This window comes from Pieris napi, chromosome 18 (genome assembly GCF_905475465.1).
Source record: "Pieris napi chromosome 18, ilPieNapi1.2, whole genome shotgun sequence".
NCBI classification, from domain to species: Eukaryota; Metazoa; Arthropoda; class Insecta; order Lepidoptera; family Pieridae; genus Pieris; species Pieris napi.
The window spans coordinates 3856543-3928631 of record NC_062251.1 but is presented as its reverse complement, the minus strand read 5'-3'; the positions used below and the strand labels follow the sequence as shown (position 1 = coordinate 3928631).

The window sequence follows — 72089 nt, the reverse complement described above, 5'->3', positions numbered from 1 at the left end:
AAAGGTTATTTGAAACTGTTTTGTTTTATTAAATACCCTTAACTTGAAAACCTAAAGCAAAACAAGGGCCCCTAGGCAGAAGACGACAAAGAGCTCAATTAGCTCCACGGGCCCGGCATCGTGGAGCGCCTGCGGTTAAGATACCTCAGCCCAGCTCTGCCTGAAGCCCTCGCCAGGGACACTCCGTGCTACGCAGGACTGCAGTTTCTTGTTTCCTGTCATACAGACTTTTGAACGCTTTATTAGCTTAAATCCTAGAGTGCCGAAGCCGTAAAATAGTTTATTATTTTGTCTATGGTTGGGCTGTTTGTTTGACGTATGTCACATGATTTGATTCAAGTCAATGTCAAAATATTAGATCGGTCGCAGTTGGGCGTTCAATTATGTTCGTGTAGTATGTAGAATGTTCAATCTGTTACAAGATTACAATATGTGCATACTTTTGTTTTAGATACGTAGACAATGACCCGCTGGGCTTAAGAATTCAATGTACGTGTAATCATGGAACATGGAGCAATTTTAAATGTTAACAAATATCGCAACGGGATGTCGTTCGAAACCGAAAAAAATTTTATACAACGTCGGAAATGTTGACCAAGACGTGTATTTGTTTAGTCTTATTAGTGCATTTGAACCCCAGCATAGAGGCAAAGGTACACCACGTCCTTCTGGTAAAACGAAACTTCGAAACTTAAATACTTCATTCTTCCTATACCTATGGGAAAAAGAAAGTAATGCAAAGTGTGTGGAGTTCGGGAGTGGAATATAGAACGTAAATCATGCAATTTCAGACAACGGGTCCTATATTAAGTGTGCGATAGAGAAATGTTCGGGTTGGCAACATTTCAATTGCTATACGCATTGTATTAATTTAGTAGTTACTAGGGGCTTTAGAAAATAATAGAACGATTTCTAATATTATACAAAATGCAAAGAACGTTGTCTCACATTTTAAAAAAAGTACCTTTGCGTGGGTAAAGTTAAAACCCTACTATAACAAGGTGGTAAACCAGTTAAAAGTCCTCTTCAAGATGTTCCTACCAGGTGGAACTCTACATACTTTACGTTAGTTAGAGCGCTTATTATTGAAAGAGGAACTTAATAGCACAATTTATAATTTAAACGCAAACATTCCAGTATTGTCGGCGAACGATTGGTCTATCATAGAAAAACTGGTCCTAGTTTTAAAGCCCTGTGAGGAAGATACAAAAGAGATTAGCGGCGATAGATATGTGACTGGCAGTTCGGTTATCCCCATAACTATAGCTTTGAAATCGGCGTTAGGTGCTATACTAGATTCTTCCGAGCCTTTACCAGATGACGTAGAAATGGTGAGGCAGGATATTCTTAATGTACTCCAAATACGTTTTTCTTCGCTAGAATATAGCCGCACTTTTACGACATGCATGTTTCTGGACCCTCGTTACAGACTTTATTTCGAAAACGAAAGTACAGCAGAATCCACAAAAAAAATATTATTGGATTAGTAACATCATTAATTTTAGAGGAAGCAACAGAACCAGAACAGAATATTTCAGCATCCTCTTCTGTATCCGGATCGGAAAACTCCATTTGGGCCTACTATTACAAAAAATGCAAAATATTAGGCTCATTTTCTAGAGCCGTGGTTGAAGTGCAACGTTATCTAGATGATACAGTCATATCTAGTCAGATCTAGTCTATACTAGTCTCATTCGCCTTTAGAATGGTGGAGGGCAAATAAGAATTCATACCTACATTTGGCAATACTTGCACGCAACAAATTAAATTCTCTGGCAACAAGTGTGCCCTGTGAAAGATTCTTTTCCGCCGCAGGAAATATTTTAAGTGATCCTAGGACTCGCCTTGGAGTAAGGAAAACTAACCGCACTCACGAACGTGGATACTACAGTATCCAAAAAAATAATGGCGGCATCCGTATCCAAAACGACAAGTTTAAGAAAATGACATTTAGTTGAAACTGAGGTTAGATATAAACGTTTTTATCGACGTAGAACGATAGCTTAGGAAACAGTTGACCCAATAAACTACAAATGGCAATGAAATATAATTAGTTCTCTGTAAAAAAAAATCCAAACTCAGTTGACTCGTTCTTGTGAATTTTTTGAACAAGTTTTTCAGCAATTATGTCGTAAGTACCTACTGTAGTTTTACTTACGACATAATTGCGCCCAATTAAATTTGGTCAATTCTTGGTAAAAAATAAAATACCCAACTTTGTTCGAGATGGTTTTAAGAGAGTGGGACGTAATAGAATATCTGTTGAGTTTAAGTCGGGCTTAGGTGCTAATAATTTTGTGTCTAATCCCAAGCAATTATTCTGTTACGATTCCTAACTATAATGTTTCCCGTATGGGCCTTGTGGTGTCCCAGCTGATTGGTCGATGCAGGAATTTGTCGAAACTTTGGCTTTGGTATAGTCCTCAAGGCCAGACGCCTTAACCGCAAGACGAACTCCGATGGTCAAATGAATTGGATTCCAACACAAACTGTTGTTCTAACCTTTCAAGGTCAAACCCTTCCGGAGAGAATATTCTCTTGTCATAGTTCCCTCCGCGTTGAAACGTAACAACTTCCAACAATCCAGTGCCGAAACTGTTGTAGATTTGGTCACGTAAAATCACAATGCCGATCTAAGCCTAGGTGTTTTCGTTGTACACTAGCCCATTCTGGTGATGATTGTAATATCCCTGAATCAGAGTCATTATGTTTATTTTGTACTGCCTCGCACTATGCGACCAACAAAGCTTGTCCTGAACATAATCGACAAAAAAACATAAATAATTGTATGTCTCAGGAAAGCATTTCTTATCTCGAAGCATCGGCTCGGTTTAGACCTATCAGTGGCAAAACTTTTGCAGATTCTGTAAAAACAACCCCCTTCATTCGGTTTATCCCAGCCCATTACTATACCTTCCCAAGTTTCCCGTCAGACTACATCATACAGGAAAACTGTATTTCTCCCTCCTCGCTCTAGGCCAACATCAGGAAAAAATAGTTCTATTATCCGAAAATACCGGTTTTCCGAACACCCACGTCCCCCAATTAGTTCGGATAATCGACGCTCTACTGTAGTAATACTACCGTTTCTGATGAAGCTACATTTTCTGTAAGTCATGATGTGGTTGAAGAGACACAAATTCCTTCTAATTTGGCTATATAATTTTTTAGCCAAAGAGAAGTTAAAAGCACGCAGCAAGCCAGTCCTCTTGATCTAGAGTCGTCAGTTCTAACCAAAAAGTAGTCGATGGCATATTATTACTCGATTTAAATGTCATAATTTCGCTGTTAAACCTCAAAAACTATATAACGCGTGTTGATTGCCAACTAGTGAGCCAAATTGAGACTGAGCAAAAGCATTAAAGGCAACTCTTTAAACGAATCATTTCAGTTATCGAGTTTTTAGCGAAAGAGGTTTTTTTTAGAAAGAGGTTTTTGGTAACGAAATTGTTGGTCACCCTCAAAATGGAAATTATATAGGCTTGTTAGAATTAATAATAGCTGAACATATCAACATAATATCATTATAAACAATCATGCAAATTAGGCTTCTACGATGTGGTCGATGGGGTCGTCTTAGACACGAGATGGTCAGCCCTAGTCGATTCTACGAAGACATTTTTATGCGGTTATATTATACATTTTCAATAAAGTTGATCAAATAGCGGAGTGCCGTAAAGCTTTGGTCTGGTGATCATGACGCACAACGCTACGGTATGCGGTATGCGTTGCCGGACACTCAATCATATGAAAAACGTCGAGAATGTTCTCTTGTTCCGTCGCAGTATGCGTCAGCGGCGAGGGGCAAGCGCGGTGAAGTGCCGCACAGCGCGGCGTCATTCTCGGTTCAACGCTGCGGTGTGCGTCACTGAGTCAATATGGAATTTTTCGAAGAAAATTTAATAGAATTGTCTACCTTGGTAGCTGCGGCAAAATCAACTGACCACCTCTCCGCAGGGACGCTAAATGCTGCGTCGTGACGCTGCGTTGCGGCGCATACCGCAGCGTTGTGCGTCATGATCACCAGACCAAAGCTTAATAAAGGTTACGGAGTAGTTTCAACGATGAACAAGTTACAAACAGGAATAATGACAATTACGTGGAACGGAACCCTAGAACGCTTGCAGGCGACTAGTGCTTCGCTGCAATCGTCTGATCAAGACCTTAATACACGATACGCCCAAGCAATGCGATCCACATTTTCAGATATTGAAGCAAGATCCAAGGATCCGACCAACTGTGAAGATTACCAGCAACAGACATCAAGATGAATCAAGCGAAATACAAAGTACGACCATTTTAACGGCTCTACAACACTCCACCACTTTGTTTAAAATAAAAACCTGGACAACGTTTCGAAGTTTAGATGTTTAATGTTATTATTCATATCGCCCTGTCTGATATAACTAAACGTATAAAGTATATCATAAGATTTAGTGTTTTTGAAGTAATTCGATTGCTAAAATCTCTTACAACAGAAGAGATTTTGGAAAATTCAAAACTCAAGTATGATCGCGCTGATCATACTTGAGTTACGAAGATGATTTGGACAACAGCCTAGGTGGCGAATTAGTGCAGTTTGTAGAGATGCTGAAAACAGATACTGTTATTGACAGCAAGAAACAGAAACCTCTGGAGCAGAAATTCTATAAGCTTTTATCAAATGATTCTTTAGAATCGTGTTTCCCAAACTTAGATATTGCCTTGCGCATTTACTTGTCTCTCATGATCACTAATTGTAGTGGCAGACGTTTTTTTTTCAATATTAAATGGTATTAAAAATTAATTAAACGGAACACTATGGGCCAAGAACGTCACTTTGTTCACTATAGAGCATGATTTTGCCTTAAAGAAGCCGATATTGATAGTGTTATCTCTAAATTTGCCCATTACCCAGAAAAGTTTATTTGAAACTGTTTTGTTTTATTAAATACCCTTAACTTGAAAACCTAAAGCAAAACAAGGGCCCCGAGGCAGAATTTACTACAGGCCTCGCGCTGGCTTAATCCGGTACTGACCTTGATACAATTCTGTCAAGAAAAAGACATGATAAATGCCAATACATACCACGCCGTCTGTATACTTGGACTTCTCCAATGCACACATCTCAACATATTGTGCGAAATCAAATTGATTATGTAATAGTAAACATAAGATATGCTATAAAGATATATACGCTCTTGATATAAAGAAATAGTATCAAGAGCGCGAAATCCTATCCGGGGGCAGATATTGGGTCTGACCACAATCCAGTGGTTATTCGCATTCATTGTAAACCCAAAAAAGTTAAAGAAAGAAAGGATCCGGACACCAAACTCGAAGTACTCGGTGAAGTTAAAACCCTACTATAACGAGGTGGTAAACCAGTTAAAAGTGCTCTTCAAGATGTTCCTACCAGGTGGAACTCTACATACTTTACGTTAGTTAGAGCGCTTATTATTATTGAAAGAGGAACTTAATAGCACAATTTCTAATTTAAACGCAAACATTACAGTATTGTCGGCGAACGATTGGTCTATTATAGAAAAACTGGTCCTAGTTTTAAAGCCCTGTGAGGAAGTTACAAAAGAGATTAGCGGCGATAGATATGTGACTGGCAGTTCGGTTACCCCCTTAACTATAGCTTTGAAATCGGCGTTAGGTGCTATAGTAGATTCTTCCGAGCCTTTACCAGATGACGTAGAAATGGTGAGGCCGGATATTCTAAATGGACTACAAATACGTTTTTCTTTGCTAGAATATAGCCGCACTTTTAACACATGCATGTTTTTGGACCCTCAGTACAAATTTTATTTCGAAAACGAAAATACTGCAGAATCCACAAAACGCGTTATTGGATTAGTAACATCACAAATTTTAGAGGAAGCCAAAAGGAGAACAGAATATTTCAGAATCCTCTTCGGGATCCGGATCGGAAAACTCCATTTGGGCCTACTATTACAAAAAAATGCAAAGTATTAGGCCCAGTGGTACCGCATTTTCTAGAGCTGTGGTTGAAGTGCAACGTTATCTAGATGATACAGTAATATCAAAGTCTCATTCGCCTTTAGAATGGTGGAAGGCAAATAAGAATTCATACCCACATTTGGCAAAACTTGCACGCAACAAATTAAATTCTCTGGCAACAGGTGTGCCCTGTGAAAGATTGTTTTCCGCCGCAGGAAATATTTTTCTGATCATTTATATGAATATTTGTGGCGGCGAAACAATATGAAATAAACAGGAAATAGTACCACAGAATGCTGTTTTAATTCACTTTTAGTACAAATTTTGTCTCAAAAACAACGTACATGCATTATTTTTACAAAAAGGGCCACCAGGCCCAGAAAAGATTGTGCAGATTGATGAATCAAAATTTAGGAAACAAAAATACAACCGAGGTAAGTCTTTTATATCCCAATAAATGATATTTACTACATGTTAACTGTTACATTGGTTAAGTTAGGTCCACACTTATGACAACATTGATTCAGTCAACATCAACTGATGTGTTACAAGTCTGTTTTACCCCTAGAGTGTTATTTTAATTCTTTAATTGTTGTAGGATGACATATTGAGAGCCGTTGAGTCCTTGGTATGATAGAAGACTAATCAGAAGATCTGAGATAGATTGCAAGTGTGCTCAGACAATGTTCGGTCAGTGGATGTATTACTTCCTCTAATACAAAAACATGTAGAAGGCACTATCATCCACACCGACTTCTGGCGATCGAGCATATGATTGTTTGTCTGAGCATGGGTACATTCATCAAAAGGACAATCACTCGGATCCTGACAACCCCTTTTTGGCTGAAGATGGGACCTCATACACAAATAATTGAGTCTCAATGGAGGGCAGTTAAGAGATTTTTTAAAAAAGATAATTACAATTGTTGAAATGAGTATTGATAAAGTAACAGGTACTACAAAGGAAGATAACTGTTGCAAGTCTTTTGTTGAACCTGTACCTGAAGAGCTTGTTCCAACTCCCAACCATCCTAGTACGAGTGATCGAGCCTCATTATGTATCAGTGAAAAGGATACACGAAATGAAAATACAATAACTAATTCGCAACTTGTTACTGTTACAGCGAGAGATTTAGTGAAAAGTTTTGTATTGTACCCAGGAAAAGTAGTACCTAAAAATACTAAAAAAGCAATATATGTTCCTTCAGTTCTCACGTCAAACAAATGGCGTGATATAATGAAGGCAGCTGAAAAAGAAAAGACAGAAAAAAAGGAAATAAAACTAAGAAAGTTAGGAAAATAAAAAAACCAGAGAAAAAAGTATTCAAACAAATTTGGTCCTCCGAGGAAGATGGATTGAGTGACTCGAATGAAAATAATATAATGATTGAAAGAAGTAAAACGCTACAGAAATGTGTAAAACAAGGAGAAAGTCTTTCACGTGAGAGTGATGACACCTCTGATGATGCTTTACCTTTCACTCAGCTAGCGATAAAGTGTGTAAACTTAAAACCAGGAATCTATGTTATTATTAAATATGAAGGTGAATACTTTCCTGGAAGAATTGAAAACAAGGATGGCAGCCTTTTCGAAATTAGCACAATGGTGTTATCTACAAACAATACTTCAGATGGCCGGAAAGACCAGATAGAATCTGGTATAGACTTAACGATATCGTTGAAATCGAAAATTACTACACCTATCAAACATAATAACAGAGGCTTCTTTAAAGTCACTGAAATGGAAAAGTTTTTGCCTAATATTTGTACATAAAATCTCTAGAACCTTGCGATAATAATAATAGGACCGTGAATTTGAACGACTGACAGTAGAATTCATAAACATACTATTAGCCTCAATTGGTCGAAAGAACTAACTTTTTCTTTTTTTTGATTAGTGATTGTTTTGTTTTTTTTTGTAATGTTTAATAATAGGTTATGATCTCTTTATGTATGTCATGTTTGCCTTTAAGTGCTTGTCACATTTAAAATTGTATTTTGTGTTTGTTTCTACCAATGTGTCAGTGTGCCGAGCGTTGGCAAGCTTTTTCTCGATAAAAAAAAAGAAAAAAAAAAGAACTAAGTGCTAATTTGGGAATGTGGCTCGAAGTTAAATTACGCATTTTTTTATCAGCTTTACGGAATAGTATAGGTAGAGAGATAATTTTTTTTAACTTAATGAAGATAAAAATGAGGGAAATAAAAACCGTTACGAAAACCGACTGTAAGGAGAACCAAAGGAAGAGGAAGAGGCGAAAGCATTTCAACGTGAAACATCTCTATATATATAAAATTGCAGCATTGGAACGGTGTACTCTTTTCTGATGAGTCTAAAATTGCGTTACATGGCAATGATGGAAGGAAGGTCTACCGACGTAAGGGAGAGCGTTTTGCACAATGATGCTTTGAAGAGAGGGTTGCTTATGGCGGTGGCTCATTGAATATCTGGGGCGGTATATCCGCGAGCGGCAAACCTCAACTTGAGGTTATTACGGGACCACGGCTGCCAACATTAAATGCTGAAAGGTACATTCTTGAGTGCTTAGAACCTCACGTGATGCCATACGCGGACTATGTGGGCCCAAATTTCCTTTTTATGCATGATAATGCAAGAGCCCATACGGCCGGCATCGTCAGAGAATATCTTCGGGATGTGAACATCGCAGTTATGGACTGGTCAGCCAGAAGCCCAGATATGAACCCCATTGCGCACATGTGGGACAAGCTAAAAAGACGTGTTAGGGCTCGTCAGCCAGTTGCCCAGACGATGTAGGAATTGAAAACTGCCATAGAAGAGGAATGGGAGATGATCCCTCAAAATTTCATAGAGCGGTTGATAAACACTATGCCAAATGGTATGAGAGCTGTCGTAGATGCCCATGGAGGCAACACGCGTTAATAAATTAAACCTTTATTTGATAAAACACGTTTTTTATTCAAAAATCAACTGACTTCATCAAGGCGCATACCCGACTTGTTAGGCGTATCTCCATGTGGTGTGGTATTCTAAATTCAAATTTAAGACAATACGGTCGAAAAAGATGGTAAATTGTATCAGGTTCAAAACTGCATAAAAACTTTTTACTTGACCAAATATAAATTTTTAGGTAGGACCAAAAGAAACTGAAAATGCAAGGTGGGCCAATAGATGTGTCCAGAAGCGTATAAAAGAAAGAAGGAGAAAGCTTATACTCGAGATATGCTTCTTGAAGCTGCAAAACTAGTGAAGCAAAAAAAGTTAAACAGTTATGCTGCTGCGGAACGATTTAATATTCCTCGGTCAATAATTATATCTCATGTATATGCTACGCGTGGACAAAAACAGATAAACCCTGGAAAAGATACTGTATTTTCAAGATCATTTGAGCAAGAAATATCTTCCTATTTGAAAATAATGTAAAAAAACGGATTTGCTTTAACGACAAAAGAAGTGAAGGCATTGGAGTCAGAATACGTTAAAAGATATAATCAGGCCATTTAAAGAAGATATACCAGGTGATGAATGGCTTCGAGGTTTTCGCAAAAGAATTGGTTCATCAATAAAAAACCCGCAGTCAGTTGAAATGGCCCGTAAACGGGCCTTGATCTTGATCTTACTATAAAACCTGAAAGGATATATAACCTTGACGAGACCAGTTTCTGCAATGATCCATCCAAAACCCGAGTCATTGGTGAAAAAGGGGTTTGATGCACCAGAACTACTAGTTCCCCGGGAAGAGATATAATACAACAGTATTATTGGCAACAAATGCAGTCGGAGATAAAGTCCCACCGCTTATTATATTTCAGGGCAAGCATTTGTGGAATGAGAGGTGTTACAAAGATCAAACAGTCAAAACTGCTTATACCTTTAGTCAGAAGGGCTGGATGGAGACATCCATTTTTGAAAAATATTTCAGAAGCGTATTTTTACCTGCCATTGGAAATGACAGGCCCGTTTTAGTAATCTATGACGGACACTCCACTCATGTGGACTTAAATGTCATCAAGCTGGCTCAATCCGAAAACATTACCATAATAAAATTACCACCACACTCATCTGACACTCTTCAACCATTAGATTTCATTCATTGGTTTCATACCACTGCAGGTATGAAAGATAGATGGGATGAGGCCCTCGTTAAATGGCAAAGGCTGTACATTTGTGCCAAACTACCAAAACTTGTTAGTCGCAATGTTCCATTACTAAATGATGAACAAAAAATTATTTACGACCGCATTATTCTGGCAGTTTCGGCAGGACAAGGATTCTTTTTTTGGATGCACCAGGTGGAACTGGCAAAACGTTCCTTATATCGCTACTTCTTGCCGAGATACGATCAAAAAATGGCATCGCATTGGCCGTTGCATCTTCTGGCATTGCAGCAACTTTATTAGATGGAGGCAGAACTGCCATTGAACATCCAAAATAATCCAGATGCAGTGTGCAACATAAAAAAACAATCGTCTATGGCCACAGTGCTGAAACAATGTAAAATTATTATCTGGGATGAATGCACTATGGCACACAAACATTCGCTTGAGGCATTGGATAGGACATTAAAGGATTTAAAAAACAACGATAAATTATTTGGCGGCACTTTGTTACTCCTTTCAGGTGATTTCAGGCAAACACTTCCTGTTATTCCACGTTCAACGTACGCTGCTGAAATCAACGCTTGCTTAAAATCATCGCGACTATGGCGTAATGTTAAAAAGTACAACTGACGGTGAACATGCGCGTTCAAATTCTTCAGGATCCATCCGCCGAAACATTCTCTTAACAACTGTTAGATATTGGAGACTGACTTCTGCACAATCATCGACTCGCAAAATACTCTCATCGATCGCATATTTCCCGACGTACACACAATGCTGTACACACAACGACGTACAACATGTGGCTGGCAGAAAGAGCGATTTTGGTAAATAAAAATGTGAACGTCAATGGATTAAATTTAAAGGTACAACAGTTGTTACCTGGGGACTTGATGTCATATAAATCTATCGATGCAGTTTGTGATATCAACGAGACTGTGAATTATCCAATTGAGTTTTTAAATTCGTTGGATTTGCCAGGCATGCCACCACACAATTTACAATTGAAAGTTGGATCACCGATTATTCTCCTCCGTAACTTAAACCCACCACGGCTATGTAATGGCACACGATTAGTCATTAAAACATTAATGAAAAACGTTATAGAAGCCATCATCTTGAATGGCAAGTTTCAAGGCGAAAATGTGTTGCTGCCACGAATCCCTATGATTCAGACAGATGTGCCAATTGAATTCAAACGCACTCACATGCTTTTCCCATACACATGAAACACCATGCTTTTCCCATGGACAACTATATGTGGCATGTTCTCGCGTGGGAAAACCATCCAGTTTGTTGATACCAATAGGTATAGTAAAAAGTTTTTTATCACATAGGGTAGATATTATTATCTACCTGCTTTCTTAAAAAGACAGATAGCTGTTTCGCTATCATATTTTATAGAGATGACAGCCAAGAGTTTGGCCAGACCCCTTGCTTCTACTGAGCAAGCATTAGATTATAAGACTTTGGGAGAAATTCCAAATAATATTTATTTAAATTAGATAATAGGACAACAGAGCACCGCTGTTGCAATAATAAGGTATATGTGATGAAAGTCTTACCAAAAAAAATATTGTGGTACATCAAAATATACAGGGGATGAAAAATAAAGAATTAGAAATTGAACTATTCTTGAATAGTCAAAAAATAGACATTTTGTGCATAACAGAGCACTGGCTAAAAAAATATGAAGTTTTGTTTAATTTTTGTAACCACAGGGTGGTAGTGTGTTTTGCAGAGAAAATGCAATTCATGGTGGCTCATTAATCCTAATTAGTAAAAAACTTAAATGCAAAGAAAGAAAGGATATTATCAGCCTCTCTGTGGAATAAGTGATACATGTATCTTATGTTCCATAATAAACATATTTTATTTTGAACTAACTATTGAAATCTCCTGTGTGGAACTGGAGCAATTCATTGTTGTTACATGTCTATATTGTCCTCCATCAGCTGTCTATAATAATGTTGAAAAGGTATTAGAGGAGATATTGTGTAAATTAGTAAAGTGTAATAAATGGCTAATTGTGTGCGGGGACTTTAATGTGAATTTACTTTGTCATTCTAATTCAAGTGTACGCATACTTAGTCTTTTTCGTTCATACAACTTAATACATCAAATTCATTCACCCACTAGAATAACAGCTAGCACCGCAACTTGTATAGATAATTTAATGAATAAATTAACATGTGTTTTTACTTTAAACTATGGAAATATGTCTACTAAATCCGCATGAAGTTCTTAAGAATATTCCTGAGATGCAAGAGGAAATATTGTCATTTGGAATCGACCATGTACTAGAGAATTATTTAAGAGAAACCAGAGCGCAAAAGCCTATGCAAGTACAGAGGTATAAACATTTCATTGTGAGCCAGGAAAATCAATGAGCATTAACAATTTAAATATTGATACTCGCAATAAGAAAGCAAAAAAGAAATCTACTAACGTGACTAGTAGGAAACAAAAAAGAAACGATGAATCTTTATATTTAGATGATCAAACTGGCCTTTATATTGATAGAAACAGGCACTTGACACTAAATATTACAAGAAAGAGGTTTCATTATTAATTTGACTATGTATTGGCATGTTGCTTGAAGCATCCTGGCAAGATTTATTAGTTCCAATTTTAAATTTGAAAGTAACAAAAGAAAACTAATTATTACTGTAAAATAGCTTTACTAATTTTGCTAATAGGTGAATTGATTTTTTACAGATTTCACAACTTTTTGGATATAATCTGTAAAAATAATAATTTAATTCTTCTTTGTTAAAAGTAAATTTTTGCCCATTGCCAAACAAATCGTTAACAGGTAGATTAACACCCACAATATTTCAAAATGGGTTTCATAAGTGGGGAGTCCTAATGAAATGTGCTGTATTGAATAGCTGTCATATCAACTGAATTAACACAGATACAACTTGTGCAAACCAGGAAACAAAGACAAAACGATATCAACAGGCATACCATAAAACCAAAAACTTCCCCCAACACAGATGGCCATTGTCAGAGAACATGGTTACGTTAAATATCATCACATAAGAAAATACCAATCGAAGAATTAGTCAAAGCAAAGATTTTATTCAACTTGGGACTTGCACCAGTCAAAACCATAGTTTATTTGTACATTTAACACAAAGACACTGAGAACAGAAGAAAGCTTACAAGAACTGGATTGAGCTTTACAAAATCTGAAGTGGGACATATTAGGCATCAGCGAAATAAGACAGGGAGGAGTGAAAATAGAAGAGAGAAGACTGTCATTTACAATAAAGTAGGAACCACACGAGGCAAGAGTTGCAAGAGACAACATTCAATGGTGATAGTTGGAGGAGGCCTTTGCCAAACGGCACACAGAAATAAGAGATTTAATTTAATACTACTTCAAATTGCATTTCTAGTGTTATATTTTCTATTTCTGTAAATAAATGTGATTTCATTTTTTTAATATACATATTTATTTACCCATTGTTTTACATAACTTTCTTGTTTATTTCAGTTAATAGATTTTTGAATGGTTATATGTGGCATATGTGGCATATATGGCAAAAGAAATATATAGCATAATGGCATATATGGCAAAAGATATATATAGCATAATGGCATATATGGCAATGGCTTGAGGAGTTGCCCAAAGACAACCAGGATATTACTGGTTCTGTTTTGGAAGAAGAATAAGGAAACAATAATAATTATGGAGTGAAATTTGAAGTGCTTGAAGATGGTAATAATAACAATTTTCTATCCTAGGCCAAAAGATCCCACTGGCCATAATTTTTCTCCTTATCTACGATGAATTAGTAGCAGCACTTGTAAAATTTAGCCAAAAGCACTCTAAAGCTGTCCTTACATTTACAAAAGAAGGCTGTCGGTGAGAAGATGCATCAGTCCATCACTTAAGAGTAGCAACTATCTGTATTGCCATCTAGTAAGAATGACAGTCCCAAACAAGACGTATTATCAACAACACTTATGGGGCTTCTGCGTTGAATGCAGACCGGAAGAATGTTGTCTGGTTTTTATAACAATGATCTCAGGTAAATAAAAATAGTTTTAAGGGTAGATGGATGTTATTTTTCGTTGAAAATTGTGTTCTAAATATGTAGTTATGTTTTTGGATTGTATAATTCTATTATTTCTTACCCGCCTTTCAATTTTTTAATATAAAGCTCCTAATAATTATACCTAAAAACGGGATAAAAGATGGAAGACAACATGACGACAGCGGACGCCGGACAGAGTACAGACGAGCTAAGTAACCTCTAATCTCTATTAGTTTTTTTTTTTTTCCTTTCTTGGCCTGCACGGTTTGTACGTCAGCCATCCTCTATTACTTATTAATATTATCAAATTTGTTTTGTATTTGACACTGCAGTCTGCACCGATAGCCCAGGGCTGCCAGATGAAAAAAAACATGATCGTACATCAACTACAAAAAATCGTATTCCTAGGAAATTTTGAAATGAAAAGATTGTACAACGTAAAAGTGGAAACTTTTTATTGAACATTACTGGCTGCCTTTGCCTTAAAGAGTGTAACTTTAAAACTCCATATTCTGAAACCATTTCGACGTCACAAACAGTGTATCTGGCTTTGGTTTGACATTGGTTTTTACCGGGCCCTAACCAGTCCTTAAATAAATCTAATTTTTCCCAATCGGGACGATACTTCTGTGCTCTGTGTTTGTTCCTCTCTGTTGCAGAAAGCTCTCCTCTTTTGGCTAATTTCTTTTTTCGGGGTACCTGGCGCAGGTCGCCAATTTTTCATTTTCACTACCCATTCTTGCTTAAGCGTATTGAAGTAACACAAAAAATACTAAAGACAATAATATCAAAAGAGGATATAATCACTTAGAGCTCGAGACGGATGAGAAAAACAGGTTTTCGACTATTCCAATACAAGTCTTTACAAGAGAAATAAAAGAAAAAGGGTGCGTGCAGCGTGTACTTATGTACGCGCGTAAGAAGTTATACTTCTTTGGCATTATTAAAAATAGTTTTTGATTGCATGCAAATAATTAATTACAATTAAATAATCAAAGACTGGATAAAGAGTCATTATAGTCAAAAAAGTTCCGTTTACATTTGAAAAATTAAATAAATAAATATTTATTAATTTTATATTTATTATATTATATTTTCTAATATTAATTAGTATTGATTTAAATATTCAACTTAAATCACTTCTGATTATAATTCAGACGCACATTTAAAATTCGCAATTGTATAATGAAAACAAAATGAAAACACGTGTTTTAAATGTAGAAACTAAAAGCATGTGGATAAATATTATAAAATAATATAAATACACAGTGAACAGAGGCGGCGTGCGTGCCAGCTGCCAACATGCGCCACTAACTTCATTCTGTTAATTTTGTGTCGTAAAATTTCACTCACATAAATTTTTCATAACGCGCCTAAAGAAACCTTAGCTTTGCAAAATCGAGTCAAAAAGTGTCGCGTAATTCTAAAATCTGAACACCCTGCCTATTTTTAAAATGCATACTTATAAAGAATGATGTCCATGCTCTGTGGTTGTACCTGTGGCTCTACGGGATCTGTGTTGTATTTACCAATTACCTATTCTTGGTCTTGGTCTGCGGTTGTAGACGCTAGCCACTAACAGAACTTTATTTATATGTCAAATGTCAATTTAAGTTTTAAGTACCTACTAGTTCTTAGAATGTTAAGAAATATTTTTAACAAAAACAAATCATAATAATACCGCTATGTAACACAAATGTAAAATAAAATATTAAAATGGTATCTAAAGAAGTTAGTACCTGGATGATTGCGAAAGACTTGTGTAGATGCTGTCATGCTGAAGGAGATTTTTTCAATTTGGCGACGCCTAATACATTTAAAGATCGAGAAGAAATATACTCCGATATGTTAAGAACCTGTTTTGATATAGAGGTAATTTCCCGCTTATATGATTTAATACCACTACAAGCATTAAATTTTAAAAATCTGGTACTACAAATAAACAAATATTGTTTTGATTAACTTTATTGATTTCTTATATTTTACCTTTATTGAAAATTACGTTCATTTATTTTATATATATATATATTCACAAACGATCTTATATTACACATCCTATATAGCTCAAATAGTTCTTGTCTAACATAGTCTATATTTTTTCCCTAAAGGATCAACTTTTCATTAGTTTACATGAATTTGGATTAATATTTTTTATTCATGTTATTCAATGTTGCTATTATTATTTTTTAATTTCATTTATTTATTTATTCCACATCATTATTCTATCTTTACAGTTATTACTAATTCCATAGAACCCTACATAATAAACATTAAAAAGAATATTTATATACCTAAATCTTATTACTAATAATTGAAGCAACTCTTGTGAACTCAGCCAGTATACAAACAAATAGTTCTACCTCAACAGAAATTCTATTTATTATATGTATAGCTCGCTCGCGCTTCGCTAACCAAGTTGGAATGTGTGTGCGGTACATCAAAAAGTTGAGATTTCTGCCTCAGGTTTTTACCAAACTTTTAACTTAAAATGTCAAGCCATAGACTTCAAGGAACAAAATGAAGAACAACAATAAGTGTTAAGTCCTTATATTGTATGTTTTTGTCAGAATAGGTCTCTACATACACTGTATATTAATTTTAAGTATAAATTTTGAATCCTAAATTTAATAAGAAATAATATAAGTAAATATGTATAAATAATGTATATATTTTGAATGTAAGCAATAGGTTAGGTTACATTTGAGTATATGCAATACTAAGTTGCTAATAAAACATATCTAGCATATGCATTAACATTGACAATTTAAAGACACTATTATTGCTTTTGTCCCACTACAAACTATATTTATTAGATAAACGGCTCCTCCAAAGTTGCACAATTAGTCTTTATTTGTTTCTACCGTTTTTTGCTAAATTTTGGATAATACTCTTTATGATATTCTAGATTGATCCTGTGCCAGGAGGTCTCTGTATTCCAACATACTCAATATGTTCAAAATGTGTTGTGAAGTTACGGGAAGCAATTATTTTCAAAGAGCAAGTGTTAAAATGTGAAGAGAAATTCTATGAATTATTAACATCTTCATCAATTGCTGGTAAATATTAACTGGAGTTTTTAGAAATATTTCCACTGTGAATGAGTGACTTGGCCTATAACTGGCTTGGGTTTTTTTGGCAACACAATTTCAGATGTGTACATTGAATTGGTTGTGTAATTTTTTTTTATATTATATCTTAATATATATATTTCTTGTGTGCGTGTGTATGTGACTGAACTCCTCCTAAACGACTGGACCAATTTTGATGAAATTTTTTGTGTGTCTTCAAGGGGATCTGGGAATGGTTTAGATTCACAAATCAGCCCGTCAGATGTTAAGGGTAGTCCACCCCTAAATTTTTATTTTTTAGACAAAATTTTTAATTTCTATTTTTTTATGATACAGCATTAAAAAATACATACAACCCCTAACTTTCACCCCTCTACGATCAACCCCTATTTTTTTATTATAAATGATATACATGGCGAAACGACGTTTGCCGGATCAGCTAGTTGAATTATATATACTGTATTAAGTGATTATAAACAAAATAAACTAAGGGATAATTTTAGAACCATATTATGTCTTTAGTCTTAAAATCTCACACCTAGGCATACAGTCAAGGAGGAAATAAAAGTATACGCTCAAAAGTACAAGACTAGGCTGAAAAATCATCCTAACCACCTAGCTGTTCTACTCACCCTACCAGAGTATATAAACCGACTCAAAAGACGAAGAACCCTGGAGCTCAGCAGCATTGACTGAGCTAATATTATTATGGTCGATATTCCTAATGAGGAATATCTCCACCCGCAAATGATCCTACAACTCATCTGCTCATAGTCAGAAGACTGATTGCACGATGCGCTCTATTAAAAAAAAGTCTTAAAATCTTATTATTAAATTTCAGTGTCGACCCAAATTAAAAAGGAACCTGAAATGGATAGCGAAGGTATTTATTCCTTATGTCTATATAATCTTATCCTTATATTAATTATGGCAATAGTATAAATGATCCTTGATGCCGGGCAAATAATTTGCCATGGTACAGAATGTAAATCTACTTGTTGATGAAAACTATAACAAAATTAGAAATATTACTAGTTATATATGCTAACACATTTACTAGAGACATAAGCATGAACTTTATGTTTAATGCTAAAGATTATCATATGCTCATCTTAAAATACTAATAGCGGTTTTTGTCTTGTGACATATTTATTTCTCTATATATCTTATGTTTATATATTTAAAAAATTTAGTAGTTTAAAAGTTTGTATGTATGTATACTAGGTTAATAAATTTTGTAAAATTCAAACCGATTTGCACCAGTCTATCGAAGTGATTTAAAAAATCAAACCAACTTTAAATACTTATCAATGTTATTTACCTATTATACATATCTCGAGAAATGTGTGGTGGTGGTCCCTCCCTAAGTTTATAGGAGAAGTGTGTTCTTATAGATGATGAGAAATTTGTCGGAAAACACACAATGCACACGTCTGGAAGCTTAATAGTAATCTTGAACACACAAATATACTGCCAAAACATGGAACAAATCAACTATTTACTATTATTGTGGAAAATTAATTTTATATTACTTTTTGGACTTAATTATTCTGTAGGCTAGATTGTTATTCATATAAAGTCCTCTTTTGTGAACTTTATAGTTACTTTGTTATTACCTCTAATGCTCTATTACAATTATAATTTTAGATTACAATGATGATATGGATGATGATTTAGATGATGAAATGGATGATTATATAGATGATATGGACAATGACACGGACACAATTGACACAGATTTAAAACTCGAACCAGGGGAACATCAGATTGAAGGTATTTCATGTAGCTTCTTCTTCTTTCTTTTTTTTTTTTTTTTTGACAATTCCCACCAATTGACCTAGTCCCATGCTAAGCTGGTGAAGCTTGTGTTATGGGTACTAGGCAACGGATATACATACATATTATAGATAGATAGACATATAAATACGAATTTAAACACCCAAGACCTAAGCACAACACCAAATGCTCATCACATCGATGTTCTTCTCAACCGGGGATCGAACCCGGGACCCATGGATTCGCAGTCAGGGGTACTAACCACTAGAACAATGAGTCGTCAAATAATTAAATTAAATATTATAATTATAATTAAAATCAATTATTATAATTATATTTAAAAATGGGGCGTTAGTGCTTGTTTTGTTGAGGGTCTCAAGATCCCCCATCGAGTCCCCCGTTTATACACCGCGCAAGTTTTAAACAACCATAGACTAGTAGATCTTTTGTCTATAGTATTAAAAAAAACAATGGCGCTACAACCTTTTTAGGGGATCAGATTTCTGTATCTGTTTCATGATCATTTGTCAATCTAATAGGTATAGTCCTTTTCACGAAAGAAGTCCCCCAGACGCGGCGCTGCAATCGCATGACGTAATGTTGCCATTTATGAGTAAAAAATTTACCTATTTTATTTACATTTAGCAGATGTAATTTATCAAGTAATATTATTTTCTGCATACTTCGATGAAACAATATTTCTGTTATGTAAAAAGTATATATTTATTTACTTATATTAGCGGTGTTCTACCTACTTACAGGGAAAAGTTGAGAAAATAGGGTAAAGAAAAGCAATACAATTTTTTATTCAGAGTTTTATTGCATAATTGTTGGGTTACAATTTTTTTCGAAGTACACACCGCTGTTATACCTTCGTTTATAATTCTTGTTACAGTTATTTCTGACACACCTGCAATTAAATTATGAACAATTAAAAATAATAATAACTTTAAGTTTATAATGCTTATGTAATATATGTTTTAATTTCAGTTACCTAGTTTCATCACGTTATGTATTTGTTGAATTTTGTCGCAAAAACGAATTTATATCATAAAAGTCCCATCAATACAGCAAAAAAATATTAAATGGCAACTCTAAAAAGTACCTGTTATGGCGGCAATTCTCTTCCGAACATTGTTTAGTTGTATTAAAACACCTTGATTCTTATGTTCCGCTTCACAGAACTCTTTCACCTTTAATATCATTTCTCGAGCCGAACTTTTTACAACTTTTGGCATTGTAATCAATATTTAAAATGCACGAAGCTAGTTAAAAATTCACAAAAATCAACCACAACAAACGAACTTGATAACATCGACGAATGACAACATTGCCGACCTGTCAAATTTAGTTCCAAAAATATCCGCGGGACTTCTTTCATGAAAAGCACTATAAGTAGGTGATCAGCCTCCTGTGACTGACACACGCCGTCGACTTTTTGGGTCCATGGCAAGCCGGTTTTCTCACGATGTTTTCCTTCACTGTTCAAGCGAATGTTAATTGCGCACATAGAATGAAACTACATTGGTGCACAGCCGGGGATAGAACCTACGACCTCAGGGATGAGAGTCGCACGCTGAAGCCACTAGGCCAACACTGCTCAGTCGTCTATAGTATAGGTTCGAGTCCCGGCTGTGAACTATGGACTTTCTGTCTATGTGCGTTTTAAACACTCGCTCGTACGGTGAAGGAAGTGCTCACAAAGTCGACAGCGTGTGTCAGGAATGATCAGCTAATTGCCTATTACAATGATTACGACACAGATGTCTGAGGTCTAGAACTAAAAGTTTTTTTTTAAATAATCACGTATCATACGTCGATTTTTGGATCTGACATAGGGAGCGTTCAAGTATTACGTAACGCAATTTTAGGCGATTATTGAACCCCCCCCCATGTATCTCGCCGTAACGTTCTTCAGTACCCTAGTACAGTACTGTACTCAAGTATAGTAAAACGTTTCGTGACCACCTAGTGTCTCTTTAGTTACTATTATGTGGTGTAAGTCGAAAATTATATGAACAATAACGCGTAATTCAATCCCCGCCCCGCATAGTAACGTTTTACAAAAGGACCCCCCCCCCCTCCCAAAACGCGTTACGTAATACTTGAACGCTCCCATACCGATTTGACATGTTTAACTGTATTTGTTAATAAAAAGATAACGCAACTCTTTTTTTCTTTTAAGTACACCTAAAAAGACCACTTAGATCAAGAATTCAAAAGACAACGGAAGTGACGAAGATTAAAGCAGCGCAGGAGCCAAAACCAAAGCCGAAGCCGAAACCGAAAAAGCCGCCGAAAGAAAAGACAGTGAAAAATGAAGAGAAGAAAGTGAAGAAGGAAAAAAAGAAAGAAGATAACACAGAGAGAAAAGGTTAGTTTAGTTATTTTGTTTTAATTCAGAATGGCGCTTGCGTGACTTGAGTTAATATAGCCAATAAATGGTAAATAAAGTATTAATTTCAAATGTTGTGAATTTGCCCCAAAAATACAAAAAAAATGGTGCGTGTACTTATGTACGCGCGTAAGAAGTTATACTTCTTTGGCATTATTAAAAATAGTTTTTGATTGCACGCAAATAATTAATTACAATTAAATAATCAAAGACTGGAAAAGGAGTCATTATATATAGTTAATAAAGTTCAGTTTACATTTGAAAAATTAAATAAATAAATATTTATTATTATTCTCTTACATTAAGTGTAACATAAATTCTATTAATATTCGAATGTTGTTTTTAAATTATGTCCAATCTTCCGTGGGCAACTTCATTATGTTAATTTTTTGTCACGGTGCGCGCGCATCGTAAAATTTCACTCTCATCAATTTTTCATAACGCGCCTAAAGAAGTATAACTTCAAAAAATATTCTAATCAAACATATATCCAACTTCTATACTATACTATATAAAGATATGCATATCTTAGAATTTTAAATCTTACGTTCGAAAGGGTTCTAGAAAAGTACCTATTTTTAAAAGGCCGGCAACGCGGTTATCCCCTGATCTATAAATATATATATATATATATCTATAAATTTCATTCAATGTCTGAAGTAAGCGCCATTTTGGATTCTTTTGCTATAATTACATTTAATATAGACACGCGTCAGATAGCAAACGTTACTATTAATTGGGGGTTGGTGGTAGGAGGGTAATTATGTGTGTTCAATGCCAAATCAAATATTTTTTTTATACACAATAAATTCATAAAAATCGGTCGGAAGTCGAAGGAGTTTCTGTCAAGCTTTTACTGACACGAGAATTTTATTTTATGTCGAATTTATTAATGGTGGCCTGTGGTTTCTTACGCGTTCATTCGAAAAGTAATATTATTCGAACCATTTGTTGCTGAGATAAGTTCTTTCAAATAAACTTTTTATCTAAATATAGCTAGGTAACTATGTATTATTATGTAATTTACAAGCTATATGCATATTTCAACTATCAAATTAACTAGGTGAGAAATATTTCTTTGTCATGTAACTTCAAACAGTCATATGTCATAATTGACAGATGACAACTGACACCGACAAGAAATTTAAATCAATGAAATCTTTATCTATTTATAAAAACGAACGGTGTAAAGAGTATAACAACATCAATTTTATATACAATTTCGATATAAATATGAGATATTTATTGAAAAATAACCTAAAATAGCGCGTGGGCTCACTGGGTTGAGTATTTGGCCAAAAAATACAAAAAAAATATTCAAGTTAAACATACCTATATCCAACTTATATACTATACTATATAACAATACGTATATCTTAGAATTTTAAATGTAGCGTTCGAAAGGGTTCTAGAAAAGTACATATTTAAAAAAAATAAAGTTTATCATTTCATTCAATGTCTAGTAAAAAAAAACAACTGGTTAAAATTTATAGTATTATGATGGCCATTTATGGCCGGTACAGGGGCGCCGATACGAGAATGACAGTGCATGCTCCTATTTCACCATGGCTCCTGCTGATAGGGGACAAGTCTTTGTTTTTAATTTATGTTATTATTATTAATTACTTAAGATTACGTGGAACATGGTGTAATGGTTGCAGCTCCTTACAAACGTTGTGTAAAAAAAAAACATGGCGATTAAAAAGAGTGGCGGAGAGTTTATTGCCAGTTCTTCTCTTCCATTATACGCCCTTGATTTGTGAACTGGCAGTAAATGTAAAATTAAAAGCATTAATATGTATTTCTTTAATGACGAATCACAAGTGTACATTGTGTTACCTACGTAAATAAATGATTTTTTTTTTTTATTTTTGATAAAGTGATTGCCTAGGGCTCTGTGGACCTTTAATCCGCCACTGCATGTGGCCTACAATCTCCTTGGTCCAAGTGTTTTCAAAGAACTCGGATTCCTTGTACCTAGTGGATATGTGCAGCATTTAGTTCTTAATCGTCGATATGTTACTTTCTTTATTTATTTAAAAATTCTTAGTTCGCCCGCCCCTTGTAACTACACGCCCCTAGGCACGTGCCTAGTTTGCCTTAGGGAGCGTTCAAGTATTACGTAACGCAATTTCTGGAGATTATTGACCCCCCCTCCCCCATGTAACTCGCCGTAACGATTTCCAGTACACACAGTATAGTAAAAAGTTTCGTGACCACCTAGTGACTCTTCAGTTACTATTATGTGGTGTAAGTCGAAAATAATATTAAAAATAACGCGTAATTCAATCCCCGCTCCGCATCGTAACGTTGTACAAAATGCCCCCCCCCCCCCCTCCAAAATTCGTTACGTAATACTTGAACGCTCCCTTACGGACATTCCGCCTCTGGCCACATGGGAGACATGATCTTGTACATATACATATACAAAAAGTTTCAATCTATGGTATATTCTGTGTCAATATTATTGTATAGTGAAAAGGAAATGACTTTCTGGACGAATACTAACTGTAACCACTAATCATATGTTTTATTATTCATTTGACGTATTTGGGAGCGTTCAAGTATTACGTAACGAATTTTGGGGGGGGGGGGGGGTCCTTTTGTGTTCGTAACGATGCGGGGCGGGGATTGAATTACGCGTTATTGTTAATATTATTTCCGACTATCCAGTACTTTACACCTAACCTTTAAGCATAAAGAGTCCCTGGGTGGTCACGAAACGTTTTACTATTGGGTACAGAGAAACGTTACGGCGCGTTACATTGGTGGGGGGGGTCAAGATTCTTGAACGTAAAACAAAAATAAAAATGGCCTTTATTCAAGTACTACAATGTAACACGACCTCCGACGGACCTCAACCTCAATATAATTGTATAGGCAAAAGGAAATAAGTATTATTAATTATTATATATTTTATTATTTGTTTTTCTTTTTAAAAGACAATTCACAAAAATTAACCTAGTCCCATTGTAAGCTGGTGAAGCTTGTGTTATGGGTACTAGGCAACGGATATACATACATATTATAGGTAGATAGACATATAAATACATATTTAAACACCCAAGACCTAAGCACAACACCAAATGCTCATCACATCGATGTTCGTCTCGGCCTGGGATCGAACCCGGGACCCATGGTTTCGCAGTCAGGGGTACTAACCACTAGACCAATGAGTCGCCAATTATTATTATTAGCGTATTAGTGTTAATTAAATAAACGTTTAATTACGTTAAAATACTTAACATAATGTCCTTTGTGGTATGAAAGATATATTTGGAAATTGCACTTTATCCATTGTGTGCCTATGACAAGTTTCATCGAAAGCGATATTAAAGTAAATTATAAATCACTTGATAAATAACGCACGAAAATTTTAAAGTTCGTACGTGTTTACAAGTATGTTACGTCATAGGAAGACTGTGCGACGCCATCTTGCATAGATTCGTTTTGACGGGTTCTTAAAATTGTGCTTACTTTGAAACGCCTAATATTGATGAAAATTGTTTTTAGTTTTTATAAAGCTTTATACGGTCCAAAGTGAGCAGTGTTGGCCTAGTGGTATCAGCGTAGGACTCTCATCCCTGAGGTCGTAGGTTCGATCCCCGGCTGTGCACCAATGGACTTTCTATGTGCGCATTTAATATTCGCACGAACGGTGAAGGAAAACATCGTGAGGAAACCGACATGTTTTAGACCCAAAAAGTCGACGGCGTGTGTCACTGGAGGCTGATCACCTACTTGCCTATTAGATTGAAAAATTATCGTGAAACAGATTCAGAAATCTGAGGCCCAGACCTAAAGAGGTTGTAGCGCTACTGATTTATTTATTTATTTATACGGTCCAAGACTTGGATAAGATTTGGCATTCGGAAATCAAACAGCTCAGTCTGGACTCTGTCACTTACCCTATAAGGGAGCGTTCAAGTATTACGTTACGTATTTTGGGAGGGGGGGGTCCTTTTGTAAAACGTTACGATGCGGGGCGGGGATGAAATTACGCGTTATTGTTAATATTTTTTTCGACTTACACCACATAATAGTAACTAAAGAGTCACTAGGTGGTCATGAAACGTTTTACTATACTTGGGTACAGTACTGTACTTGGGTATAACTAGCGGCACAAAACTCTAGCGCTGACCGTTATTGCGCAGAAGTAAAAAATAAGGTACCTGAGGGGGGCTAGCGGAATGAAGAGCGTCGATTGGCTCTCCAGTCGCATTTTGTCCCCCGCGCGACAGTAGGTACACATGCGCAGCAATCCCCTCCACGTATCGGCCAGCGCTAGACTTACGTGCCGCTGGTTATACGGAATAACGTTACGGCGAGTTACATGGGGGGGGGGGTCCAAAAATTGCGTTACGTAATATACTTGATCGCTCCCTAAGTGAAATACATTAAAACCAAATTAGTACGCCCCTCTTTTATTACTGTTACTAGCCACCCGCCCCGGCTTCGCACGGGTGCAATGCTGATACTGAATTCAAAGTGGAGGACTCCCTATAGGAGAACCGCGGCCTCCGACGCCGGTACCGCCGCAAACACTACGTCCCGCAATTAAATGTGTAATATCTTCGAAAATACTCATTTAAATCATATGCTGTAAAAACCATATAGATCTATATTAAATCAACAATGTAGTTAAGGTATTTAATTGGTTAAGGATTAATGCTGTATTGGTTAAAATCGCTTCGAAAATTAGCCATTATTTGTCGTAAAAAGTAAATGACAAAAAAATGTTATTGTGAGATATCCATAAGGGATAGACATATACCATCGCGGACTTTTCTGTAGACCTCAATTTGTACGATATTTAGTACATTATTTTTATAAAACTCGTAGGGTACAGCCTGCGTTTGCAATGTAAGCGGAAGAAATGTAATTATTTACGACATCACATTAGAAACCTCAAAAATAACAGTATTTCTCCACTATTTCATGGATGTTATTATACATATCAACCTTCCTCTTCAATCAACTCTATCTATTAAAAAACCCCATCAAAATCCGTTGCGTAGTTTTAAAGATTTGAGCATACATAGGGATATAGGGACAGAGAAAGCGACTTTTTTTATACTATGTATTGATTAACCAGAATTAGGCTAAAATGTATTAGCGCTCCAATATAAGCCTTTCTATCGTCTGGAAAATATTTAAAAGAAATTCTGTTCAAATGATTAGAAGATCGGAGCCTTAGAAGAAGATTAACAGAATTTTCTCTTTTAGGCACGAAGCCAAAGTTCTCCCTCCGGCCGGGCGATTTTACATACACTAATGGGACCTATACCTGCACCCTGTGCGACACCCCATACAGCGCAATCCAATCCTTGAGGTATCACATCCGCTCGAAACACTACAAGCTACCGAAATATAAATGCCAATATTGCGACCAGGAGTTTATGACGCTACCACCATTTGTGGTGCACAAACTGAACGATCATAATGTTGATGAGCGGTACGAGTGTACCGCATGCCAGACTAAGTTCAACGCGCCGAGTCAGTTACGGAAGCATATAAATGGGTTTCACATGTTGGGGGAGAAATATAAGTGCGATTCGTGTGATTATGAGACGTTCAGTTTCGAAACGTTGTATAAACACAAGTTTAAACATAAGACGGTGAAGGACTACCATTGTAGGTTTTGTAAGAAGGCGTTCTTGAGGAAGGCAACGTTGGAGCTACATGAGAGGATACACACGGGGGACAGAAGGAAAGTCTGTAAAATATGTGGGCAAGCGTTTGTTCAGAAGGCCAGTTTAAATTATCACATGACGAAGTATCATCCGAATGTGAACTTTTAGAATAATTTAACTAGCAAATTATTTGTACATCGTAGGCGGTTGTCGTGAGATTTGAATACACAATTTTATTAAACGTATCAAAGAAATAACAATATGAACAAGACATCACGGAGTTGACAAAATGTTTTGACAGTAGTCACATCACAATATTATACATCATTTAGTTATTTATTTCTTTAATTAAATACATCACAATGTCAACTAACTATTATTCCATAAGTAGATAAAAGAAACCAATCGCAATATCATATAGAATTAATTAAAATTAAAAACTTGATGGTTCTATAAAAAATGAAGTTATAATGTCATAAGTAACTTTATATATTTTGAGGGTACTCACAATTTTCAATTGTTTCTATTATTGGAACAAACCTAATTATGTTTATTATGAAATTTATATCGTATTATAAAAATGAATATAAGCAGAATGTTTTTTATTATAAGACTGGCCCCTTTAAAAGTGTGTGGGTACAAAGTACACATGTCAGAAATTAAACTTCTTTGGCAAACTAATTTTTAAGTATTGTTCATATTTATACCAATCTAAATTTTTTGATTTCCGAGACTCAGAAAGATGGAAAGGGGAAGATATTTTAAGAATTTAATTGTCATTAAAATATTTCAAATGTCGAAAATAAATTCAAATTATAAAATACCCTTATGCGCCTTAAGAAGTTTCACTTTAGTCCATTGAAATGTTACATTTTTTAGGCCTTACCTTGCGTTTTTAGAGGACGCAATTTTATTTTTTTGATGTGTAGGGGGGGTCAGTGTAAAGATAAAAACAAGTTTGTGGGGTCGCCACCCTTGTCCCACGGCAGCCATCTTGGAAATAGGGGTTGAAATGGTTTTTACGATATATCTGTTAAACTATTTATTTGATAAAAAAAAATTGTTAAAATTTTTTGTTGCAAATTAAATTCTCTACAACTTTGGTCCAGTAACTTTTTGTCGTAGAACTATAAATAAATAAGTTATAAGCCATAATCTTCAGAAATTCGAGAATTTTTTTTTTATTTTTCGATGTAACTTTTTTTTTATCATTTTAAAATACCATACATACATAACTGATGCCATATTATTTACCTATAATATGTTATCAGTTATTGTTTTTTTACTTTATTATTATAATTTTTTTTAATTAACTTGGCATTTTTAAATTAAATTAAAGTGGCAATAACTTATCTTCTAAACTCCTGAAATAGGAGCAGTTTTGATTGAAAATGTATAATGAATAGAAAATTATTAACAAAAAAATTATATAATACAGATAATTTGTATCAAAACATAATGAAAAACTGGAATTTAAATTCCATTTAATTTAAATAAAGACTTTTCTTTATTAAGTGATTTTATAGAGAGATTTTATATTTCTTTAGCTTCATTCACTGAAACACGTTGTGTTATATCTTCATGATTTCAATTGCCCTTAACAATCTATTTTTGTTTTAAACAAGTCACACCAATTGACCTAGTCCCATGCTAAGCTGGTGAAGCTTGTGTTATGGGTACTAGGCAACGGATATACATACATAAGATAGATATACATATAACTACATATTTAAACACCCAAGACCTAAGCACAACACCAAATGCTCATCACATCGATGTTCGTCTCAGCCGGGGATCGAACCCGGGACCCTAATTCGCAGTCAGGGGTACTAACCACTAGACCAATGAGTCGTCAATGAATTATTGTGGAGCCCCTCGTCGGGTAACACTTATTTAGTCTGTACTAGATGTGACAACCAATAAACTTATTAAAACTGGCAATATTTCAATTCCTTATAATAAATATATATAATAAACTATAATTAAATTTACAATAATAATTCGTTACAATACATTGGAATTAAGCTAAAGAATGTGTTACAGCGACGGATGATGAAACGAAACTAAATTCAATATTTATTGAGTGTTATATTTTATTACGAATTGATGATCTGGCGTAAACGTGAAATGTTAGCAGTATTCTGTAGAGAGCTATATTATAAGAGTACCATTAATAAGGTCGACAACACACCCGCTACGCTCCTTGACGTTGGCGTCTATGGGCGGTGGTTATCACTTTTTAAGGAACCTGCTCGTTTACCTCCTGTCCCATAAAAAACATCGTATGGAAACTGACACTTGTTGAACCCGATAATCGACGATGTATTAGATACAGGCTGATTACCAACTTACCCATTACGAATTACCAATAAAACATACCCAAGTGTCTTATATTAAGTGTAAGATTCAGACGCGAGTAGTCACTATGTCTGACTTCCGAACGCCAAAAATGTATTAAATTTTTCATAACTCATAAGCCCGTTTCTGAATATCCACGTCTTATGGCGCCCAATGTAAATATTTTATAATATAAACTAGCTGATCCGACAAACGTCGTTTTGCCATGTTTATCATTTATAATAATAAAAAAATTAGGGGTGGACTACCCTTAACATTTAGGGGGATGAAAAATAGATGTTGTCCGATTCTCAGACATACCCAATATGCACACGAAATTTCATGAGAATCGGTCAAGCCGTTTCGGAGTTTAACCACAAACACCGCGACACGAGAATTTTATATATTAGACTAGCTGACCGGGCAAACGTCGTTTTGCCATTTATAATAAAAAAATAGAGGTTGATCGTAGAGGGGTGAAAGTTAGTGGTTGTATGTATTTTTAATGGTGTATCATAAAAAAATAAAAACAGAAAAAAATATCTAAAAATAAAAATAAAAGTTTAGGGGTGGACTACCCTTAACATTTAGGGGGATGAAAAATAGATGTTGTCCGATTCTCAGTTATACCCAATACGCTCACAAAATTTCATGAGAATCGGTCAAGCCGTTTAGCAGGAGTTTAACCACAAACACCGCGACGCGAGAATTTTATATATTAGATTAAACAGTGTAAGATCCACAAGAATTAGTGTCGTTTTAATTCATAAAAATCGTTTTAAAATTTTGAAAACGGTCTTACAACACTGACTAGATAAAGAAGAATATTTATAAACAATAAAGGCACAAGAGGACAAACAGAAGTGATACAATCTTTTGTTCTAGGCGATGACGAGTATTCAATAATCGAAGAATCCGGCGACTACAAATGCAGAACATGCGGAAAAATATTTAAACAGAGGCGATTATTTATCCAACATTATAGATCTGTGCACCTCAAACTGACGTCTAAAATGACAGGCTGTCATTTCTGCGAGCTTAAAGTGAGAGCGCATTTGCGCGCGAAACACATGGAAGAAAAACATGGCGTCCCCGCGCCTACGTGTAACGCGTGCGGTCGAAAGTTTTCATATCCACATCAAGTGATACTCCATCAAAAAACCTTTCATATGGGTGAAAAGAATATTGCGTGTCCGGTTTGTGATATGAAGTTCGGTTCTAAAGTGAATTTGTACCAGCATAAAGTCAAGCATTCTACCGAGAAAATACATAAGTGCGATTATTGTGATGAACGGTTTAAGTGGCGAAAGCAATGGTCCAGGCATATGTTGAAGCATAGACAGAATTAATTTATAAATTACTAGCTGGCCTGGCGAACATCGTACCGCCTAACAGTCGATTCTTTATTTTTTTTAAATACTTATTCTGCTATTCGGGACAACGGTCTAGCTAGTAAGAAAAAAAAAGAAAGTTGATAATACAACGAATACATTATGTCAAAAAATAAAAATTTACCTTCCCGGAACCCCACCACTAACATTTGAACTTTATGTTATGGTATTAAAGTTCAAATTGACTTGTATTGTTATGAATATTTTGTATGGGAATATAGAAAAGTGTTGTTTTTAGACATTTTCACTCATTTTTTTAAATTTTTCTCTCAGTAAGAACCATCCTCGTACTTCAAGGAATATTATTTAAAAAAAATCAGACAAATCGGTCAAGCCGTTTTCATGTTATGTCGTGACAACGGAAAACGGGTTTTATTTTTATATATATAGACTAAATATACTAGGGATAAGATTCAGAAACGAATTAAAATTACTCCTATATGTCAAATTCTATTTTGACGTACTTGAGTTAGACTTAGGGCTGTCTCGTTTCTGAATCTTAAATTAGACTGAGATTGAGGTTTATTATGACCCTACGATTATCTTGCATTTTGTTATCATGAAAGAGTGTGCGACAGGGGTGTTTATTAAAATATTATTCTATATTATTAAAATAAATACGTCATACAAATTTGTATGCGAATAACATTGTCTCAAAGTATTTTAATCTGAGGACCGGTCCTTTGTTATTTCTGTCAGTTCCATAGATAAAACACAGATAAAGATAAAACACAACAACAATAGTTCATATATGAATTAACATTTTTATATAAAACTAGTTTTACATGACCAATAAATTAATGCAAAAAATGTGTTTTCTTTGTCGTCGTTACTCAAATAGGCTAAACAAAACCATCGTGGTTTTTTTTATGGCTCTGGCACGGTTTGTGCATTAGCCAGTGTCAAGTATAAGATTTTTTATAATTCGTGCTTGCCTTTAGAAATTCGACCGTGTCCTCCATGGAAGGTTTAAGCACTCGCTCGGTACCGCACAACCCTCCCAAAGGCCGAGAACAAAATTAAATTAAAACTTGCCCTCGAAACGGGAATCGAACCCGGTACCCCACACCAAGCTGCCACTTAATAAAACCGCTAGGCTATGAGGCCCCCACCATCGTGGTTAAATTTATTTATTGGAAATTCCATCCAATCTTCATCTTTCTTAGGCAATTCATTTACGATCTCCGCCATTAAGTTGTGGAATACGCTGCCTGACTCCGTACGATTGGCTACCTCTCTGTCATCTTTTAAAACTCTTCTGTACAATCATTTCTTAACCTTATCCTATCCTCATCAATCGTGACTTGTATAATTCTTATGTTTCCTTTTACATCACTATTCGCTGTTCATGTATTTGTAAGATTAGCTTTTAAGTTTTTAGTCTGTTATTAATATTTTTTTTTTGTATTACTTTAGATTAAGGTACTATATATATTTTTTTTTTATATAACATTTGGTTCTGCACTTCTCGCACGCATCATGTTTCTTTTTTTTTTAGTTTTTCTCTTAACTAGGGTTGCCTGGAAGAGATCGCTTATTAGCGATAAGGCCGCCCGTTGCATCCCTTATAATTTTTATGTATTGTCTTTTATTTGCAACGAAGTGTAAATAAATAAATATGTGCAACTTGACTTTGACAAGTACCCTAATGTCAACGATAGCACACTTTATTAAACTCATAAAGTTGGTTTTTGCAAAACAATTAAATTAATTTACTTTGCAGTAAATCAATAAATATTAATCGAGTGGACCTTACAGACCCTCGCTAGTATGAGGGGTAGATATTAATACAAAATTACTATTTATAAGCTATTAAACTGGCATAGTGCAGTGTTGGGCTAGTAACTTCAGCCTGCGACTCTCATCCCTGAGGTCGGAGGTTCGATGCCGGGCTGTGCACAAATTGACTTTCTATGTAAAATAAATAAAAAAATATGTTAATTATGGAACACAAGATACATGTATCACTTATTCCACGTCATTAAATTTGAATTTGTAGGCATCCCTACTCATCGGCAAAGAAGACAGAGGGTGTAGGTCGAGATAAAAAGCCGGCGTAAAAAACTCTCGGTACTCTTTTAAAATAGTAAATCATCAAACAATGTACGCATTTAACATTCGCTTGAACGGTGAAGGAAAACCGGAAATGTCAACGGCGCAGGAGGCTGATCACTTGTCTATTAGATTAATCATCATGAAACGTGGCAAAAGCAAATTTCCCACAGTGCCATTATGATATCCTGATGACCACGTCTATCTGAGAAGTATATGTTTAAAACTAAAATGTCTTAACCAGTCCAATCGTCCTAGAGTAATCGGGGTACATACATAATTCCAACTAATTGAGAGCTCTGTACGCTTCATAAAAGTAGCGTTGGTCTTGTGGTTCAGATCTGAGATCTTGCGTTCGAATCACTGCTGTGCACCAATAGACTTTCTTCCTGTGGACGCAAATAACACTCGTAGGCGAAAGATAACATCGAAACAGTTACGAAATATATACAGAATTTTGAGGCAAGACTAAGAGTTAGTACCGCTTTTTACACTCCATAATATCTTCAAGGATCTCTTTTGTTTTAGAATTGGAAGAACAGTATTGCTCAACACGGATCGAAGAGGATGGCTCACATACGTACACATGCAAAATATGTTCCAACACATACAAACGAAAGGACTCCATCAAACAGCACTACAGGCACGTTCACTTGAAGCAAAGACCTCGCCTCCATGGATGCTATTATTGCCCCGAGAAGGTCAGAGCCTACCTTCGAGCCCAGCATATGGAGGAAGTTCACGGGATTCCGGCACCCACGTGTGGTGCGTGTGGGAAGAAATTTGCCTTCCCATTTCAAGTTGTGAAACACCAGAAGACATTCCACATGGGCGAGAGGAATTTTGTGTGTCCGGTGTGCAATATGAGCTTTGGTACGAAACCGAATTTACGACAACATGTCATTAAACATACGACGGAACGGCCTTTTAAGTGCGACTTCTGTGATGAGGCCTTCAAATGGAAGAAGCATTTGAGACGGCATGTGGCTGGGCATTTGCATAAGAAACGTTAATCAAGCTTATAAAAAATCAGTGCTACAACCACTTTAGGTCTTGGCCTCAGATTTCTTAATCTGTTTCATGATCATTTTTACACGCTTTATATTAGCTTCACCTGTATGTATGTAACCGACTCCTTCGGACTGACCCACTTTTAACGGACAGATTTAATTCAAACTTTGCGCACCTGTCAAAGATCGATGACAATGCAATAATCCGAGAAAAAAATTTAACTAAAAATAAAAAATAAGTAATAGTTAAAAAAAAACTAAAAAACACGCTTTTAAAGCACATCAAACTAAAAAGTGAAAAATAATTCCTAATTTAGGCTGAAAATGGTAATGAACAAAAAATACTGGTATTATTGTGAAAAGCGTGGGGCGCTCTGTGCCATATTTTTCGTCTATAGATTATACGTGCTTTAAAAGCGTGTTTTTTTAGTTTTTTTAAACTATTATTTATTAAATCTAATAGGCAAGTAGGTGATCAGCCGTCGACACACGCCGTCGACTGTTTGGGTGTAAGACATGTCGGTTTCCTCAAGATGCTTTCCTTCACCGTTCGAGCAAATGTTAAATGTTAAATGAGCACATAGAAATAAATTCCATTGGTGCACAGCCGGGGTTCGATCCTACGACCTCAGGTATGAGTCGCACGCTGAAGCCACTAGGCTAACACTGCTCATCAAGCTTATTAAAGCATTACATAAACTCAGACAGTATAAATGTATTGTCTATTACTCATTTATTTATGTATTTTGAACGATAATCTTTGGCGTCTGGTAGACAGTATCGGTGAGCACAGAGTGCTTGAATCTCTCAACGAATAGGTATCGCAATACAGCAAGGAAATGTTATTATTTATTTTTACACGCTTTATATTAGCTTCACCTGTATGTATGTATGTATGTATGTAACCGACTCCTTCGGACTCGATTTTGACCCACTTTAAACGGACAGAATTTATTCAAATTTTGCGCACCTCTCAAAGATCAATGGCAATGCAATAATCCGAAAAAAAAAGTTTAACTAAAAAATAAAAAATAGTTTAAAAAAACTCTTTGCCATATTTTTCGTCTATAGCAACCCACGCTTTTTCACAATAATACCAGTATTTTTTGTTCATTATCATTTTCAGCCTAAATTAGGAATTATTTTTCACTTTTTAGTTTGATGTGCTTAAAAGCGTGTTTTTTAGTTTTTTTAAACTATTATATATTAATTATTATACTGTGTCTAGGATAACATTTTACTATATTTTATTTAGTAATTATTAAATGTACATTTTATATGAAATTATTAATTAAACGAGATATTAATTACTTAAACTTAGTTTTATTTGAAATTATACAGTTTAACATGACGTAGACATGCCAGACAAAGGATTCTGAAGTTGACAGCTATGACATGCAGTGGTGTAATAAGTGGTGGCAGGGCTGGCAAAATGCCACGGGCCCCCGACCCAAGAGATATAATATCTAATCTAATATAATAGAATATATAATATATATAGTAAGAAATTAACAAATAAAATTACTAAAAAAAAACAAATTAGATTACACGAAATTTACCACACAATTTCTATTAATTAATAAAGAACACATAACCACAAATTCAACAACAATAACTATAAATAATGTCTATATTATCTAGTGCAACGGCGAAGAAGTGAGTGCGACCACACCGCGCGCCGTGCTTTTATAGCCTAATAAAATAAAACTAAAAGTACAACGTGACGATTTTAACTGATAGGGCCTCATCAAAAGAATTTGCCACGGGCCCCATATGGTATAGTTAAGTCACTGATGACATGGCTTATGTTTTGACAGATATCTATAGTCAATAATATGTGCGAGTGCGCTGTTAGACAGCATAAAAAATAAAGTGTCATTGAGTGTAATACAGATTACATGAATTATATACAGGGAGGGTTCAAGTATTACGTAACGAATTTGGGGGGTCCTTTTGTAAAACGTTACGATGCGGGGCGGGAATTGAATTTTTTTTTTTGTGGGAAGGTGAAACTGACATAAAAGTGACGAGAATGATGTGAAATGTATTCAATACAAAACTTGTAATAATATACGTACATGTGCGTTCTTAAGTCATTCATGTTCTATATAACGCGGAAATAATTATAACAAGCATTCTTCAAATCGTAGTTATTATAAAAATATAATAATACAATAAGGTACCTACCGTAAATAGTTTTAACATGACATTTCAAAATGAAACGTCAAATTAACAACTCCATAGATTATACAATATCATACATTGTTACTAAACTGTTTTAAAAATGCAAATGTATATTTTATTACCATACATTTGGTTTTTTTTTTATATATGTAACGAACATAAAATAACAATATCACATTACCTTTGTGTACTTTAAATAAATTGGCACATTTACCTAATGTTTTAAATCAAGCTAATTTGCCTTCAAGATAAACGACTCCAATTCTTCTAGCGTAAGATTCTGCAGCCATTGTTCTGTCACCAATAACAATTGAAAAGCTAATTAAGTGAAGGCCAGCGGTGAATCCCAAAAAAAAACAAAATATATTTAAATTACTTTAATTTTTTTTTTTATATGTAATAGGAGGCAAACGGGCAGGAGGCTCACCTGATGTTAAGTGATACCGCCGCCCATTGACACTCACAATGCCAGAAGGCTCGCAAGTGCGTTGCCGGCCTTTCAAGAATTGGTACGCTCTTTTCTTGAAGGACCCTAAGTCGAATTGGTTCGGAAATACTTTTGTGGGCAGCTGGTTCCACATAGTGGTGGTGCGCGGCAAAAACTGCCTTAGAAAACGCTCTGTTGTGGAACGACGGACGTCGAGGTGATACGGATGGTATTTTGTATTTTGCCTTGACGTCCGATGATGAAACTCAGCTGCAGGTATTAGACCGAACAACTCCTCTGAACACTCTCCATGGTAAATGCGGTAGAAGATGCAGAGAGATCCCACATCTCTACGCAACTAATCACTAATACAATAATTAGGACTTAACTAAATATAACTATTTAATCGGCCCGATATTAGGTGCACGACAAATAATCTATATTATGAACTTAACTAGTTGAGAATTGACCGGTCCGATATGAGGTATCCGATCAAAAGCTTCTGATCTCTATTGTCCATTTGTTTCCTTTTATAACGGTGTTGCGTAAGAGGGGTACTGGTATTGGGTATGCGGGGCAAAGGGAGTGCAATAGATATGTAACAAGCTGAAAAATATTAAATTTTAATATATACCCACCGTTTATTAGTCATTACGTAATAATAAAAATAATGAAAAAGAAAATTAAAACAAATTAAATAGTTTGATCCCTGTGGCAATTTTTAAATTACATTTGATTTAGTATTTATATTTATTAATCTACTATATTGTAATTTATTTTTATTATATTATTAATCTCTTTTATAATTTTAAGATTCCCTTTAAATGTTGTGTTCACTTGTCATTGATGTATGTTTTTGTATGTCGTGTGTTCTTTGTAAGTGTCTATATGTGTTTCGTTAGTGTGCGTTTTATAAATAAACTAGCTGACCTGGCAAACTTCGTTTGCTATGTATATTATTTATAATAATAAATAGGGGTTGATCGTAGAGGGGTGAAAAGTAGGGGTTGTATGTATTTTTTAATGCTGTATCATAAAAAAAATAAAAAAAAATTTTTTAGGAGTGGACGACCCTTAACATTTAGGGGGATGAAAAATAGATGTTGTCCGATTCTCAGACATACCCAATATGCACACAAAATTTCATGAGAATCGGTCAAGCCGTTTCGGAGGAATTTAACTACAAACACCGCGACACGAGAATTTTATATATTAGATAGATATCTAATTTTCTTATTTGCTACCTTTCATTATTAAAATTGAATGTTTTTGAATTGATTGATTAGTTTTCAAGTCAAAAACAAATTCTTATACAATAATTTATTTCCAGATGAACGAGATATAAAGTTTATAAAGAGGGTAGACAACGGTACCATCGTATGGCAGTGCGCGGATTGCAACAGGAACTTCAAAAGACGCGACCTTTTAAGCCAACACTACAAACACGTGCACCTCAAGCAGCGCCCCAAATTACGGAGCTGCCACCTCTGTCCAGAAAAAGTGCCAACACAATGTCGCCCCTTTCACATGGAAAAGGCACACGGCTTGCCCCTCCCCACCTGCGGGGCGTGTGGCAAGAAGTTCGCCTTCCCAAACCAAGTGTTGCGCCACCAGAAAGTATACCATATGGGCGAAAAGCACTTCACGTGCGCGATTTGCGAGATGAAATTTGTGTCGAACGGGTTATTATTAAAACATTCTATTATACACACGGGCTTACGTCCGTATAAATGCAGTTATTGTGATAAAAGCTTTAGGTGGAAGAAGAATTTGAAGACGCATATATACATGCATTTGGATGTGAGGAAACATGTTTGCAGTATTTGCAACGAGTCCTTCGTGCAACAGAGTAGTTTGAAATATCATATTACGAAGCGGCATACTGAAATGTTATAAATATCGATAAGATATGAAGGGGTCAGGGGAAAAACAACTTATGTCACATTTTTTATTTTTTTCAACTGACAAGGCAGTCTGAATGGTAATAGTCTGTCGCTAAGTTCTGTCAAAAACAACAGGGCAATAACATCTATAGTCTCTGCGCTTTCAAACTTTTAAAATATCGGTAACGGGAAAAAACACCCAATGTCAGAACCGTGCAGGAAAAAAGCAACCGTACCGTTATCCATAAGACTTTTAGGCAAAACAGTTTTTTTTCAAACCTTAAGTACAATAATTAGATTTGATTAGTCCCTATACCTACCCCTAACCTGATCTCCCCCTACCCCTAACCTGATCTCCCCCTACCCCTAACCTGATCTCCCCCTACCCCTAACCTGCCCTCCCCCTTATACCATTATAACTATTGCAGTTGAAGTGCCTTGGTGACATCAATCGTTTTTCCCCTGATGTTGGTGGACATAGGATGATTTTAACGAGAATATTCTGACTCAGTCACAATTTTTAATTACAACTCTTAGCCGATGTGAAGTCAAAATGATAAAAATTATAATTATATTAACAATAAACATCTTTTCAATAAAAAAAGCTTTTCTTATTTGTTTGGGTATAAATGACACTATTTTACTTAGGTAGGTCTAGTATTGTCTTTGATTAACATAACTCATTTAAATAAAACACTATTTTGACCGGATTGAAGTGTTTGACAATTTTAGTTAGTTTCTAAAATTGTCAAACACTTGGGATCCAATAATATCCAAATTAAAATCTCAAAAAGAAACACAATCCGCGAAAATAGAGGACACCGTGAGCCATTTTTGCCAAAACCCTCCATCTTTTAGTCGATACCAACTCCGGGGAAATAAATACAGATAATGCAACTTTCTCTGCAGCTGTGATACTTCTTGACATTCAACATCTTTTGTCTTCAGTCACCGTGACCACGCACGCTGTAAAGCACGCGAAACGTCGGATAAATTTAAAATTATGTTAAATAGTTGTAAATTTATAATAATACATAACTTCAATCCGGTCAAAATAGTGTTTTATTAGGTAGGTCTTTTAATTAGTAATATCTCAGTTTGCTTATTATGTGACAAAAGGTATTTTTCCCCTGACCCCTTCATATATAAGTCAGAGAACGGTCTATGTCAAAATCCAACACTCATGCCCGCCTTCCACTGCGAGCGGTACGGACTCATTACGGACTCCGCTATACTCGTGATGAGTATAACAGAGGAAGACCGCTCACGAAATGGGCGGACGACATTGCTCAAACGGCTGCGGATGCAGCTCACCCAAAATCGTGATACCTGGAGATCCCTGGAGGGGGCCTACACCTGCGGAAGGGTTCTTGCAAATTAATAATTGGGAAATAGATACAAAAATTAGTAAAAAATAATAATTGTGTAATTTACTTTCTTTAAAATATATGTGTAAAATAAATAATATATGTATAAAAAATACTGGTATTATTGTGAAAAAGCGTGGGTTGCTCGATAGACGAAAAATATGGCACAGAGCGCCCCACTCTTTTTCACAATGATACCAGTATTTTTTGTTCATTACCACCAATTTTCAGCCTAAATTAGGAATTATTTTTCACTTTTTAGTTTGGTGTGCTTTAAAAGCGTGTGTTCTAGTTTTTTTAAACTATTATTTATTTTTATTTTTTAGTTATATTTTTTAATTTTTTTTCGGATTATTGCATTATCATCGATATTTGTTTAAAAGTGGGTCAAAATCGAGTCCGAAGGAGTCGGTTACCTACATACATACATACATACATACAGGTGAAGCTAATATAAAGCGTGTAATAAAATAGTATTAAGTTTACTTTGTTCTTTTGCAAGAAATAAAAAGGCATTTTTATTTTATTTATACTCGTGACGATGTTTTTCATACATTTTCATTTTCATTTCCGTGGGAAACTCGGTCAACTCGCTAACCTCATATGTGACTCTTTCAACTCGCTCTCTCCGCTGCGCTCGTCTCCGCTTTGGTGGAAGCACATGTATGAAAATCATCGTTACGAGTTAAGCGAAGTCCGTAATGGGTCCGTTCCGCTCGCAGTGGAAGGCGGGCATTAAGCTGGAATTACATTATGAAATAAGTGGCATGCATGGGAAATCAGTTTCACGAAAGTAGCATCGATATATGCGAAACTAATTTTGTAATATAGGTGCGGCCAATTCAGGTTAAAGCGGGACAAAACGCATACTGTGTCACACATCGGTCTGGCATGATAGGTGACGTAGCGCAAGTGCGTTTGAGTGGGACAGAACGCATACTGCGTATTCACACCTCTCTGACGAGATCGGTGACGTAGCTTAATATCAAAGATAGAAAATAAAGCATATATAAAAAAAAATTATAATTGCATAAGTTGATAATAAATGCTATGCAATAGCTTTACCGCGACAGTCCCCGAGTGCCACACGTTTTTTTTTTAAATATTCAATGTAGCCAAAGAGATGCTTCTTTATAAACGTAAAATGCTCATAGTATTGTCTTTGATTAACATAACTTATGTTCATTTGAATAAAACACTATTTTGACCGGATTGAAGTTATGTATTAAAATGTTGTAAAATGCTGCGTTTTTTAGCAACTGGAAATAAATAAGTCTTTATCATAAGAATTCAGGGTGGCATCATGTATTAGCATCAAACATCAACATCAACACACGTCCACACAGCACAGGCACTTTCGCGACACTTGCATGCATGAAATTAATTTCACCAAAAAACGCGCATCATTTGCTCATGAAATTAATACATGCTTTACGACAATATTGAATTACACGTGAAACTATTGGTAAAAATAATGTCATGAAATTAATTTCATGTCACTAATTTCGTAATGTAATTCTTAAGGCTTTATGTTCGTCAGAAAGTGGAAGTCTAGAGGGAAATCTGCTCGAAATCGAATCTGGCGCTATCGAAGGGACAATTATGTAATTAAAAATACAGATGAAGCTGTAACACGTTACTGTTACTTTAAAATAATCTACAATAAATAAATTTATTTGTTGAAAATGAAGATTTCGCTTTTTATTTCTATTCCCTATGAGTCCATAGTGGCTATGTTTCGCTTGTACGGTGAAGGAAAGCATCGTGAGGAATGAAGGTCTTAGATCCAAAAAGTGGACGACGTGTCGGGATTCAGTCGCGAGACAGCACTATGTCTGACTTCCGAACGCCAAAAATGTATTAAATTTTGAAATTCGGCACTCATAATTCATAATCCCGCTTCTGAATATCATTTAAACCACGTTTAATGACGGTAAATATTTTATAATATAAATTAAACTAGTGTATCCACAAGAATTAGTGTCGTTTGAGGCTATGTTCACATATCGATCAAATTTGAAGAGAGTTCAGATGATGAGCGCTAATACGCGTTGCGAGAGTACTCGTCAGTCTAGTTCGGTAGAACGTAGAAAATGGACGTGGAAGATGCTATTATTTTGTGGTTATATTATAAAGAAAAATATAGAAAAATAAAACGTACACATTGGGTTCATCCAATTTTGAAAAATAGATCCAGTTTGTTATAAATATAATTACGAAAATTAACTAAATTATATGCGATCGCGATGAAAGCGCACGCTCAAATAAACAGCAAACGGACATTACATTAATATCAAAGCGCGCGTCAACGCGCGATCACCTGCGTCTAGAGACTTTTTCTCTGAGCGCCATTGTATGAAAATATCACAATGTCTAGTCTAGCTCGCTAACGCGCGTTAACGCGCGCTCATGTGAACAGTTGTATGAAAATACCACAATGTCTAGTCTAGCTCGCTAACGCGCGTTAACGCGCGCTCATGTGAACAGTTATATGAAAATACCACAATGTCTAGTCAAATTATTGCCATCTGAACATAGCCTTAATTCATAAAAAACGTTTTAAAATTTTGAAAACGGGCTTACAACACTGACTAGATAAAGAAGAATATTCATAAACAATAAAGGCACAAGAGGACAAACAGAAGTGATACAATCTTTTGTTCTAGGCGACGACGAGTATTCAATAATCGAAGAATCCGGCGACTACAAATGCAGAACATGCGGAAAAATATTTAAACAGAGGCGATTATTTATCCAACATTATAGATCTGTGCACCTCAAACTGACGTCTAAAATGACAGGCTGTCATTTCTGCGAGCTTAAAGTGAGAGCGCATTTGCGCGCGAAACACATGGAAGAAAAACATGGCGTCCCCGCGCCTACGTGTAACGCGTGCGGTCGAAAGTTTTCATATCCACATCAAGTGATACTCCATCAAAAAACCTTTCATATGGGTGAAAAGAATATTGCGTGTCCGGTTTGTGATATGAAGTTCGGTTCTAAGGTGAATTTGTACCAGCATAAAGTCAAGCATTCTACCGAGAAAATACATAAGTGCGATTATTGTGATGAACGGTTTAAATGGCGAAAGCAATGGTCCAGGCACATGTTGAAGCATAGACAGAATTAATTTATAAATTACTAGCTGGCCTGGCGAACATCGTACCGCCTAACAGTCGATTCTTTATTTTTTATAATACTTATTCTGCTATTCGGGACAACGGTCTAGCTAGTAAGAAAAAAAAAAGAAAGTTGATAAGACAACAAATACATTATGTCAAAAAATAAATATTTACCTTCCCGGAACCCCACCACTAACATTTGAACTTTATGTTATGGTATTAAAGTTCAAATTGACTTGTATTGTTACGAATATTTTGTATGGGAATATAGAAAAGTGTTGTTTTTAGACATTTTCACTCATTTTTTTTTATTTTTCTCTCCGTAAGAACCATCCTGGTACTTCAAGGAATATTATTAAAAAAAATCAGACAAATCGGTCAAGCCGTTTTCATGTTATGTCGTGACAACGGAAAACGGGTTTTATTTTTATATATAGGGGAAGATCGTTACCCTTCGTACGCGGGGCACATTCATACAGTCAAAATAAAACTTGAACGAAACAAAGTACAGTCTTGCTTTTGTATGTGTGCATGAGTCGAGGTACTAACTATACATCAACGAAGTTTCGTGAAATTCGCACCGATGATAGTGAAGTTACAGGCATGGACGTGTTTTCGCGCTCGGTAAGTAATTTTTTGATCTATGTTTTTATCTCTTGTTACCGTAGATAAAATAAGTTTTCGTGTAGAGTATTCTATCAGAAACTAGCAAAATATACTTAAGATACGTCTCCAATACTTAATTTATGACGTTTTCCTATTTATATTAAAATAAGTTATATTTTGTTGTTATTCAGTTAGTGGGGTACATTCGGACAGCACTAGATGGGGCACATTTGAACGAATTGTACAACTAAATTTGTATAAAAATTTGTCGACGCGAACTGTCTTTTTCATACAAATTAAGTTTTCGACTTTCTACATATTACACTACTGTTAAGGCATCTTGACTAAGGTTGATTTTGATGCTTGTGAACCAGATGCTGTGAATAATTTACCAATCCATCAAATAGTAGTTCCTTCGAAGTCAGTTTTGACACCAGAGGCATTTCGACCCTATTCGTATTCTGTAAGAAGTAATAAAACAAACAAAATGACGATGACGGCCAGGAAAACCACGAATTTATACTGCCACACCCGAAAATAAGAAGTTCTAATCCACACCAAAGAGTAAAAAATGTAATTCTAAATTTAAGATACCTAACTAATTAAATTTTGTTTTACATAAGAAAAGTATTTTATTTTTGTTTAATAGAAGTTAAATCTTTATTTTTGTGTTTAATTTCATTGCTAATAAATGAATTTTGAACTACCCCACAGCGTAAGAAGGTACCCCCAACACTGTACGAAGGTGCCCCGTTGATGGGGCAGATTCGTACGTATTCCAGATTTAGTTTAAATCATAATTATGGTTGAAACATCGGATGAAATCATTTGTCATTTTTTTATTTGAATCTCAGATAGTTAGACTATAAGTTTAAGCTATCAGGTGATTGATTCATGGAAAAAGAAAAAATTAAAAAAAGAAAATGTGAAAACCGTACGAAGGGTCCCCACCTTCCCCTATAGACTAAATATACTAGGGATAAGATTCAGAAACGAATTTAAATGATTCCTAAATGTCAAATTCTATTTTGACGTACTTGAGTTAGACTTAGGGCTAAGTCTCGTTTCTGAATCTTAAATTAGACTGAGATTGAGGTTTATTATGACCTTACGATTATCTTGCATTTTGTTATCATGAAATAAGAGTGTGCGACAGGGGTGTTTATTAAAATATTATGTTATATTATTAAAAAAAACGTCATACAAATTTGTATGCGAATAACATTGTCGCAAAGTATTTTAATCTGAGGACCGCTCCTTTGTTATTTCTGTCAGTTCCATAGATAAATCACAGATAAAGATAAAACATAACAACAATAGTTCATATATGAATTGATATTTATATATAAAACTAGTTATACATGACCAATAAATTAATGCAAAAAATGTGTTTTCTTTGTCGTCGTTACTCAAATAGGGTAAACAAAACCATCGTGGTTTTTTTTTATGGCTCTGGCACGGTTTGTGCATTAACCAGCGTCAAGTATAAGATTTTTTATAATTCGTGCTTGCCTTTAGAAATCCGACCGTGTCCTCCATGTACGGTTTAAGCACTCGCTCGGTACCCCACAACCCTCCCAAAGGCCGAGAACAAAATTAAATTAAAACTTGCCCTCGAACCGGGAATCGAACCCGGTACTCCTCACCTAGCTGCCACTTAATAAAACCGCTAGGCTATGAGGTCCCCACCATTGTGGTTAAATTTAAATTAAATACTTCCCGGTATATGTGCAACTTGACTTTGATAAGTACCCTAATGTCAACGTCAACGTTAGCACACTTTATTAAACTCATAAAGCTGGTTTTCGCAAAACAATTGAACGATGTGTTTCACTTTGCAGTACATAAATAAATATTAATCGAGTGGACCTTACAGAAACTCGCTAATTTATGAGTGGGGTAGATATTAATACAAAATTAATATTTATAAGCTATTAAACTGGCATAGAGTAGTGTTGGTGTAGTAGCTTCAGCCTGCGACTCTCATCCCTGAGGTCGTAGGTTCGATGCCGGGCTGTGCACAAATTGACTTTCTATGTAAAATAAATAAAAATAAAAATATGTTAATTATGGAACATAAGATACATGTGTCACTTATTCCACGTCATTAAATTTGAATTTGTAGGCATCCCTACTCATCGGCAAAGAAGACAGAGGGTGTAGGCCGAGAGAAAAAGCCGGCGTAAAAAACTCTCGGTACTCTTTTAAAATAGTAAATCATCAAACAATGTACGCATTTAACATTCGCTCGAACGGTGAAGGAAAACGTCGTGAGGAAACCGGAAATTTCAACGGCGCAGGACGCTGATCACTTGTCTATTAGATTAACCATCATGAAACGTGGTAAAACCAAATTTCCCACAGTGCCATTATGATATCCTGATGACCACGTCTATCTGAGAAGTATATGTTTAAAACTAAAATGTCTAAACCAGTCCAATCGTCCTAGAGTAATCGGGGTACATACATAATTCCAAGTCATTCAGAGCCTCGTAAGGCCCTTTCTCCACTGCTCCGGTCCGGCGTCGGATACCGGAATGAGTCATGAGAAAAATATCGGAAGGCCGGATTGCGCTTCTCCACTATATCCGATCCGACAATAATCGATACTTGTATATTTATCATGCAACACTTATATTAACTAAAACCCATATACTTTATTTTATTAATAAAACGTTGTAAATTCTGAATATTTTATTACTTTTTTAAATAATTGTCTATCTTAAAATATTATAATCTACTTAATAAATAGTTCACTAATATTATGGTATAAAAATATAAATAAATAGCAACATAATTTGGTTTGGTCCAGGTTATCCAGATTCTTTCAAATTAAACAAACTATAAATAAACCTGTGAATAATAATGTCACCTCTTGGATACTTGGATATACTTGGACCGATAAAACACCGCGTTCCGATCTAGCAAGTTATCGGATCGTTAAAAACCGGATGCCGGAGTAGTGGAGAAGTACTTAAGTACTGTTGTGAGTTTCTAAATCGGATCGGTAATTAACGTTTGCCGGACCGGAGTGGAGAAACGGCCTAAGCCTGTTAAAAGCAGCGTTGTGGTTCAGATCTTATATACTATGCACCAATGTAAGGCGAAAGAAAACATCGATTATTTGAGGCAAGACCAAGACTTAGTACCGCTTTTTACTCATAATATCTTCAAGGATCTCTTTTGTTTTAGAATTGGAAGAACAATATTGCTCAACACGGATCGAAGAAGATGGCTCGCATACATACACATGCAAAATATGCTCGAACACATACAAACGAAAGGATTCCATCAAACAGCACTATAGGCACGTTCACTTGAAGCAACGGCCTCGCCTCCATGGATGCTACTATTGCCCCGAGAAGGTCAGAGCCTACCTTCGAGCCCAGCATATGGAGGAAGTTCACGGGATTCCGGCACCCACGTGTGGTGCGTGTGGGAAGAAATTTGCCTTCCCATTTCAAGTTGTGAAACACCAGAAGACATTCCACATGGGCGAGAGGAATTTTGTGTGTCCGGTGTGCAATATGAGCTTTGGGACAAGGCCGAATTTACGACAACATGTCATTAAACATACGACGGAACGGCCTTTTAAGTGCGACTTTTGTGATGAGGCTTTCAAATGGAAGAAGCATTTGAGGCGGCATGTGGCTGGGCATTTGCATAAGAAACGTTAATCAAGCTTATAAAAAATCAGTGCTACAACCTCTTTAGGTCTTGGCCTCAGATTTCTTAATCTGTTTCATGATCATTTTGACACGCTTTATATTAGCTTCACCTGTATGTATGTAACCGACTCCTTCGGACTCGATTTTGACCCACTTTTAACGGACAGATTTAATTCAAACTTTGCGCACCTGTCAAAGATCGATGACAATGCAATAATCCGGAAAAAAAAAATGAAAAACATTTAACTAAAAATAAAAAATAAATAATACTTTTAAAAAACTATTATTTATGCGCTCTGTGCCATATTTTTCGTCTATCGAGCAACCCACGCTTTTTCACAATAATACCAGTATTTTTTGTTCATTACCATTTTCAGCCTAAATTAGGAATTATTTTTCACTTTTTAGTTGATGTGCTTTAAAAGCGTGTTTTTTTTAGTTTTTTTAAACTATTATTTATTTTTTATTTTTTAAATCTAATAGGCAAGTAGGTGATCAGCCTCCAGTGCCTGACACACGCCGTTGACTTTTTGGGTCTAAGACATGTCGGTTTCCTCACGATGTTTTCCTTCACCGTTCGAGCAAATGTTAAATGCGCACATAGAAATAAATTCCATTGGTGCACAGCCGGGGTTCGAACCTAGGACCTCAGGTATGAGTCGCACGCTGAAGCCACTAGGCTAACACTGCTCATCAAGCTTATTAAAGCATTACATAAAGTCAGACAGTATAAATGTATAGTCGATTACTCATTTATTTATTTTATTTATTTATTTTATTTATTTATTTGCTTAACGGTATTCCTATAGCTTCTTACTAAACGATATTCAAAAAATTACACTATACACAAAAGCCAAAAATGGAATACACATTTAAACATACACAAAGCACAGTTTCACCTATACAAATACAAAAAAAAAATACAAAGAATATATATAATATATTTGAACGATATTATTTGGCGTCTGTTAGACAGTATCGGTGAGCACAGAGTGCTTTAATCTCTCAACGTATAGGTATCGCAATACAGCGAGGAAATGTTATTATTTATTTTTAATTATTATACTGTGTCTAGGATAACATTTTACTATATTTTATTTAGTAACTATTGAATGTACATTTTATATGAAATTATTAATTAAACGAGATATTAATTACTTAAACTTAGTTTTATTTAAAATTATACAGTTTAACTTGACGTAGACTTGACAGACAGAGGATTCTGAAGTTGACAGCTATGACATGCAGTGGCGTAATAATAGGGTGGCAGGGCTGGCAAAATGCCACGGGCCCCCTACCCAAGAGGGCCCCTGCCCAATATATATAATGTCTAATATAATAGAATATATAATATATATATATATATATATTATATTCTATAGATGAATGTGAAGTCTCCAATACCCATTGGGCTAGCGTGGGGACTACAGACCATTCCCTTTCGCCTAAGAGAGGATTCCTATGACCATTACTGGGACATATACAACGTGTAATTGAGTACGCTGAAAATCTCGAAGGTTATTAAAATAAAACTAAAAGTACAACAAAAGAATTTGACACGGGCCCCGGATGGTATAGTTACGTCACTGATGACATGGCTCATGTTTTGACAGATATTGTATGTATGTCCATTCTCCACTTGTTTTTTAATTCGATTTGTACCACTATGTATTTGTACTTAATATTAGGCAATAATTTGTGCGAGTGCGCTGTTTGACAGTATAAAAAATAAAGTGCCATTGAGCGTAATAAAGATTACATGAATTTTATACAGATAAAAAATTAAAATATCAGTAAACACACAGTAAAAATATTAATTACATGTTATTTTACTCTATAATTTACCAAAAAATCGATACTGAAAATTATTGATTTATACTTCAGTCACGCGACAAAACGGCCGCGACCGTGACACAAATTGGAATCGACAATGACGTGAGTACATTATATATTTAAGTTTATTTTAACAAAATAAGCTACCATTATAGATTACTCTAATGCGGCGACTATATACATCAACTAGCCGTTTCGCGCCCGCTTTGCTGGACGAATTAAAATAAATTTTATGTTTCATTATTTTATTTTTTTTCATATTTTTATTATTCTTCTTTTTAACTTCCCGCTAAGAAAATTGAAATATTTCGAAAATCGAGTTTTTAACAGGTGTTGACTTTTAGAGGTTCTAGGAAGCCTCCCCGAATGTTTCCGCGATGAAGTCCGTATGGATAAATTTTCATAAAAGTAAAACAGCAATAAACCATATTAAATAGCCATAAACCATCTAGGAAAAATTTCGCATCGAATGGTGGTAGTTTCATGTCGATACGGTCAGTGGTTTAGGCGTGATTGAGCCTCAAACGAAGACCATTTTCATTATATATATATAGATATCGCATACAAAACAATTCAAACGCCCAAAAAACAACACAACACTTAACAGTAACAGATAAAAATATTTACAAAAAGACTATTTCCTACAGTAAAGGAACATGAAGCAGACCTTTTGTCAGTTGACTCAATGCACAATTAAAAACTAAGCAGCTTATTAATTACTAGTAGACTCGCCAAGCGTTGCTGTGGCTAAGATTTTTGTTATATTACATAGTAGTAAACTATTCAAGAGAAACGGCAGGAGAACACGAATCCACCATGCTTTTTGGTGGTTATGCCATTGAATTGTAGTTTATGTGAAACGTTGTTATTTATTTTGATAAGGAACAATACCTAGGTACGAATTAAAAGCCTTTTCTAGCGGTGGTATTTTAATAAAAAAATAATAATAAAAGGACGCTTATTGTGACGTAACTATAAAAGACATTTTTTATAGATAGTGATGTGTCCTGAAAAATTGTAATACATCATTTTGTTCTATCATTAATAGTTTTCGCAGCGCACGCGATTCAAGAAAGTTTTTTGTTTATTTTTTTACACCTTGGGTTAGATCAGGCACCGTAGGCCATGTCGTAAACTGTTTTTCAATTCAATTCTTGTTTATGGCTTTTATTTATGCCAACTGGGCACAAGATACACGAAGGAGATTGATCGGTGAAAATAATAATTAAGTTAATTTTGAATACCCTAAAAAATTGTTGAAATTCGATTGTTATGAAAATCTAGTTTTAAGACAGCATAGATGACACAAATAAACTGTTTTTGATCGAATTTTTTTTTGTATGGCCCTGGCACGGTTTGTGCATTAGCCAGCGTCAAGTATAAGATTTTTATAATTCGCACTTGTAATTTGCCATCGTCGGCCTAGAACGTATTGCTACGTTCTAAACCTTCACAGTCTCCTTTCATAGGTTGCATACTCACTGCTTGCCTTAGAAATTCGACCGTGCCCTCCATGTACGGTTTAAGCACTCGCCCGGTACCGCACAGCTTCCCAACGGCCGAGAACAAATTTAAATTAAATTAAAAATTGCCCTCGAACCGGGAATCGAACCCGGTACCCCTCACCTAGCTGCCACTTAATAAGACCGCGGTCGAATAATTAAAACGTAGAAAATTTGTCGTCTGTCATGTGATGACTGGCATGTTTGGTAGCACTGCTGCGTCGCCATCTTGCTAGAGAAGCGTTTTGGCGGGTTTTTGAATGTTTAATTTGAAATTTTAAAGCCAATAATCAATAGAATCAAAAATAACAATTTGTGTTCTATCATTAAACAATAATCTAAAATGGTTTTTAAAATCATATCAAATAGGACATAGTGACCTTTGTAAAAAGGTTAATAAAGTTTTTATGTGGGAAGTTGAAACTGACATAAAGGTGATAAGAATGATGTGAAATGTATATAACACAAAACTTGTAATAATATACGTAAAGATACGACCTTTTGTCATTCATGTTCTATATAACGCGGAAATAATTATAAAAAGCATTCTTCAAATCGTAGTTATTGCACGCCTCTGGCAGTGCTCTACTCTCAAAATGTCAAAAAACCCAGTCTTTCGAAACTTGAATGACTTTTTTCTCACTAATATACACTTACAGGATAATATGAGTGCACTAAAATCGAGTTAAATAATCTATCAAGCACATATGGTATTATTTTATGAACAATTATTTTGTTTAACATAGTAAATAATAACATTAAAATCAATCATTCTTGGACGTCCGTCAGTCTGTGTTTATGGATCCATGTATGTGGCAGAGAAATTGGTCGAAAAATGTATCATACCAGAATACTTTTTTTCTTATTATATAAAGTTATACCCTGGGCTGATTCCTAGTTAATATTAGCGTTCTAAGTACTGTCGTTTAATTATAATTTGTAAAAAACTAAAATACGAGTGTGTATTTTCCTCACCTTAGAGTTATGGCGCCACTATATATTTTTTTATTAGATTATTGTTTTTTTTCAATCATTCATTTTCATTTATTTTTTATTTTTTTTGTTATTTTGTTTGACAAAAAAAAATTAGAAAAACGATTCACCGAAAGGGCCATTCCTGCAACTTCCCGCTACTTCCATTCTTGGGCGCTTAAAATTGATATTTTGAGCTCGCTGAGTTCAAAGAAATAACATGTCTATGCATTTGAGCTCTCCCAGCTCGAAAGTCTGATAGAATTTTCATAGAACACTATTTTTGGAATTTTCAAACCGCAATAACTTTTGAATGGATCAAGCAATTTTCACGCGGTTGGCGGCATTCGACGCAGTTTTATCATCATCATAAGTAATTTTGCAATTTTAATTGATAGAACTACAAATTTCGGAGTAATCCCGAAAAAACACTTTTTCGGGTTTCTTTCGTTCACGATATCTCTCGAACTAATCAACCGCTTTTGACGAGCTTGGTGGCGATCGACGTGGTTTTTCAAGCTCAAAGGCAGATTAGGTTTTGAAGTTGATCAATAAAGAAACCACATTAAAAAAAAATATTTCTTATTTTTTTAAGATTTTTCAAAATTTCTCAAAATCTATCGGTCCGAATCGGTTCAAATTCACAGGAAATGTAATTTTGAGAGAAATATTTAGAACGCCGTTTAGTAGATTCCGATCGGTTAAAGGAAATGTAGGCATCACGCAGCTGCACGCATTTAACTTTATCGACGATTTTTTGTTATTTCGGCTTGCGGAAATCGTCAGATTATATATTTTTCATTATTCTTGAATTATTTCCTTCAAAATAAAAAAAAAATTAGCTACGCTCGAGAATGTCTAGATGACGGTTTTTTTTTTACAACTTTGTTGCCCTCCCCTTTTTTTCCGTCACTCTCAAATTGTCAGATTATAGTCCGGTCAATTTAGACATCCAAGGTTACAATAATTCGCACTTGGCTGAATATTGGTAGGATTGCTTAATACACTATTATAAAGGAAATGTGAAAAGTCCTCATCGATCCGGCACGTGCAAAAAAATTTACTCCGGGTCAAAGATCACAAAAATGGGTTTTTCGCGATTTTCCGCAAAATGGTAAGTTTTATCATAAAATTTGTTTTGACAAAAATTGTAGATCAGATAATTATCTATAAAAAATGTCCAAATACTTTTTTCCTAAGAGCCACCGTTTTTGAGATATAACGATTCAAAAAGTTGAAAGAGTTGTAATCGTCATAATATGCACACGGTTCCACGCCACCTTTGAGGTAGTGAACTTAGCGCTTTTTTTTTAATGTGGTTTCCCCGGTAGGCCTATTCCACTGATCTTTTATGATTCTGTTTAATTTGAAACTATTGAATAACTGTAGATATTGACAAGGGTTGAAAATTACAAAAAATAAGAAAATGTATCAGTCTGAATCTAAATCATCATTAACTTCTGCTTTCTCTTGAATTAAAAAATAGGTTTCAATAAACACGTGTTTTCACTCCAGAGCGATGTTGCTGAAGGTTACACTGGCGTAGAAAATAAAGGACTGGGTTTTTTTTACCCGAAATTTTCATATTTTATATGTGTAAGTCACACTGACCGATAGAACGATATTTTTGCTTGCATTAAGCCTATGATCGACGGGCGAGTAAGACCGTGGTTTTAAATACCGACGAACCTGACTCGCGGCTCGTTGGTGCTGATCGAATAGCAAGCAAAACAGTCGCAAACATGTCTTGTTCTCTTTCCGACACGCGGTTTTGCATGGCGAGCCGAGTAAAAAATATAGCACGACGGCGAGCCGCGAGCCAGGCTCGGCGGTATTTAAAACCGTGGTTTTGCAATGATACACCGGCGAGCTTTACCGACGAGCCATAAAACCGCGGTCTTACTCATCCGTCGATCAGGCCCTTTACGGCTTCAGTGATGTATATACGTACACCACGTATACAATATACATAGGACGATTACAACTCTTTCAACTTTTTGAATCATGATATCTCAAAAACGGTGGCTCCTAGGAAAAAAAGTATTTAGACATTTTTTATAGATAATTATCTGATCTACAATTTTTGTCTAAACTAATTTTATGATAAAACTTACCATTTTGCTGAAAATCGCGAAAAACCCATTTTTGTGATCTTTGATCCGGAGTAAATTTTTTTGCACGTGCCGGATCGATGAGGACTTTTCACATTTCCTTTATAATAGTGTATTGAGCAATCCTACCAATATTCAGCCAAGTGCGAATTATTGTAACCTTACCCCTATTTTTTAGTCTAATTTGACCGGATTAATTAGTGGAATATACACTTTTTAGGATGTAATTAACTCACCCTACCTTAATCTGACGCGCTCGGGAATTTCTGATGGTCAATTTTTTTTTACTAATCTGATCCTGTCTCCTTCACGGGCGGCCTTATATATGGGCCTCATATTTTGTGGAGGTACTTAACCGGGTACAAGGTATCCCCCTATATATTAATCTGCCGCGCTTTAGTAAATCCCGAAATCCCCTCTTGGGCTCCCCTACCATAAGGTACCTACCGTAAATAGTTTTAACATGACGGTTCAAAATGAAACGTCAAAATAACAACTCCATAGATTATACAATATCATACATTGTTACTAAACTGTTTTAAAAATGCAAATCTAAATTTTATTTACATACATTTGGGATATATTTTTATCTATGTAACGAACATAAAATAACAATGTCACATTACCTTTTAGCCCGGTCATTTTAGACAATTGAAATAAAGAAAATTCCGACAAAGCCAAATCTTCGTAGAGACCTTAGGTTTACCACAAGGAATAAAGTGTCAAAAGTCCCCATCAGTCCCATGTGAGCTTAGGGACTTGAGGACTGAGGTACTTTTTCGATAAAACTTACCGTTTTCGAGAAAAATCCAAAAAACCTAAAATTTTGACCTTGGACCCCGAATAAGCTCACATGGGACTGATGGGGACTTTTGACACTTTATTCCTTGTGGTAAACCTAAGGTCTCTACGAAGATTTGGCTTTGTCGGAATTTTCTTTATTTGATCACTATTTTTATGTCTAAAATGACCGGGCTATTTGTGTAGGTACTTTAAATAAATTGGCACATTTACCAAATGTTTTTAATCAAGCTCAATTCAAGCGTAAGATTCTGCAGCCATTGTTCTGTCACCAATAACAATTGAAAAGCTGAAAAATATTAATTTTTAATATATAGCCATCGTTTATTAGTAATCATAACGTAATAATAAAAATAATTAAAAATTAATAGAAAGAAAATTAAAACAAATTAAATAGTTTGATCCCTGTGGCAATTTTTAAATTACATTTGATATAGTATTTATATTTCTTAATCTACTATATTGTAATTTATTTTTATTGTATTATTAATTTTAAGATTCCCTTTAAATGTTCTGTAAGTGTCTGTATGTGTTTCGTTAGTGTGCGTTTTATAAATAAATAGATATTTAATTTTCTTCTTTGCTACCTTTAATTATTAAAATTGAATGTTTTTGAATTGATTGATTAGTTTTCAAGTCAAAAACAAATTCTTATACAATAATTTATTTCCAGATGAACGAGATATAAAGTTTATAAAGAGGGTAGACAACGGTACCACCGTATGGCAGTGCGCGGATTGCGACAGGAACTTCAAAAGACGCGACCTTTTAAGCCAACACTACAAACACGTGCACCTCAAGCAGCGTCCCAAATTACGGAGCTGCCACCTCTGTCCGGAAAAAGTGCCAACGCAATGTCGCCCCTTTCACATGGAAAAGGCACACGGATTGCCCCTCCCCACCTGCGGGGCGTGTGGCAAAAAGTTCGCCTTCCCAAACCAAGTGTTGCGCCACCAGAAAGTCTACCATATGGGCGAGAAGCAGTTCACGTGCGCGATTTGCGAAATGAAATTCGTGTCGAACGGGTTATTATTAAAACATTCTATTATACACACGGGCTTACGTCCGTATAAATGCAGTTATTGTGATAAAAGTTTTAGGTGGAAGAAGAATTTGAAGACGCATATTTACATGCATTTGGATGTGAGGAAACATGTGTGCAGTATTTGCAATGAGTCCTTCGTGCAACAGAGTAGTTTGAAATATCATATTACGAAGCGGCATACTGAAATGTTATAAATATAGATAAGATATGAAGGGGTCAGGGGAAAAACAACTTATGTCACATTTTTTATTTTTTTCAACTGACAAGGCAGTCTGAATGGTAATAGTCTGTCGCTAAGTTCTGTCAAAAACAACAGGGCAATAACATCTATAGTCTCTGCGCTTTCAAACTTTTAAAATATCGGTAAAGGGGAAAAAACCCAAGGTCAGAACCGTGCAGGAAAAAAACAACCGTTATCCATAAGACTTTTAGGCAAAACAGTTTTTTTTCAAACCTTAAGTACAATAATTAGATTTGATTAGTCCCTATACCTACCCCTACCCTGCCCTCCCCCTTATACCATTATAACTATTGCAGTCGAAGTGCCTTGGTGACATCAATCGTTTTTCCCCTGATGTTGGTGGACATCGGTTGATTTTAACGAGAATATTCTGACTCAGTCACAATTTTTAATTATAACTCTTAGCTGATGTGAAGTCAAAATGATAAAAATTATAATTATATTAACAATAAACATCCTTTCAATAAAAAAAGCTTTTCTTATTTGTTTGGGTATAAATGACACTATTTTACTTAGGTCTCGTCTTTTAATTAGTAATATCTCAGTTTGCTTATTATGTGACAAAAGGTATTTTTCCCCTGACCCCTTCATATATAAGTCAGAGAACGGTCTATGTCAAAATCCAACACTCATGCCCGCCTTCCACTGCGAGCGGTACGGACTCATTACGGACTCCGCTATACTCGTGATGAGTATAACAGAGGAAGACCGCTCACGAAATGGGCGGACGACATTGCTCAAACGGCTGCGGATGCAGCTCACCCAAAATCGTGATACCTGCAGATCCCTGGAGGAGGCCTACACCTGCGAAAGGGTTCTTGCAAATTAATAATTGTGAAATAGATACAAAAATTAGTAAAAAATAATAATTGTGTAATTTACTTTCTTAAAAATATATGTGTAAAATAAATAATATATGTATAAAAAATACTGGTATCATTGTGGAAAAGCGTGGGTTGCTCGATAGACGAAAAATATGGCACAGAGCGCCCCACTCTTTTTCACAATGATACCAGTATTTTTTGTTCATTACCATTTTCAGCCTAAATTAGGAATTATTTTTCACTTTTTAGTTTGATGTGCTTTAAAAGCGTGTGTTCTAGTTTTTTTAAACTATTATTTATTTTTTAGTTAAATTTTTTTTATTTTTTTTTCGGATTATTGCATTGTCATCGATCTTTGACAGGTGCGCAAAGTTTGAATTAAATCTGTCCATTAAAAGTGGGTCAAAATCGAGTCCGAAGGAGTCGGTTACATACATACATACAGGTGAAGCTAATATAAAGCGTGTAATAAAATAGTATTAAGTTTACTTTGTTCTTTTGCAAGAAATAAAAAGGCTTTTTTATTTTTATTTTATTTATACTCGTGACGATGATTTTCATACTCATATTTTCATTTCCGTGGGAAACTCGGTCAACTCGCGAACCTCATATGTTACTCTTTCAACTCGCTCTCTCCGCTGCGCTCGTCTCCGCTTGGGTGGAAGCACATGTATGAGAATCATCGTTACGAGTATAGCGGAGTCCGTAATGGGTCCGTTCCGCTCGCAGTGGAAGGCGGGCATTAAGCTGGAATTACATTATGAAATTAGTGGCATGCATGGGAAATCAGTTTCACGAAAGTAGCATCGATATATGCGAAACTAATTTTGTAATATAGGTGCGGCCAATTCAGGTTAGAGCGGGACAAAACGCATACTGTGTCACACATCGGTCTGGCATGATCGGTGACGTAGCGCAAGTGCGTTTGAGTGGGACAGAACGCATACTGCGTATTCACACCTCTGACGAGATCGGTGACGTAGCTTAATATCAAAGATAGAAAATACAGCATATATAAAAAAGAAATTATAATTGCATAAGTTGATAATAAATGCTATGCAATAGCTTTACCGCGACAGTCCCCGAGTGCCACACGTTTTTTTTTATATATTCAATGTCGCCAAAGAGATGCTTCTTTATAAACGTAAAATGCTGCGTTTTTTAGCAACTGGAAATAAATAAGTCTTTATCATAAGAATTCAGGGTGGCATCATGTATTAGCATCAAAATACACACGTCCGCACAGCACAGGCACTTTCGCGACATTAGTTACACGTAAGTTGCATGGAACTAATTTCAACAAAAAATCGCGCAGGGCACGAAACACATTTGCATTCATCAAATTGATGCATTACGAAAATATCGAATTACACGTGAAACTGTTGGTAAAAATAATGTCACGAAATTAATTTCATGTCACTAATTTCGTAATGTAATTCTTTAAGGTGGGAACTGACCAATGTTACGAGGTGTAATGTAACATGTAATGTTAAGGTGGGAACTGACCAACGTTACGAGGTGTAATGTAACATGTAATGTAATGTTACACAGCGAGCATTTGTGCAGTCAGTACGTCGTGTTACGGGGAAAAACAACGTAACACGACGTACTGACTGCACGAATGCTCGCTGTACAACATTAAGGTGGGAACTGACCAACGTTACGAGGTGTAATGTAACATGTAATGTAATGTTACACAGCGAGCATTCGTGCAGTCAGTACGTCGTGTTGCGGGGAAACACGACGTAACACGACGTACTGACTGCACGAATGCTCGCTGTGTAACATTACATTACATGTTACATTACACCTCGTAACGTTGGTCAGTTCCCACCTTTACATTACATGTTACATTACACTTCGTAACATTGGTCAGTTCCCACCTTAATGTTGTACAGCGAGCATTCGTGCAGTCAGTACGTCGTGTTACGTTTTTTTTTCCCGTAACACGACGTACTGACTGCACGAATGCTCGCTGTGTAACATTACATTACATGTTACATTACACCTCGTAACGTTGGTCAGTTCCCACCTTTAGGCTTTATGTTCGTCAGAAAGTGGAAGTCTAGAGGGAAATCTGCTCGGAATCGAATCTGGCGCTATCGAAGGGAAAATTATGTAATTAAAAATACAGATGAAGCTGTAACACGTTACTGTTACTTTAAAATAATCTACAATAAATAAATTTATTTGTTGAAAATTAAGATTTCGCTTTTTATTTCTATTCCCTATGAGTCCATAGTGGCTATGTTTCGCTTGTACGGTGAAGGAAAGCATCGTGAGGAATTAAGGTCTTAGATCCAAAAAGTGGACGTCGTGTCGGGTATTACACAGTAGGCTCATCACTTATTAGAAACTTCATCACGAAACATATTTATAAGTAGGCAAGGCCCAAAAAATTTTGGCGACGTCTGTTGTTCCACAATTGAGCGTTTTTAAGGCCCTCGCACCACCACTATGTGGAACCAGCCGTTCACTGTATTGTACATGTATTTCAGAACTACTTAGGGTTCTTTAAGACAAGAGCGTATTAATAATAATAATTTATTTTCTCCCATATAACATTTACAATAAGAGTTTATTAGTTCTTAAAAGACCGGCAATGCACTCGCGAGCCCTCTGGCAATGTGTTGTGCAGCTTGTGCTATCTGTATCTGTTACTTTGTTTTTAATATTCATATCTAATACCTTGCATTAAAATTATATGGATGAAATCGTGTTTTATTCAAAATCTGAACCTCAGATTTCTATATATCCACCTTCGTCTTACAAATATCCAGAGTTTATTTATTTAAAAAACTGTACAGCCTTTTAAGTAGGGCCTACCATAAGCTCTTATGTATAGTAGACCGAGGCGAATCGGATCACTTTTTCTTTGAGGTTGAGTAAATCATACTAAAGTGCTATATAATGTTATTTTTATTGATAGAATCGTAAGAAGTAACAATTAGCTATGCAATAAATAAATAATGCTCTTGGGGTGAATCAGATCGTGCACAAAATATAACAAAATTTTAAGGTATAGTGTTAAATAACTTTGGAATCAGTAAAAATATATAATAATAAGATCAATTTTAATTATTGGCACATAATTCACATAATAATGAGGGGTATAAAATCAAACACGCCACTGTCCAGACATTGTATCTAGGTCATTCAGAGAAATGTTGGCTAGGCAACATTGTATTAGGTTATGTATTAAAATGTTTGTTTTTAATATTAAGGAGGGTATTTTAAACTAAAATCAATAAGTACTCTATGCTCAACTAATATAAATTCGATAAAAACTCCATAAACCAATATGACAGTGGTGACTTTGCATCAAACTTATATAGGACAGTGGTGAATCTGCGTCTAAGGGAAAGGACATTAGCATATTCGCTTCTAAGCATGTTATTAACCGGTATAATGTACAGTGAAGAAAAAAAACAAAGGTGATAAGAGTAAAAAGTCACTATAATTATCTAAAAGTTACATTCGTAAGTCAGATTCGGGCACTGCCACTTCACAGACCCTTCACCCTCTTCAGTTTCATTGCTCTCATTTTCTGCTCGTATGATTACCTGTTTGTAAAAATTTAAATCATCCCTAGACTTCCAATTCTCGCCACAATGTTTTTTTAGTAGAGCGTCAACATCTTTGATTTTATCTTTCTTTACTACAACTTTGTTTTTTTCTATGGAATCCGGGTTTAAATCAATAAATGTTTTTTCTCTCTTCAGAACTGACTTATAACTTCCAATATCAGCGCAGTAGTTGGGCTCACCTTTTACATAAACATCATTGCTTCTGTTTCGTTTTAAGAAAAATCTTTTACATTGATTGAATTGGAAATGCCAGTTTCCTGGTGGACGAATTACATTTCCGAGAGCTGTTTTCCAATCTTTTATATTGTTTAATAACATAACAGTTCCATATTTTTCAAATACTTCTACATATTCCACAGGTTTTAAAATAGTCTCCATACGTTTAATTTCTTTTTCAATAAGACCGAAAACTCTATCTGGTGGAATGAATGAATGACCGGGAATGGGGAAAACTAGCTCGACTGTTTTAATATGGAGCGGTGCCTGAGTCAACCATTTAGCGCACATACCAATCATAATGCTGTTTTTGTTCTGTGCCCCACATCCATCAGCCACCAATCTAATTGTTTTAACATTTTCATTGTACACTGTATTTTGAAGCGTATTGTAGACTGCCGACGCTATTTCATTTGCGCCTTTACGGTATTCATCTTCGGTCCAGGTATACAGCGTAACATTGTTCCTGTTTAAGGTATTTTCCGGCACCGACTTGACTATTCCAAAATTATAAATGTATAATTGGCGACTGTAATTCGCCACTTGATCTGATAATTTAGGTAATACTTGATTTTTCTGGCAATCAAAAGAAAACGTAACTAAATCATCTCTTTTTTCTTTTAGTAGTCGATAAAATGCTCTGGCCTTCAGCATGTGAACCCTTTTCTCAGTCATTAAGTTTACTTTTTCACTTGGATCTGTTGATTTTTTTATGCGTTCAAGTAGCTCATTGCATTTAGAACATGTATGTGTTCGGGGACTTCCAAATCCAAGATTGTAGAACCTATTGAAAATTGATCTAAAGTAACATTCACGTACTTGGAGTTCATTGATCTCATTATACATTCTCCACATTTTCCGTATGATAGAGTTGATGGCAGATACTTTCTTAAAACGGTAGATCTGCAATAATGTGATTCCAAACACTTAAACGATTCAATGAATCTTTTAACTGCACTCAATTTCTGAGTATTTTTCGCTGATGTATGATCTCCACCCCTTTTTTCTTGAACTACGGATCCTGTGCGGACAAATGTTCGAGATACTTTTCGTATTCTGTGCTCGGTAATTCCCAAAATTTTAATAAAAGCTTTTTGGCAAACTCTTATTAACTGCACTGAATTTCTCTTTCGTACACATAATTTTGTTATGTGTTGCGTCGGCTGCCGTTGTCCAACTCTTGGCCGGCGTCTCTTGACCTTTGACACACGGCAGTGTTTTAATAAAAATGCATCCTGGTCCTTTTTATTCTTTGACCTATAAAATTCTTCATGGAATTTATGTATATCCAACATCGTTAATTTGCAACACTTAAATTGTTTGTTTTCGGCATCATGATTACAGCGAGGCTGACTCGGGGGCATTTTTGCAGAGTACCTACAAAAATAAAGAACTGATACACAAGTGTATTCTCAACATTAACTTCTATCAAAGATACCTTAATACCTATTCACTAAATACACTACATGATGATTAAGTGAAAAAAAGTTATTTACTTTTAAGTACAAAAATATAAAAACAGCAAATTCGAGCCGGAATCGCGCACGAAGCTTAAAACATACAAGACCTAAGATTTCTCATGTTAGCTAAACACCAACGAACTAAAAAAACAAATCTAGTCAATATTTTATCGAAACATCTTTTTGCGCTGATTGTACAATCATGTGTAAAGTTGCCGTTGTAAGGATTCAAAATGCTTACCTTTCAACCTTCGCCCTGGCTCGTTTCCACGTCTCTGGTGCTCTTTTCTTCTTCCTAGCGCGTTCTGGAGTCACTTCCACTACATTTTCTTCCATGTTTAATAAGTTTTATTTAAATATTCACTTTTAAAACGCAAAATAGTTAGACGCAGATTCACAAAGAAATCACAGCAACAGCCATCTTGATGGCGGATTTTAGCGGTCTGTGATTGGCTAAAATGGACAATGGCGCGTTTGAACTTGATTAGTTTGGGACAATGGTGTTTTTGCTTCTTAGCTCAATTTTAAAACGCTATTTTATATGGGACAGTGGGAACATTGCGTCTAAACTGGAACGCGTACTGAATTAGTTTCAACAAGTTCTACTATATGGCATTCATACTTAAGTTTTCATACAAAATGGACAGTGGCGGATTTGCTTTTATACCCCTAATATATATAATGGTCCTTTTTTTCTGTTAGCTCGTGAACGGTACTGAAAAACTCTAAGCAGCTTTACGCAAGATCAACTCTTTGTTCTGGACTTAATTTACAGCCTCTTTAATTTTTTCTTGACACCATTCTCCGGTGGTCATGAAATAAATATGAATCAATAACCTCAAAAATGTAATAAATCAGTTTAAAAGTATCATCCAATTCGCCCCTAAGAATATGATCCGATTAGCCCCATAATTAAGACTTTTGAAATAAATATTTTAGACGTTAGCCTCTAAGATTATAGTTAAAAGCGAATTGGTTCTTCAATATTAACACCTTGCTTAACAATATAAACCAATGTAGTTAAATTTTAAGACAAATCCGTCATATGACACAAAGAAAACGTAAGTACGTAACCTTAGATGAGCGCCAAATTGCGACACACACAAAAAACCCAGTGGCTGACGAGCGGTATTGCCATTGATCCACAAGCGCGATCGAAATACTGCTTATGTCGGGAGGGGCTCAGTAAATGGAGAGACACAAAACGCCGGTTGAGTGCGTTCAATGTGAATGTGATATTTGAATTATCAACACATTTCTTATTTTGATCCGATTCGCCCTGTGATCCGATTCGCCTCGGTCTACCCTATATCTTATTATTTTAACTTGGGTGGCACAGGAGGGTGATCACCTACTTGCCTTTTAGATCGAAAAATCATGAAACAGATTCAGAAATCTGAGGCCCAGACCTAAAGAGGTTGTAGCGTCACTGATTTATTTTTAGTTTTTCCCACACTCATAACTCACTTTTTAATCGTTATATCTCAGGAACGGTAGCTCGTAGGAAAAAGGTTTTTATAGATAATTTTATGATCTACATTTTTGCCTAAGGTACTTTTATTATAAAACTTACCGTTTTGCAGAAAAAACTCATTTTTTTGACCTTGGACATTGAATAACAATTTTCCATACACGGGAATGATGGGTGAACTTTTAAATATTATTTATACAGTTTTGAAAAATTTTACTGATACTTGTTGGGACTTTTTGTACCTTCGTATGTCTAAATTGACCGGACTATCATTTAAATATACCTCTAACAACCGCCACAGACCTTAACTCGAGAATAGATTAATTATTATTATTTACAAACTGAATGATCGCTTTTCAGTAACCAAAAGTAATAAAAAGTTAATTGAATTAGGTTCTGATTCACAATGTACGGATAAGTTCCACAAGTTTCAAATTAGCTATTTATTACTTATTGGTAGGATAAACACTATTGTTGCGATTCACAACTGTCAGATAGCGCTATTCGTCACATAAAGTCCATCATAAGTTATGAGTCCGATGAATGTCAAATAGCATAACTTATCTTCCAAATAATGTATGTGTTGCATAGCTATTTGGTACTTTATGCATACATTGTGAAACAGACCCTTAGACTAATTTATTAAATTTTAGACAAACTTCATTATTATTAGTTCGTTCTTTATCAATTTTAGATAAAGTAATATTGGAATAAATCTCTACCAAAAATGGGGGATGAAATTACAACAAAATCGTAATTTTTAACTTATATTTACACTATACTAAATAAATATAATTTAAAATTCTCTTTACTATCTTAACATTGCGATATAAATTTCAAATCCGAAGGTATTGACAAAGAATTCAAAATGTTTAATATTCTGTGGCACCACGATTATTTAAAGTTAAACCATAACATGGCGTATAGGTCGGTTATCGAAAGCTGGCGCGTTCACAGTACTAATGCAATTTCACTATAAAAAATATAACTTTTTTGCCAAGCTATATATTTTAGTCTACTCTGGTTTAAGTAAGGTTGGGTGGGCTGTAAATAAATAAAAATGTGTCAAATACATATAAATATTATGTGCATACGAGGGTGGATCCAAAAGTTCTAAGCCCGACCAAGAACGTAAAAGAGTAGTTTGTCTAAATAATTGTTCATTTTTCGACATAAGCTCCATCTATGTCAACACACTTCACTTTTACTTCACTAACAATTCTTTAAATACTCCTCTTTGTAACATCACGCCTCGCGCTTATTCACAGACACTACACAAGCACAAAGTGTAAATGTGTTGAAGCCGCCATGGATTCGTATCTCACGAAACATTTCTGTACTCTGAATGCATAACCAATACAATTAATCCCACAGCAGGCATTTTAAAATAATTGTCTCAAATATGATGACCATGTTTTGTCCGCATATGACCACGCCAACTGCACCGTTGCACGAACGTCTGACCACAGTGCTCACATTTGTATCGTCTATCGTTATCGTGAATTCGCATATGTTCCGTCAACGTATTCTTCAACGAAAACGACTTCGAACACACCTGACAGTGGAAATTCTTCTCCCCCGTGTGCTTATAAACGTGTTTCCTTAGACTGGACGTGTCAAAGAACCTCATATCACAGTATTGGCACTTATGATTCTTCTCCAACAGATGGCATCGCCTAAAGTGTAAATTATTAGCGCTCTGGTCGGAAAATTCGCGATCGCAAACGTTACATTTAACTTTCGTCAACTTGGGTACAGCAATACCGTGCTCTTTGAATTGGTGCTTCTGTCTCTCCCAGAGCGTCTCGAATTGCTCATCGCAGTGTTCACAGTTCTTTATTTTGTTCTTCTTCGTGTGTACTCCCCTCTCGTGGTAATAGACCTTTAGTTTTGTGCTAAAAACTTTTGGACAGAAATTGCATTTGAATGTTCCCAACTCGTGGCTGAACTTCATATGAATTTTCAGTCTTTCCTGCGTAATGAATGTTGAATTACATAATTCGCACATATAGTTACTGATATGGCTGTTCATATGTTCCAATAACGTTTTGAATGTACCGAATTCTCTGACACACACGCAGCATCTCCACTGCTCCGTTTCGAATTTGAAAGGGATTAGAATGTTTTTAATATCGGTGTTTATAACACGCTTATGTTGTTCTATTAAATGTTGGAAAAGTTCTTCTAAGCTGTTAATAGTGGCATCGCATTTGCAAGTTAAAGAAGTAATGTCCAGCTTTATTGTGGGAATAAATTTTCCGTTGAATATCTCATTGATGACCTCATCGAATTGTTCAGCATCAGAATGTCGAATGTGCTCTTCCAACGTGTGCTTTTTTAATTCACCTGAATCTGTGAATTCTATAGAACATAGATGACATACGAAATTCGTTCCAACTACGTTTCGAAATGGGGTCGCATTTGTAAAAGTAAATATTTCCTTGAGATTAGACTTAGTTTTACTGATAATTGTGTTAACATCTTCCTTGCGGTTCTTGGGCTCTCCAGGTCTTGGTTCATATTCAATACTTAACTGGTATCCGAGTTCTCCTTTATTACCTATGAAATAAAATTCTTTGATTAATACTTTGTATGTTATGTTTGGAACTAAGCGAATTCAATTAGGGGATTTTATTTTATTTTTGCTCTCAAACGTCATACATGTTACAAGGAGCGTTAAAGCATTACGTCACTCAATTTTAGGATAATATTTCCCCCCCACCCCATGTAAGGCGCCGTAACGTTTTTCTGTACCCCACACTAAAACGTTTCGTGACCACCCAGTGACTCTTTATACCTAAAAATTACCATAGTGTGTAAAGTACTGAAAAGTCGAAAATAATATTAACAATAACGCGTAATTCAATCCCCGCCCCGCATCGAAACGTTTTCAAAAGGATATTTTTCATCACAGTTGTATTGTAAATCCGACACAATCTGTTCAGAACCATTAAACGATGAGTACAAACGTTACAGGCGTCTAAGGGTACGTACAGACTATGTAACATATTATATAACTTGTGTTTTATAACACGTCCACATTATGTAACCTTGTTATTTAACATAAATAATAACCTTGTTATTTAACATTATAACACAAAACATTAAAATAACAATGCAATATAACAATGTTATATAACCATTGTCGTTTGTCGTTCTCCAGTGCTATCCACAATGTCGACACGAGAGGACGTTTTGCTGGCTGGGACAGCGACTGTTGTAATTTTAAATAACAAAAGAAAAACAAAAAAACGTAGATGCTGGGTTCATATCAATAACATAACAATATAATATTGTGGTACATATCAATAACATGTTATTATAACATGTTTTATAACATTCAGTGTCCACATTATCTGAAAAATGTTGTATAGGTAGCAATGTTGTATAATTTGTACCTTTAAAGAGATATTTGTTTCTGGTCAACCGTGTACTGCAGTAGATATCATAATATGTCAAAATCTATGCTACTAAGTATCTATCAATGACATAACAACAATATCGATTTTAACTATACAAGACACGAAGATATTTTTATACTTATACCAATTTTCACTTTAAACAAAGCTTGTGTTGGAGCAAACAAACTTCCACGGTAAAATTAATAACGATTGGTGGTAGACAGATAAGATGTAAGTATTGCTTCTTTAAGGACCTATCCTATCGCTAAACTCCAAAAAAGTACATTGTTTCTTTCCATTTTTCGTCATAGTTTCATGAAGTAGGGCGAATGGAAAAAATATATGGTGGAGTTGAGTAGTTTATGTATCCATTTTGAAAGATCGATACACGATTTAAATAACTTCGCTCGATAGAAAAAAAATCCAAACATAGCCAATTTTTAACACTTTGAATTCATTTTATGACGAAAATGTATATAGAACATAATTTTGAAATTTACACGATATATTTAATCGCAAGCCAAGTAATCCATTTCAGAAAAAAAATGATAAAATTACATTAATTTAATGTTTTACATAACTAATTGTTATTACGGGCCGACGCGACGCGCCTCTCCACTGCCCGAGACACTGACACAGCAATTCGTGCTGGAATAGGGCCTTAATGTTGACGTCAGCCATTCTATTTCATGGATTTTTAACTGTTATTGTATTAATAACAGTTAACAATGTCATTTTTTAAAATGTGAAACACTAGTACAAAATAATACCTACTCCTAAACCAATAACTTATACCTTTGGTAAAAAGTATACAACTCTTTTTTTTTATTTAAGACAAGGTTCATCTGATGAAAAGTGATACCGCCCACGGACACTCATATTGCCAGACTTGCCAGTTGTTGGCATTTTAAGAATTGATACGCCCTTTTTTTGAAGGACCCTAAGTCGAATTGGTTCGGAAATACTTCAGTGGGCAGCTGGTTTCACATAGTAATGGTGTGTGGCGGCCTTAAGAAACGCTCATTTGTGGAACGATGTAGGTCGAGGTGATACGGATGGTTTTTGTATTACACAATTTTAACATCTCATTATTTCTGGTATGTTGGATAAACGCTGTGAGGATAAAGGTGAAGGGGCTAGAGAAGAACAGTTTGCGAGAGATGATTAACGGTATACGAATTTGTATGGGAGATAAGTTTGGTGTTAATGGCACGTAATGGGGTTAATGCCTATCGCCAGTATAAGCCCTAAGTCTTGAGTCACAATCCTTCTTAATTCTTGTTAAACTCTGCCAGTTCAGTTACCATTCGTTAGTTTAAAGATGCTTACGAACACAAACAGCAAATAAGGAAATAAATATTTTAAAAAATTCAAAAATCTTTATTCAATAACAATTTACCTTTTTAACAGATATTGGAGCCCCTGAACTAAGTCTAGGTAGACCTGTACATCAGGGTACTCCGCTCTTCCAATGGTATAACGAAATAGTAACTTAACAATTATTGAAACTAAAATACTTTAGTATATTATTAAGAAAAACAGAAATCTTAGGGTGCGTCCACATCTGGCCAATCTGCTCGCGAGCACCCTTGCATTTTTGTTCGCGCGCAGTTCACTCGCAACCTAAGCGCCGTCCGCGAGAAGCGCGCGGGCGGCGCGCTCTTGGCTCGCGTCTTCCTTCCGCCCACGCCAGTAAACGGAACTGTAAGCGCGAGAATTGAGTGCTGGCAGATCGCGCGCCGGGCCTTATACGAGCCTTGCATGAGTTTCGCTAAAGAGGCACATAACCATTGCCGTGACTGTACGTGCGCAGCTCGCAAACAGCTCGTGAGCTGCACATTCGCGGCGCATTTGCCAGATGTGGACGCACCCTAAGACTAATTACCAAACTAAGGATACAGGTTTAAATTGTTAAGATTTACAGGTTTACATTTTTACGCACCAGAATGATAATCTTAAGGAAGGGATGGATGGGATGGGAGGTGTAGGGTGGTAGTGTAAAATAGTGTAAAGTGCAATGTGAAAATTAAGAATGGTAAAATTATACTTGAACTAGCAATTCAGTTTTTTCGTAGTTAATTGAATGAAGCCACTTGGAGATTAATGTTTTAATATCGAATAATAATTTAGGGTAAATATTTAGGATTCTATTACCTAAGTTTGTTGTATAGCTGACTAGACATATAAGAAAATTGGCGGTGTGTTTGGTTTTACATTGAGATATAATACACACTAGGTTATTCCTATAATATTTGCAATAGATATTACTGGTTTTATATTTATAAATTAAATATAATACTTTATCTAACTCAGAAGTCATAGAAATACATAGGAATTACAAATGGTTTGAATAATAGTCAAATATTACAAAACTCCAATAATACCAAATTCATACAATGACTTCTATTTTAACAATGTGTTTTTTGAAGTCATTAAAAATAAAACCACCAAGTAACAATTAATTTATTAAGCCTCATTTATTCCTTGAAACATTCCATATTTACAAAAGATACACACACTTAAAATTTTATACAGAAATAATAATAATTTTGTTTTTTGCCAAGGACCTCTTTTAGAGTATAGGCCTCCATCTCTCTCTCTATCTTGAGCATTTTTCTTCCAATCCCACCAACTTCTTTAAGCTCGTCAACCCACCCACAAGAGGGCGACCTCTCTTTCTTTTCCCTGGTGGACCTTTCCAACTTGGTACCTCTTTGTCAATCTGCCATTGTTCATGCGATCAGTGTAGGCCACCCATTTCCAAGTAATATAAACAAATTTATAATATAAATACAATAATTATTTTACCGACGACAAGAAAACTTAATCAAATGCTTTCTTAAAGACTTCTTTAGCGCGAAAGCCTTCATACATAAATCACATTGATAATTCTTCTCTCCTGTGTGTTTCACTATGTGTATTTGCAATTGGCGGATATCAAAAAACCTCATTTTACAATATTCACATTGGTGACTCTTCTCCAAGAGATGAAACCGTCTAAAATGCGTCTTATAAGTACCCACATTGGGAAATTCACGAACACATAAGTCGCACGTGACCTTTTTTAAAACGGAAACTTGGACCCCGTGAAATTTGAACTGATGTTTTTGCTTCGCCCATTGCGTTTCGAAATTCTCATCGCAGTAATCACATTTTTTGACTTCATTCGCCTTCCTGTGCATCCTCCGTTCGTGTTGGTATAATTTCACCTTCATGTTAAATATTTTCGGGCAAAAGTTGCATTTGAACTCGCCTAACGCGTGCCTCAATTTTATGTGAGACTTCAGTCTGTCCATAGCGATGAAGGTGGCTGAACAGAGATCGCACACAAAATTCGTCGTGTGCGTATTCATATGTTCAACCAAACATTTGAAAGACGCGAACTCCTTGCCACAAATACAACAAACCATGTCATCAGTCTCAAACTTGAAAGGTATTATTAGATTCTTTATATTCACGTGCATTATTCGCTTATGAATTTCAACGAGATGTTGCAAAAGTTCCTCCAAAGTCTTAATTAACATTCCGCATAGTTTACAAGTCAGATTTGTAATATCCAATTTGATGAACGGCATGCGGTTCTTTCCATCAATTACTTGCTTTAAAATTCGTTCGTTGTATTGGTCTTTATCCAGCCTAGCCAAGTGTTTACGAGAGTGTTCCTTTAATTTAGCGGGATCCGTAAATCTATCTGTACAAAAACAGCATAGATACTCACGTCCAACTTTGCTGCGTATTGGAGAAGCATTGGTGCATATAATTATTTCTTTGAAATTGTCTTTAGTATTATTGGTTAGTAATCTTTTAATATCTGCTTCACTTTCTTCTGTTTCTATATCTATATCCATCTTCTTGGGGATGTCCGTGTCTTCTTTAAGACCTATGAATATAAGGTTTAGATTAGACAATTTAATATCTAATTAGTTTATATTATATTTATTTTAAACAAAAAATATTATTGTTTACTAGCTGACCGGGCAAACGTCGTTTTGCCATGTATATCATTTATAATAAAAAAGGGGTTGATCGTAGAGGGGTGAAAGTTAGGGGTTGTATGTATTTTTTAATGCTGTATCATAAAAAAATACAAACAGAAAATATATCTAAAAATAAAAAATATATATTTAGGGGTGGACTACCCTTAACATTTAGGGAGATGAAAATGTTGTCCGATTCTCAGACATACCCAATAAGCACACAAAATTTCGTGACAATCGGTCGAGCCGTTTCGGAGGAGTTTAACCACAAACACCGCGACACGAGAATTTTATATATTAGATTGTAAAAAAAAACTTGTCATTACTGATTCAACACACCTTAAAACATGGTTAGAAGATATTTGTGAACCTTCCTCATTCTTTATTTTAGCTTTATAGATAGATAAAAAAAGCTAAAATAAGGAATTTATGAATGGACACCATGAACCCGAAGAGCATCATCATTAGCGCACGTGAAGACATTTAGGAAATAACTTAGTACTTAGAGTGTAAATAACTTGTCTCTAACCTAATCTTTTTATCTATCTTAATACCTGCATGAATTAAAAACGTCAAAACGATTATATAATGACGTTTACGTTCTACACAGAATACATAAAAGACAAATATTTTGCTATGCGTCCAAATCTTTTAGTCTACTCTATGGTTTATTCGAATTTATACTTATCTGTGGCCGCATCTTTATGATTTGTACCATTCGCGCGTTTTATTAACCTTTTTAAACGACTATAACACACGGATTTTCTATTCAACGTGTATCTGTGTAGATATTTATCACCTTCAATCCTGACTAATAAAAGTGATTGCCATAGGGATTAAAACTACATAATCAGACAATTAAACACGTATTGTAGTATTATTTATATTTAAGCTTCTATTAGTAATCGTCTCATAATTGTAAATCTAGCGTTTTAGTTTTATTTTTTTGTGTTTTATTCTTTACTAGCGACCCGCCCCGGCTTCGCACGGGTGCAATGCTGATACTAAATACACTACAGAAAAACTGTGCGGCCGGCACCGCCGCAAACGCTACGTCCCGCAATTTTTAAATCTGTAATATCTTCGAAAATATTCACTTAAATCATACGGTGTAAAGGGCCATATAGATCTATATTAAATGAACAATGTATTTAAGGTATTTAATTGGTTAAGGATTAATGCTGTATTGGTTAAAATCGCTTCGAAAATTAGCCATTATTTGTCGTAAAAAGTAAATGACAAAAAAAAGTTATTGTGGGTTATCCATAAGAGATAGACATATACCATCATGGACTTTTCTGTAGACCTTTTCAATGTGTATAACACTTAGTACATTATTTTGATAAAACTCGTAGGGTTCAGCCTGCGTTTGCAATGTAAGCGGAAAAAATGTAATTATTTACGACATCACATTACAAACCTCAAAAATAACAGTACTTCTCCACTATTTAATGGATGTTATTATACATATAAACCTTCCTCTTGAATCACTCTATCTATTAAAAACCGCATCAAAATCCGTTGTGTAGTTTCAAAGATTTAAGCATACAAAGGGACATAGGGACAGAGAAAGCGACTTTGTTTTATACTATGTAGTGAAGCATTCTCTTTTTACGCGTATAACTTTAACTTTTTTATATAAACTTTGTTCTTTTATTTGC

The 72089-nt window shown here is 35.4% G+C and overlaps 2 protein-coding genes and 1 long non-coding RNA gene across 7 annotated transcripts; all 3 read left to right on the top strand.

Annotated features, from left to right (window-relative positions):
- Window positions 1–15608: 15608 nt before the first annotated feature.
- On the top strand, window positions 15609–47074 carry LOC125058298 (zinc finger protein 652-like). Of its 5 annotated transcripts, none has more exons than XM_047662356.1 (6): window positions 15609–15940; window positions 16974–17124; window positions 17978–18019; window positions 18784–18909; window positions 21098–21286; window positions 46512–47074. In XM_047662356.1, exons 1-6 carry the CDS (start codon window positions 15785–15787, stop codon window positions 46994–46996), a joined length of 1149 nt encoding a protein of 382 aa, XP_047518312.1. In that variant the 5' UTR covers window positions 15609–15784; the 3' UTR covers window positions 46997–47074. The 5 variants fall into 5 exon arrangements, with proteins under 5 accessions (XP_047518312.1, XP_047518313.1, XP_047518314.1 ...); XM_047662357.1 differs by lacking the exon at window positions 46512–47074 and adding an exon at window positions 33249–33818; XM_047662358.1 differs by lacking the exon at window positions 46512–47074 and adding an exon at window positions 30163–30713.
- A 1843-nt stretch (window positions 47075–48917) lies between these two features.
- LOC125058859 (oocyte zinc finger protein XlCOF15-like) lies at window positions 48918–55622 on the top strand. Its single transcript, XM_047663003.1, has 2 exons — window positions 48918–48922; window positions 54836–55622. Exons 1-2 carry the CDS (start codon window positions 48918–48920, stop codon window positions 55443–55445), a joined length of 615 nt encoding a protein of 204 aa, XP_047518959.1. The 3' UTR covers window positions 55446–55622.
- Window positions 55623–56775: 1153 nt separating this feature from the next.
- Window positions 56776–58517, top strand: LOC125058316. The gene is made up of 2 exons (XR_007118374.1): window positions 56776–57761; window positions 58355–58517. It is a non-coding gene; the product is annotated as an uncharacterized LOC125058316 (long non-coding RNA).
- Window positions 58518–72089: the final 13572 nt, after the last annotated feature.

Coding starts and splice junctions, on each gene's coding strand:
- LOC125058298 (XM_047662354.1), top strand. CDS start 15,785: ATGGTATCTAAAGAAGTTAGTACCTGGATGATTGCGAAAGACTTGTGT. Junction 18,020..18,783: donor ACCTGAAATGGATAGCGAAG/GTATTTATTCCT, acceptor TTATAATTTTAG/ATTACAATGATGATATGGAT. Junction 21,287..26,533: donor AGATAACACAGAGAGAAAAG/GTTAGTTTAGTT, acceptor TTTCTCTTTTAG/GCACGAAGCCAAAGTTCTCC.